The following is a 56623-nucleotide window of genomic DNA, read 5'->3' as shown; positions in this document are numbered from 1 at the left end:
GTTTTAGAAACAGTTTGAAATTTTGCCATATATATTTCTCCAACTTATTGTTTTATTTTTTGTAAGTTGAACACATCAAAAGCTGTCAAATTATTCACAGCTGATCAAGTATGAAATCATTGGAGTACAAGGTTAAATTGCTAAGAATGTATGTAAACAAATGCAAAGAAACATAGCAGAGGTTTAAGCACTTACTGAAAGATTAAAATTAGTACAAAGGAAATTTAATCGGTGAAAATTGACCAATTAAAAGAAGAGAAAAAACGAAGAATTTTGATTTTTTGTGCGTTCACATATAACAATACAGAGCTTGTGCCTCTGTGTCCGTAGCCAATCTAAGAGTAAAACATTTTTAATTCTTTAGCTTATATCAAATACCAACATAGCCGATAAGTTTAAAAAAGTGTTTATATTTTTATCACCTTTATTTTTAAGAAAGACTTGTATGACAGGGAAAACAGGTATTTTATTGCAACTTGGTTTTAATTTATATGGCTTTTCTATACAAACTATTAGACGTCACATTTCAGTAAATTACCAAATAATTGGTACATTTTTTTTATTGGGATTTTCTCCGAGAGGAATTTATGGCTAATGCCTTAGTTTAAAATCTCTGTTTTGGTAGAAATAAGTTTGATAGAAATAATGAAAAAATGTCTTCGGTGAATAGAAATAGATTTTTTTACAGTTTGGCAGTTTTATGAAAGTGAAGAAGTAGAAATAAAGAAATAATATTTCTTGGAAAAAGTTGAAATGGTTTTTATAAACTTCTGAATATCTTGGACCAAGTCTTTAGCAAGGTTACTATAGATTTGACAGAGAAAAACTCTGTTCAGAAAATGAACGGAAAACTTCAGGCCTTTCACTAGTTATATGCGGCCCATGCTTATTTGTCTAGTCATTTATACTCAGTTTCGTTATAACATGACCTTTTTTGCTGTGCCTTATGGATTATTGATTTTTCCTTCTATTATTTAAGTGTTCATAGTTAAATAAGGCTTTACATTAAATCACTGTTTAGAATGTTGACCAATAACTTTTGTGTATTTTGTTTTGTTTGTTTATCTTGTATTTTTTTTCCTTTTTCCATTAGTCCTGATTTTTTTATTATTATTTTTAATAGAATCAAAAAAACAATTTTTAAAATTTTTTCATAATTTTAAAAAGTTATCCCAGATTTTGCTTGTAAACCTCGGCGAGGACAATTTTAAATATAAAGGGTTGTAAAACTTTTAAATCCCTGTTTTTTTTTTTGAAATCTAATCAAAAGTTGTTTTTACATTTTTTTAAATTTTTTATTTCTTTTCACATGGGTTTTGCCATTTCTATTTTTATATAAAATTATTGCCATGGGTGGGTTTAGAGAAAAAGCGGGTCCAAAATATATATAAAATTTAAAACTGTTTTGTTTTTAAACTCAGTGACTTTAAAAAATTAATCCAAAGTTGCCCCCCCAAATAGTTTTTTAATTGTTTGTTTAAAGAAGGGGTTTTTTCCCCATTTTTTAACAAAGAAAAAGGGAAAACACCCTAAAAATAGTGCGTTGCTCCTTTTGAGTTGTCAGCATTCTCGTGTGTCGGAAAGGAAAGAAAACTTTCGAGCACAATTTTTGAAAGCACATCCCGACAATCTAGTTTTAGCATATTAACAACGATTTTTTCATTTTCATTTACTATATTATTATGTAATTTAGTGTTCATGTTTTCTTGTCAAATTCCAGTTTGGTGTTTTAAAAGATTATATCTATATAGTAAAAAAAAAATACAAAAAAAAAAAATGTTTTGTAAAAATGTTTTTTAATATTTGAATGCCTTTATAGTTTTTTGAAATGTTGCATTTAACATTTTTGATTTCAAAACGTTAAAAGTTGATATGTTGAAAATTACCACAATTCTTTCAATGTTTTGAAAAATTATTTTGTCCAATTATTGATATTTTGAAAATTTATTTTACAGAAATGTGATCCGAATACTATTATTGAAAAGTTGGTGCAAATTTGTACTCTTAAAAAAATGCAGAAGTCATGAAAATAGCTTGGAAGTTTGAATTATGTTTGATTCTTTCTTTGTTTTTCAGCATTTTAAGACAAAATGCATCTTCCAAAATATTTTCTTGACTTCACAAGAAATACTCTTTATATACCTGTATTTTTGAGACAAAAAGAAAAGAAAGGTGTTTACAAATAAATTGCTAGAATTTAAATGTGGGCATATTTTTCAATTTTGATGAAAACATTTAGATCATTTGAAAGGGCAGGGTTTTGAATTTTTTAGTTGGTTGCAGTGAAAAATACTTGGAAAAAATTCTAACAGTCAATTTGTAATAGCCTTTGAAATACCTTTATGTTCACACTGTTTAATTAGTTTAGATAGAATTATTGTTTGGATATGTGTGAAACAGAAATGAGCCGCGTCACGACAAAACCAACATAATGGGTTTGCAACCAGCGTGGATCCAGACCAGCCTGCCCATCCGCGCAGTCTGATCAGGATCCATGCTGTTCGCCTTCAAACCCTATTACAAGTAGAGAAACTTATAGGGAACAGCATGGATCCTGATCAGACTGCGTGGATGCGCAGGCTGGTCTGGATCCATGCTGGTCGCAAACCCACTATGTTGGTTTTGTCATGACGCGGCTCAAATGAGAATAGTTTTTCTATAATGTACATATGTTATAACTTACTGCAAGTATTTTCAGGTGTATTTTTGTTATAAATAAGTTTTTTTTTCTTGATAATTAATGTTTATATATTATACATTTTACTTTATTTTCCAGTTGAAAATGTTTTACAGTGCCAAACCGAAAGCTGAGCAATACATTGACTGCCCAGTTTGAAAATTGAAAAATATTTGCTGGCAGTTTTAACTCTAAAAACTGCTAGCCTTTTTATACAAGGCAGTCACACAAGACTTTTGTCTTGGTAGGTTAGCTTATTATACCCCCGCACAACAAAGTTGTAAGGGGGGTATACTGGAATCAGCTTGTCCGTCCGTCCGGCCGTCCGTCCGTCCGTCCGTCGGTTTTTTTCTTGTCCGCCCAATAACTTAAGATTCCTTTGACCTACAGTTGTCATATTTGGCATGGAGGTTAGTCATGATTAGTAGATGACCCCTATTGATTTTGAGGTCACCAGGTCAAAGGTCAAGGTCACAGGGGCCTTGACTTCAAAAAGCTTGTCCGCCCAATAACTTAAGATTCCTTTGACCCACAGTCTTCATATTTGGCATGGGGGTTAATCATGATTAGTAGATGACCCCTATTGATTTTGAGGTCACCAGGTCAAAGGTCAAGGTCACAGGGGCCTTGACTTCAAAAAATTTGTCCGCCCAATAACTTAAGATTCCTTTGACCCACAGTCTTCATATTTGGCATGGAGGTTAATCATGATTAGTAGATGACCCTTATTGATTTTGAGGTCACAAGGTCAAAGGTCAAGGTCACAGGGGCCTTGACTTCAAAAAGCTTGTCCGCCCAATAACTTAAGATTCCTTTGACCCACAGTCTTCATATTTGGCATGGAGGTTAATCATGATTAGTAGATGACCCCTATTGATTTTGAGGTCACATGGTCAAAGGTCAAGGTCACAGGGGCCTTGACTTCAAAAAGCTTGTCCGCCCAATAACTTAAGATTCTTTTGACCCACAGTCTTCATATTTGGCATGGAGATTAATCATGATTAGTAGATGACCCCTATTGATTTTGAGGTCACCAGGTCAAAGGTCAAGGTCACAGGGGCCTTGACTTCAAAAAAGTTGTCTGCCCAATAACTTAAGATTCCTTTGACCCACAGTCTTTATATTTGGCATGGAGGCTAGTCATGATAAGTAGATGACCCCTATTGATTTTGAGGTCACCAGGTCAAAGGTCAAGGTCACAGGGGCCTTGACTTCAAAAAGCTTGTCCGCCCAATAACTTAAGATTCCTTTGACCCACAGTCTTCATATTTGGCATGGTTGTTGATCATGATTAGTAGATGACCTCTTTTGATTTTGAGGTCACTGGATCAAAGGTCAAGGTCATGGGGACTTTGACTTCAAAAAAGTTGTCCACCCATTAACTTAAGATTCCTTTGACCCACAGTCTTCATATTTGGCATGGATGTTGATCATGACTATAAGGTGACCCCTATTGATTTTGAGGTCACTGGGTCAAAGGTCAAGGTCACAGGGACCTTGACAAAAAAAAAAGCTTTTCTTCTCAATTGCTAAAGAATGTCCTGTCCGCAATGTATTGATTTTGACATTTTCACATTTGAAGCATGTAGAATACATAACTTAGCAATGCACTGGCTTAATAACCTCAGATTTGGCAGGGAGGTTGTCCTTGAGCTCTAAATGGCCACTGTTGATTCTGACAAAGTGGTATGCGGGGGTATTCACGCCATGATAGTGGCAGTTCTAGTTTTTTTCAAGACATTACAAATGAAAAAAAGAAAACCTAGTCAGGTTTTTTCTTTGTTTAATTTGAAGGCCTTAAAATTTACATATCAGAGAAAAATTATCCTCTTTAAATTTTAAAACATTTAAACAGATATATTGTAAAAAAAAACATAACCCTAATATTTTAGCTAATACTTTTATATTTACAAGGTGGGATAGTTCAAGTTGGATGCTTAACAACGTTTGAATTATTATTTTTTGAGAGTTTTTGTTTAGAAATGATAACTTTATTTAAGTTAATTTTTTATCCGGAGACTTTGAATGTATATATTAATACGTCCAACAACAACAAAATAAATCTGTTTACATCCTTTTTGTAATCCAGGGACACTTTATAAACTTGTATATTGTCATGTTTAATAGTCTAACATTTTATTGTGGTGCTTAAAACAGTGTACATTTTCTTAAAAAAATTTACGCCATTTCTCTCCCCTGCTGTTACCCTCTCTTATTTATAGCTCTTGTGAGATTTTGTAAATGTTTTCCCACTTTAGTGTATGTCGCCTTCAAAATGTTACTATGCTGGCTGGAGGCAGATGTGTACAGATGTGTTGGGAGAGCATTAAAGTTCTAGTTTAGTTATTATTATTAATACTTGTTTTATATTTTTTTTTTCGTTTGTTCAGTATTTACAAGGATACACTTTATCAGCAAATGATGGGTTTTTTTGATTTTTTGGGGGGGAGGAACAAGAGTTTTTATTTGTTCTTTTTATTACTATTATTTTGAAAATTTACCTAGATTTACTTTCTATTGATTCTTATATCATGTATAGTTTACAAGTTATACACTTTTGCAATTTTCATGCCAATGTATATCTTTTCAGAGTATTCTTGCTTTGCTTAACAACTAATTTTACAGTGATTTTTATCACCATGGTTTTAGATATATAGATTAACACTACATACATATTTGATAGCATGTTATTTGGTATTATAAATCCTTACTCAGAAGTAGTAAACAGTGGCACGTTTTTATTTAAATAATGTATCTCATATAATGAAATGCCATTTAATAACATTGTTACTGTAACACCCGTGTGTAGAACTATTATCCCAATACATTCGCAAGATGCTTAAACACTGGTGCTCATTTGAAAGTTTCTGTTTTAAATTTTCTCGTCATATAAAGAAAATCCAAGTCAATTTAAAGTTATTGTAAATGTCGGGGCTGCCATTTTTTTGTAAACAGTGCTTTTAAACAGCATGCAAGCGTTACATTAAAAATTTCACTTTTGCTCCTTTGGTTGTTTGGTGTTATCTTGCTGAAGACATTGTTTTATTTGTCATTAACAGATTGACAGTGGCAAGGAAACATTGGTTAACCTGTAATAAAGAACTTTGTGGAAAGATTTTCACTTGTTCAGTTAAAATTTAAGGAAGAGAAAAGTGACTGAATCTGGAATACTTCACCAAACTAGAATTAAACTCGACAAAACTACTTCCAAGCTTAATTATTGATCTAATTAAGGGGAGATCAGTGTGTAAGCATTTTGTGAATTTCATCCGGTCTTACCTGGGTTGTGACTGCTCATAATATTCTCTGTAGAAGCGACTTGTATCCTTAAAATAAATCTTCTTGGGAAAGAAATATTGAAAGAACTAAAAACCTTGAATTTCATTTGGCCATTTTGGGTTCTATAATACATGTGCTTTGAAATAACTGATTAAAAAAAAATGTTTAAAAAGGGACTTTGGGTGTATTATATTTGATTTTTAAATTATTGATTTTTTGAGTGAGATCAAGATACAGTCCAAAAGATTAACTTGTGAAGTCCTATTACTATTTCAACACCAGCCTTTTCATCAACTAGGCTTTATATATAATATTGTGAGCAATTATCTAGCATACTTTTTATGTGTTGATGTTACTAAGTGACACAGGTATAAGTAGAGATATTATCCTAGATTGGGATTGGATTTTTAGTTTATATATAATTATATATGATTACGAAAAAAATTTACATTTATTTTTTCAGATTTTAAAGTTAAGACAAACTTATTTTTCCTTTTTTTGTTATGTTCAGAATTCAATTTAAAATGTACATTCCACATTCAGTATAGAATTTTGTATAGAGTAACAGGACTTTTTGTTATATACATAAGGTGAAACCTTTGTCTAGTTTTCTTTTGTGGTTAGTTGACAGTATTTTGTTTTTTAAGGACTCCTGGTGAACTAGTACTTTTCAGGTATACTGTACATTTCATTTTTGTCAGTCCTTTGTCCAGGGATTGAAGTCCTAATGTTTTTGCTCACCTTTGTAAATAGAAAGAGTGACCAGTTGTGATCAATATTGTTCCGTTTTACAATCGTCGAAACATTTTAGAAATAGTACTGATTTGTCTCGTCAGATTATCTCTTGGCTAGTAAGCTTATATTGCACAAAATTCCCTGATCTTATTTGGCTCTTACTGAACTTTTTCTATCATTTTGATCAGGAAAGTTAAAAAAAAAAGGTGGGGAGTCAAATTAGAAGAAAATAATAATGTTCCAAAGTTATTTTCCTGTATTTTTTTTGCACAACTGTGAATTTGATCCAGTTGTGTGTTTCAAATAAATTATTTGTGAAGGTTGAGGTGAAAAAATTTTACTTGAAAAAATATAGACATTGTTTCATGGAAACTATAGTCTACATGCATCCCTTTTTTGTCAGGTGAGCGATATTAACTCATATTTGAGCATCTTAACGAAACTTTTTTGGAGACTGCTTAACTTACAGTTTAAATGCAGATTTGTTTATAATTCTGTTTATTATGATAGTCCTGTACAACAACACATCATTCCTTGCTGGTTGAACACATTTTTAATTTTTTTGTCATCAAATATGCAATGAATAGGTTGATAGACAGGTGTATCCTGGTCATTGTTAGATCAGAGTTGAAGATTTTTATGTATGTATGTAGTTATGAGATGTGCTAGTTACCCTTTTTGTCTGTCTGTAAGATTGTAGTGCTATATTTTAATGGTTGCAAAAATGTTGAAGTTGTTAACAAGTTAGACATTATAGGTTTAAGAAATACTTGATAAGTCTTCCAGTGTACTTATATTTTTAATAACGAGCAAGATTTCTTTTTGATTAAAGATTTTGCCACATATTCCTGTATGCAAGAAATGGACTAACACGTTTTTCAAATTATGAAAATAATTCTATAGGCAATATTACTGTTGTATTATAAATATAAAGATCAGAAAAGAAACGGGAGAAAAAAATATATAAAACAGAACACAAGTTTGGTTTTGTTGTTAATTACTGAAACATTTTCCTTCGAGTTATTTCTGAACTTTTTTCGAAACAGCATTGTTCATTGTTTGATTGCATTAAGTAATCCATGCCAAGAAATAGATTTAATTTGAGTTAGAAATGTATATATAAGTATGCATACATACAAGTTATATTTACATTTGTTGAGAAACATTCATTTCCAAATACTTAATAAAGGTTAGATTTTATTATTATTAGTGAAAGCATTCAAGAATCCATTTTATTGTTGAAAATATACATTTTTTGAGATTATATTATTTGAGCATCAATCAATCTATATTGTAACACAGGATCCAATGTTGCAATTTTATTAACACCAGTCTCAAAATACTATGTTCGATTTGGCTTATCAAGTTTGAAATTCAATTATTGACAGTGTTGTGTTTTGCAACTGTGTCACGTTTTAAAGTTGTCTTTGAGATTTATTTTTGGTCCCAGCTTTATGACATTGGATCCTGTTTCATTGAAATTATTATTCCAAGTTGGAAGAGTGTTTTTATTTTTGTATATTTTGTTGAGAACTTGCCAGTTTATTTTTCTGTTATACTTTATATATATATATATAAATATATATATTATTATATATATCAACCTGTTGTTAGCAATTGTATCTTTACTGTCTCAATATACATTCAATGTTGATATTTTTTCCACCCTTATTTTACAAGTTTACTTTACTTTACAACACTTAAGTTTTAATTTTTGCATTTATTGAGAGGTTTTGTCAAGTTTCTGGGGCAAACAGTTAAGAACAAACTAAAACAGCAACAAAACAGCCCTGATTATCGTCAGTTATATAAAATATAAGGCATTTGGAGGGTCTTTTATTGGACTTTCCATAAAATGGTTGTTATAAAGAGGGTTAGAAGAAACTGTTTACAAAAAAGGTATTGATTAATAATGATACTGTGTTTTACATTAATTTTATGATTTCCAAATTTATAGCAAACACAAAATAATTCATGGCCAAACAAAAAAATATTTATTTACCTCTGCCGTGCTAGAACTAGAAAATGATTAGGCTCTACACCATTGGCTGACTGACTTGTCCTGAAAAATTCTAAATGATGATGGGCAGTTCCAAAAATGGAAGCTATATAAGATAAGAAAGTGTAAAGCTTATTAAACAGCTTAACATGCTAGTTAAGAATGAAATGAAAATCGTCACATCTGCAGGTTTAAACTAGATGTATATTTTTTTCAGGCGTTTGAATGATCCATTATTGATATTAAACCTTTTTTTACGAAAGAGATTTAATTTATTTCATACTAAAAATTAAAACTAGTTTAGTTACTTGAGAGTGCCATATTGATTGATTTATTTTTCCTGTAATATTGTAGTGTTGAAGAAATGGCTCTTTTTGTAATCTGTATTTTCTTTAGTCTTTGGGGATTGTTATCCTTTATACACATGTTTTATTTTAATTTTTTTCGTGAAAAAGAGGACTGTTTTGCTAGTTAAGAAAAAAATAAAAAAAAGTGTTTTGTGTTTGCATAGTTTTACATTTTACAATTAATGATTATTGCACTGTGTTCTAGTTGGTTTTGTTTAAAGAACTTCTTATTTTGCATAATACATGTGTTTGTAAGAGGTAAGAAAATGTGTGTGAGAGCAAGCTATGAGTGTATTTGTGTGGACAACACTACCATGACCCCTTTTTTCCCATTGTTTTATGAGATTTTATTCTCCTGTTTTGAAAATCAGTATTTATCTAAGGGCTATTTCTGTCTAAACACAATAGATATAAAATTGTAATTCTACATTTAAATTTTTCTATATTTTTTTTTCATTTACAAGGAGTTTGAACAAAGGTTAACACCTACCTGCAAAAAATCTAAGTATTGGTGTCTAATTTAATATATAAATAAGATTATGAATCATTCTCCTCAATATTATATTCAGATGTAAACCTAGAAAAAAAAGCAATTCATTTGATACTTTTTATGTTTTTATTTTTATGCAGATTTTCTTTTTATCTTATTATTTTGCTAGCAAAATATCCCCCTTCCAGAAAACATATCTGCATTATTAAGATGCTTTATGTATAGTCTACATTTTATAATTTATATATAAGGGGGAGAAAATCCAATCTACAAGTATTTAAATTGTCATGTTTTATCATGTTCAACTTTGGAACTTTTGATATACTTACAATTATTGATCTCATTTCTAATGTTATTTGTTTAAAGATGATTATTTTGTAAAATGGCAGTAATTAGTAGTGAAACAACCTCTGTTAACAACTTTTACTTCAAACCTGTGCTCAAACTTGTTACCTATTAAATGATTTATTGATATTGTCAAACAAAGGGTTTTTGTTACGAATATTCAAGCTTTGGTATACACAAACATGTAAAATGATATAAGTTTAGGTTGAACTTGGTTCAGTTTTTGACCAGCCTTTATTTAATTCAGCTATTTCTATTTTGTAATAACGTTGGTGGTATTTTTGTTGTTATTTTTTGGCAATAGTATACAATTCTTAAAGCAATCTGCATAGAATTTCAGAGGCAAGGCAAAAAAAAATCTTATTTTTGAAATAAATATGGCATTATCCTTAGATGAATGTTGTATGGTTTTGAAAATGTACAGGTAATGGTAAATTAGGCAAAGTTTTTACTGAATAAAATAATGTTCACATATTAAAATATACAAGATATATTATCAGTCCCATTAAATCCACCTTTGTGAAAGAAAGATTTTAGATGCAAGTAATGTAACAAGGCTGATAAAATAAGTTTGATAAATTACATTAGCACTGTTCTGGTTTGTTGTCGGGTAACAGTTGTTCTTGGCTCTTTCTGCAGCTCATTTATTTGCCTGTGAAATATTTTTATGTTAAGTTTGCTTTTTGAAACAAATATTTGTATTACTGACCGACTCTTTATTTTTACCATATTTAAAATCTATTAACTGATCAGCCTCTGTTCATAAAGCTTTCTAATTTTTGTTCATTGATTAAACTGTGTAACTTGTGATTTTATATGTTTGTAAGGGAGCGTTTGGTGTTTGTAGTGGATGTAAATTTCTTGCCAGGGTACACTTCTCTGTCTATATCTCAGCATTATATAATCATATAGTTTATTTTATATTTCAACCAGAAAGGGATTTTGTCATTCTATATACAAGTATTCATATATTCTATTTTTGAGAAATCGCTTGTGATTTCCTGTTAAAATTCAAGAACTTGTATGCAAGTGGAATAAAGGTGTTTTTTCTTTCAATAAAAGAAGAGTTTTTTGTTCTTACTCCCCTAACTTAACTTTCCCGTGATATGGTTGTTAGAATAACCATGAAGATAATGTTGTAACATACAAACACGCTATACCAGGGCCAGCAAAATCTGACTGACTTGTTCATTTTATCTGAATGTCCGTATGATATAAAGTAAATTCTCATGGGTGCAAGTTTTCAGGCATATTCAGGTTTTTTGAGACAAGTCTTTACAAGCTGTGGGACAACCTGGGTAATACAGACAATTGACTTTTCTGCGCCTGCATACAGTCCGACTGTTGTAATCTTGGATATGACATGATATCAATCAAAATAAGACGAATCAAATTCATACCTTCACTATCATGGGATGGATGTGAAGTGGCTGCACTCTTGGTTCAAGCAGTCCTGAAAATTTATTGTGCTGGCACATATTTTCTCCAGGTAAAGAAAGATTACTAGTAAAGGATCCCAAACTATACTAATGTGAATGGATCACACAAGGTATCTATCCTACCAAATATGACGGACATTTAGTCAATAAATAAAATGCTGTATGAGCAAGCATCAGTAACCTTGATTCCAAGGATTGTGAAACGTGGCCTACCAAGCTGGCTTGTTACACTAACCAGTTAATATTGGTATTACAGTTTGTATCTAGAAAGGGGGGCATTACTTTTGTCAAAATGAACTTGGCCTGCTGAGCATTCTTGTAAATTTCAAAACAATGGCTTCGACCAAGATACAACTTGGTTAAAATTCAGTGAACAGTAACTGTTGTGAAGCTTTCCCTACTAACCATTCTTGTGACTCCTCGTATATATATTTCTTATTAACTCCTTTAGACATTGAAGAAAAATAACTGGGGACAAGAGACCAATTTAAACCCGCTACCAAACAAGGGCAATAAAACACAAATTTAAATGATCAACATTTCACATTTATTTCCAATACTTTTTCAATAATAAAATTTATCATATCTTTTGGTGTTAAAAACATAGTAATTTTATAGGGTGTTACAAAAAATAATCACAACACTGATATTAACCCTTACAGATATAGTTCTTATGAACTTGCCCATCTTTCAATCTGGAAAAAAACAAATATTTTGGGCAAAAATTTTAAAATATGTTTTAAATGAATAGTTTACAGCACAAACCATGATTAGATGGTACGTGCCAGGCTGCCAGCTCATATTGGTCTCTGTGCTGTCTCATCTGGGTCAGTGCACTGGACGCATGGGTGATTCAGTTACCACAAGTAGGTACAGGAACAAACAAACCCTGTCTGTGGACAGCACACTCCACTTTTCTCAGTGCAGGATAGTACAATAAAAGCAACATAGAAATGGGGGCATAACTCTGCAAACATGCCTATCATCAATTTTGCAGTGAAAAGCCTTTCTAGTTTTGTGAGAAAATAGACCTTATACTCAAAAAGATTAATGAGGGTAAAAAATCTAATTTGAATGAGGCTTGACATTGCAAAAAATAATTTTAGGATTATCTTGAAATGGTGTCTTTTCATGACAATAAACATGTATACCAAGTTTGAAGGGAATAGCTCTTACATTTTCTTAGAAAATGGACCTTAACAAAAATGTATAGACACAAACACCAAAGAAACAGTCATGACAATAGGTAAACTTATTTTTCTTCAAAAAGTTGACAAACAATTCCTCCTTACCACAGATTTTAACATGTTTACCAAATTAAAATCTTCCATTTGAATTTTGCTAGGTTGTCATTGAGAAAAACTTTTGTTTTCATATATCACCATAAGCCAAATATTGCAGATACAAATGTATAATGATGCATCAAATTAACAAACATTTGATTATGAGATATACCGTCATCATGGTGTGATACATACTTGTGAGTTTTAGTCCTCACAAATACAGCATTATCATACATAACTACAAGAAAGTGTATTTTCTTGTTATTAGGTCTCACTGACCTTTGAAAACTAAATTTAAGTTTCAATCTTGCCAAAAATACTATGAGAGAAGAGACTTCTCTTTTAACATTATACAAAGATTTTTTCCAACAAGACACGAAGAAATAGGTTTTAAATTGTATTGAAATTTTAAACGGTGATTCGAATTCGATAATGAATCATCTGTTAATTATTGACTATATATTGTTACAGTCTTTTTTGTTGAGTGACACTGGCAACTTTCTAGCATTACTTAATAGTAGTCCTTCCAGCATTATTTCAGATATGTGTGAGCATATGTAAAACCATTGATTGTCCATAAACAAGCTGGATAGCATCCTTATATAAAAGAAAACAGTCCCTGTAGGGATTTCAGCCGTCCGGTTAGCTCAATAGGTAGACCATTGGACTGTGAATCGGGGCAACCCGGGTTCAATTCCTGGACGTTGCAGGTCACTTTCATTGTGATTGATCATGAAATCCTTTCTACGGTCATTCGCACTGTATCTCTGCTCTGGCATTTACAGAAGTTTCAGTTCCTTGCGAAAGTGAAGGCAACTAGTACTGGTTAACTGCTTAACAGCCTGCCCAGGAATGATGCGGTTGTTGAGCGGTGCTGTGGCTTACTGTCATGATCCTAATTGAAAACTACCAACACCACACCTGTAGGGATTTTAAGTGATTCTATGCCAGCGATGTTTACAACTTGACCACAGTAGATCCTTCACTAGGATTTCACAAGTTTTTGTCAAAAAATTAATGTTTGCACTGGTTATCTATATTACATGTACATTAAATCTGATAGGGGGGCACTTTTTACAGGAATGTTGTTGATGAATAATTCACAGAATGCATATTTGGGGCTCTAAAATTGTATTTTCATCAAGAGTTCTTGGACTGTAAACGTTCAGCACATTTCTCCCTAGTTTGTTGTTGTTGTTGAGCTTGAAGGAAGCGGATCACATCTGGTGACTTCATTAATGCCTGTAATACAACACAATGTCACATTCTTAAATCATGATTATTACAGATAAGGTTAAAAACAAGTCTTGGGATATTATCTCAAAACAAGGTTTTCTGTCCATATTACATAGCACATATATATACAAAACAAAACCTCAAAGTACCATCATTTCCAGCCAAATTGATCAACAAAAACAATCCTGAGAATATGTGCCAGGGTTTTTGATGACATTCATTCTCTAAAAGTTTCGTTAAAATCCCTGGAGACATGTACAAGCTGCACACAGAAGAAATCATGCCTATCAGTTCACATGCTCACACTGACCAATTTTACAACCAGTTGAGTTCTCTTTTAAACTAGAAATGTGTCCATAGGACACGGATGCCCCCACACGCCACTGTTCTGTCAATCTTATGACTCTAGGTCAAATATTTTTTTGACTACATTTGCCACAAGTTGAAAACTAAAAATCAACAAAGGGCCATAATTCTGTTAAATTTGGTTGCAGCAAAAATTCCTTCCTTTACTGCCATCTACACATTAAGGTTGCTCATCCCTGGAAATTTAAGCAAAATCTGCCATCCGGTTTAAGAGGAGTTGCGTTTACAAAATTTCTACATAGTAAATAGTGAAAAAATCAACAAAGGGCCATAATTCTCTAAAATTTGGTCCCAGCGAAAATTCCTTCCCTTACTGCCATCTACACCTTAAGGTTGCTCATCCCTGTAAGTTTAAGCAAAATCTGCCATCCAGTTTAAGAGGAGTTGCGTTCACAAAATTTCTACATAGTAAATAGTGAAAAAATCAACAAAGGGCCATAATTCTCTAAAATTTGGTCGCAGCAAAAATTCCTTCCATTACCACCATCTACACATTAAGGTTGTTCATCCCTGTAAGTTTAAGCAAAATCTGCCATCCGGTTTAAGAGGAGTTGCGTTCACAAAATTTCTACATAGTATCTAGTGAAAAAATCAACAAAGGGCCATAATTCTGTTAAATTTGGTTGCAGCAAAAATTCCTTCCTTTACTACCATCTACACATTAAGGTTGTTCATCCCTGTAAGTTTTAGCAAAATCTGTCATCCGGTTTAAGAGGAGTTGCGTTCACAAGATTTCGGGACGTACGGACGGACTGACAGACTGACGGACTGACAGACGGACAAGTGCAACGCTATATGCTCCCACATTGTGGGGGCATAAAAACTTAGCTGGTGCAAGAATGACATACCAAACAAAATCAGAGCTTCTTTCATACCAAGAAGAAACATTGCAGGGGCTCTTTTGTAAGAAAAAAGCTATCATTATTTGGTAGAAATTAAGGAACAAAGCAAATCCTTTATTTTATATTTATATATTTTATATAATCCTCATTATTATTATACTTTATGTTCATAATGACTGCAATATTGAAATATCTATGAATAGCTTTATTACCTGTTTCTTTTCAGTAAGTATTTCATCAAGGAGTGACGGTTTGAATCCCACATCTCCACCACCAGGTTGTAGTGAATCACTGGAATCCATACGGCAAGGTGAAGGTCCAGGTGCTGCCTCTAACTTGATTGTCTGTAATAATATATTATATATTTAGCTTCACTCACATGGAAATACAAAGTCTGCTTACAAAGCTAAAATTGAGAGAGCATTGGATTATCAGTCAAGGGGTCGGTTTTATTCTCAGTAAAGGTGAAATTTTTTCAGTGACAATTTATTTCAGACATCGAGACAGAGTCTAATGGTCATTTTTCATTCATTGCTGGTTCATAAATCATAAGAAATTAGGAGTCTGTCACTTGCTAAAAAACTGGCTATTACTGATTCATTATCAAGGAGAATCAAACATACATGTACAATGTTAAAACCAAGAAAACTTAATTATCAGATCACTTTTTAATGCTGAGTGCAAATCAAAAATGTGAATGTAATAATATAATATCTACAGATTTAAGCCTTACATGCCCAAAGGACTGGTTGACTTGGATCAAACATTAAAGCCCTTATAGCTCAAAGTAAAGACTTGCTTGTAAATACATGTAGTACTTCGATTTTTCAAGAAATAATGACATACAAATCAATTACCATTTCATTCCCTGTAGAAGATGTAGACCTACTTTTCCGCCCACGATGTTTTGGAGAAGTTTTACACCTGCCTGGTTTTTCATCGGGGTTAACGGCTTCAAATACTTCACCAGTATTACTTAATTCATTAACATCACATTTAGCAACATTTCCTGCCAACTGCTGGCTTATATTTATGTCTTTTGTAACACTTGGTATTACTATTTGGTATTGGTTTGCATTTTGCATCATGTTTAAAGCACTTAATTGGCTACTTTGAAATATCAATGTATTGCCTTGCAAATTTACACCAGTGGTCACATGACCTAAAGTTGGAGTCACATGACTTACATCAGAAGTCACATGACTCTGGATTAATGCAAATCCAGATTCTGAACCACTGGAATGATTTATTCCTATTTGCACTGGTCTCTGGGAGCTAGATTCATTACTTCTCTGTGAAAGAGTCAAGTTCCTATCTCCAACAATTTGAAATCCTTGACTTCCAGTTAATTCACCGGACTGGCCCATTGTAAATGTTGGTAAAGTAAGACTGCCCTGTAAACTGTCAATGGAATTGTCCAAACTATCGTCTAGACTGGTTACTGACTTTAGAAAGTCTTTTTCCGCATCCTCACTGTCAGTAATGTCCATTTTCTCACTTTTTGCTGCCATGTTGGATGGTTTCTGGTTTTATAATACTTATATACATGTATTCAGAGTCAATACAGTTCACACAAGGATAAATGGTGGATAGATAATTTCTTTCTGAAAAGATATATAAAATGTACTTTTGAGAAATGTTTTTTTATAAATAAAGTTGTGTAACACTTATACTTATTCTATATTATTGTAATCATTAACATCCAAAAGCTCTTTTTTCATTGTACCACGTGACCATAAAATATGGTATCATATTGGATGCTGTAGTGCTGTATTGGACAGTTCAGTGTATGTGACCTTTTCTATCAATGATTACATTTGTAACAACCACTGACAACGTAAGTATCAGAATAAAACATTGCCTTAATTAACCAAATAAATACAACCATTGTTAACTTACAAATTGGTGAAAGATTTGATGAAGCACTATGCAGTTTCAAGCGCTGGTTTGATCTGAGCAATTACTTCTTCCCCTTCTAAAAAATCATCCTGAAAAGTGGGAAAAAATACAAGAACTATCAAGATTATCCTAGAAAATGAAATATGTAGGAATTTAAAGTACAAAGATTGAACGAGAGCACAGCAGTGTTAATGCTTGTCTGTAAAATAATTTTTCAGTTAAAAAGGGGCATAACTCAAAATAAAATTTGCTTTCAGAATTATGCCCCTTGTCTAACAACCCAATCTTTTCATGATAAGCAAGTTTTCTAAGTTTCATGTTGATATCTTTTATAATGATTGAATAATGGGCTACAGTTTTTGCATGAAGACAATGACCCCCAACAGTCATAATTTAACCACTGTTTCTTGAAACGTTTATTTAACCTATAAATGAAGCCAACCAGCTAGTGTATGGAAAATTAGTGTTTCTATTCTACAACCTTTTCATGTCTGAACTTATTTTCATGGGAGCATATTGGGTACATCTTAACTTATAGAGCTTGACTGTTGACCCTTGACCTACAATGCAAAAGTATGTACATTGTAGGTGCCACTTTAACCTTAAACCCTTTGAAAGCTAGCAGCAACAGATTTTACCCATGCAACCAGTGCAAACCAAGGTCAGACAGCACAGATCTTAGTCTGCATTCATTGCTATTCAGTCAGTGCATAAATATTTTGACACTTTCCCTTCAGTGATGAACAGTTTTGTCCAAGTTGAAAGATGGAAAAGTTCATTTCACTTTTTCAGATACTAAGTATATACATTTGTAAAATTTTTAAAGTTGTAACTTAAAAGGCTGTACCTCAGACAAATTTTATTTCTTTCAGTATCTTTCAATGTGCTTTATGTGAATATCCAGTCCAAAATATTCATTTATTATAGTTAACAAACAAGTTCATTTCACTGCCAATTGGTTAAGGTTCTTTACTACAAACACTTGCCCCTCATCGCTGCAGGTGTTATTCCTGTCAGGGACTTTGGTTCTTCCAAGTGAGGAAACTATCGAGCTAGCCTATTGAATGTCGGTAGTTCTACTACTTAAACTTCTACTCATGTGCTGCTCATTACTGAAATAATGCACAGAGGGGCACCTGACGATGTCCTCCACCAGTTAGGCTGGAAACCCACCTCACCCAATGAATAAACTAACCACAGTTCCACTTTTTAATATTTGTAAGCATAGTAGATCTATATGTGTTAAAAAATCCTTCAACTTTTAAAATAAAATATAAAAATTAAACTCACAATATCATATATAACTTTAATTAGAAGAGAACAACTGGGACATTTGGCAACATCTTCACCAGTCATTAAATCATCCTGAAACAGGCAATGAACATATTTCAGTAATTTGGAAATGAGATTTACAAGTATAATATATTCAGACACTAGGAAAAAGTGAGAGAAAACATGTATATTTCAGTAATCAGAAAAATGAGTCAGAGACTACCTTGAAAAATTTGGAACATATTTATAGACCCTGGGGTTTATTCCAGGATATAGCCACATATTTCAGCAGTCAGGAAAAATGTGGTAACAGGTTTCAGTAAACAAGAAAAAACAGTTAAAAAAAATGACAAATATAATCTGACAGGTAAATTCAGAAATCAGGAAAGAGACCTTAGACTTAGTCTTACTTTCCTGGTTACAACAAAGTCACAGATCTGTTATTATATTATCGTAGTAAATGTCATAACTTAAAAAGACTTACAATGAGACTATTAACAGAGAAAACAAACAATATCTGTACTGTAGTTTACCCCTCCCACAAAATAAACAAAGACAAATTGTAAAAATACTTTTGTTATTTCAAATCTGTCACCACACGGACATGGATAATAGTAAGTTTCAGTTTCCTCATCATATTCCATATCTTCTATTTCAACTTCATCATGATAAACTGACATGTCGGAGCCGTAACAATCAAAATATTGCAAAATTCACGTGTTTGTTTCATAGCGGAAATGTTTGTAAATACATTGTGCGCATGCGCTGTAAAACTACATTTACCTCCCTTTACCCGCGGAAATGTCACGTTAATATATCCATGATCCTACTTGACAAGTTTTCATAAAATAAAACCATATTATTCTTTGATTTCTACTAAAATAAAAAAAAACACTTAAAGTTCGAAAATCAATAAAGAATGAACAAGTATTTCTTATTATACACACGCGTGGCTCTCATTTTTCTCAAAAAGAGACTCTCTGAGGTAATGTATTTTGTCATGTTATTAGCTTAGATTTAAATGATTTGTTTCCTAGTAAAAAGTTCATCCCATTTATCAGTCTAGTTCCCGTTTATAATTCGATTTCTGACAAAATACAGTATTCACCATTCTAAGGAATAAACATTTATTTTGCAATGGATACATTATGAACGCTAAATTATGTTATTTGTTATTTTGTTATATGTGCACCTTTAAACAAACATTCTGCAAAATCAAAATCTGTGAAAGTGTTGAATTTTAAGTAAGTGACTAAACAAACTTTAAAGTCATAAAGGATCATCAACCTATCATCTAGCGATACCTGACTTAACATAACCTTATTTACAAGAGATAGATGCAAGCGTTTAAAGACCCTCTAAGAGATGATTCCAGGAGGACCAGAGATTTATTTAACATGTAATGTAGCTCAGCGCGAGGACCGACCACATACGAAGTCTTACTGGGTCATTGTCATATCGGCCAAGCTTGTCTCAGATATAGATAATACCTCAACAATATTCATACTTGCAGTTAATGTTTTTTTTTTAGTGAACAAAAAACATCTTTAAGTGCATAGCTTTTTATAAAAATGATAAAACAATGCTTTTAAATTCAGAAAACAAAATGCTTAATGTACATTTATATTTATTTCAACGTTTATTGAAAGCATCGTTTTTCATTATCCGTATGATTCTGATCTGAGCAGATATTGATAGAGAGTTCATATAAACCATCAGTAATCTTTTGATCGTCCGTTGCGTTGGCAACACGGCCTTCTTCACCATTTACATAACTTTCAGTTTTAGAGCCGGAAGTTTCAAGTTCCTGTGTTCTATTTAAGACAGATTGTCCATTCGTTTTGGACGGTGTAAAATACCGTCCAATAAATTCTTGTGCTGGTATAAGTACAGGTTTTTGTGTGCTTGTGAAAGGAAGTTCGTTCAGTTCAGAACTGATGCTTTCATTTTCACTAGTCTTAAGATCACGTGATTCTTTGGTATTATTGTTAGAACAGCAGGCTTTTTGGGAGGCCAATAGATCGTCGCATTTTGCAACGGAGCATTTTTTAGATTTAGGATGTTCTTTGAATGTACCATAGCTGTTCTGTTTATTCGACTTCTGGAGCAAGCTTGCACCACGTGTTACTGTGTCTACGTGTTTTAGAATATCTGAGCCTTCATTTTTAGTGGCATCTGAATCGTTTTTAATTGTAACTTCCAGAGCTTTTTTTAACTGCATTATGAAGGTTTTAGTTTTGATATTGGTTTTAATAACAACATTCTTTAAAAGCTCTTCAGGCTCATGGCACAAAGTGTCATTTTCCGGTATCGTGATCAGATCCGGTTTTGCAAGACTTCCGGTTCGACCATAGTTTCCGGTAGGTATTCGAGACTTCTTTACTTTTATCTTCCTTGGTTCTCCCTGGTCATTGCTATTGCAGCAGAATGGACACGCTTTCCCATTTACAATTTTACCTGTACAGACAATAAAGAAATAATATAATTTGTAATTTGTCCAGCATAAAAACAATTGTAATATTTGAGCAATACAAGAAGGCAGAGACACCAAGAAGGCCAAGGCCAATAAGGTTAAAACACCAAAGAAGGCCACAGCAGCTAAGCACAAGGAAGGTGCCAAATAATCGAAGAAGGTCAAATCTGCTAAGCCTAAGGCAGCCAAAAGGACACCAAAAAGGGCAGCAGCTAAAATACATATAAATTTTGCAAAGAATCATTCCAAAATGTATATATGTAATTATCATTAATTACCTATCTTTCTTTCGATACTTGCGCTTAAAATGTTAATAATTATAGCACAATGATGATTTATTGAGAGGGGCTGTATGCCAGTGACACTTAAAGTTTAACCATTGCCAATTTTGGACAATGGTCTCCTCATCTTTAGTTACTTTAGTCTATTTTTACTTTGTGATAACAAGCAGGTTTTTTTACAGGTGACACCCCTTGGGTTTTTTTTATAATCTATACGATGAAAATAATGATTGGACATTTAAGTGAAGACACTATGACGGCAGCATGGCCTCGTATACAAATATTGTGGGTCCGAAATTTGAAAGGTCACTTTCAAAAGACTACACTAAATGGAGCCTTTACCTATTGACTTAAGAAGAAAGTTATCATTATGTTGAGACTGTATGGGGTATTATACATGTACTAAAGCTTTTAGCGCGTTATTTCAATAAAGTAGCATTGTATAATGTAAGTCAGTTGGTTACTATGCCCACTGCCGCAACTAGGCACCGACACATACATTTACTGACATATAACAATAGGAGACTCTTACTTTGAACACTTAGAAAACCCGCTATTGCGTTGCGTACAGATGCCAGGAATTTATTTAGTGATACAACCTATGTTTTATACATACCGTATTTCTTACACAAGCAGACGTCATTTTTGACCTTTCTTCGCAAAATTAAGCGGACTTCTTCGTCTTCGTCAAAGTCTCTTTCAGGTACCTGTAATTATACATAAATATTAGTTTCAATATTGTATCATGCTCCTTTACTGATACTATGATACGGTCAGTGACAAAGTAGCAAATAAACTTACACTTTGCATAACAACAAGCCTTCTAGTAAACTTCTAGTTCATTTATCATCCAATTATTATTATTATATTCGCGTAGAACGTTTAATATGGATGTTAGTTACGTTGTTTCCTTGGTTGTCACGTGATTTATTTCTGACGTACGTTATGACGTCAGTTGTTCATAAAATAGTGACGTTCATACTTTTTTCAATGTAGACTAAACAATATTCAAAGCAAAAACTGTTAAGTTATACGTGTGATTATATTAGTTAAAATTTTATTATTTCAGGCACATTATGCTTCAGAAACAAATATTTTTTCCTTCCTCAGCAAAGGCAAACATGAGTTTTATAACATCTGAACGGTGGCTTTTCTAGAATGTTAGATGCTTATCACCAGAAGAAATGAATATGTCATAAAAGTAGCAAAATGTAAACAAAGTAGTAACAATATACTAAATGACTTTAACTGACTTAACTGTAATTGCTAAAAAGCGACAGGAGCAAATGATTGTCCATGAGTTCATATTGTCTATGAGTAATAATTATTGTTTGGAAATTATAACAAAACATTAAAAATAAAATGATTCTGTGAAATGAAAAAAAAAGCATTCCATGGACACAACGGGCCTGTAAATTATTTTCAAACACCCAAAATAAGTTAGGATATCTCAGGGTCTTTGAAAGACCCTGGATATCTGTAAAAATCACATTCTTGGAGTAAATATTTCAATGCAATAAAATTAACTTAATGTCACAGTTAGTTGACACGACATTAGGAAAAATTGATTTTGTTTTAAGTTTGTTTAAACCACATCTTTCTAATCCTACATATAACTTAACAGTGATAAAAACCTCGACTTGTTGAATATTTTTATTTAAATCCCTTGTCAAAATTCCATTAATTATCAATTTGTACATGGTATTAAGCCACATTTTATGGTTAAATACGCAACATTTTAATAAAATAAACAAATATTCAACAAACGGCCATGATTTTAAAATTTAAAACCGATAAGTGTCAGTGTCTCGTCAAGGAATTGACCAGAAACTTTAAAAAAAAAGGTCAAAGCTCTACCGTATTTTTATGATATTTTTTATTTGAATTAAAATACTTATATTTCGACCTTCAAGCGATTGTGGATAAACTGTGTCTTGATTTAAAAGCTTTCTGCTGGGTCAGAACGTCTTGTGGGGAAACGCTCAAATGTTCATATTTAGACTGTGTAAGAAAATATGTGATTTCATTTTAATAAAGGGCACGTGTGATTTTATTTCACATAAGCACGTGCGATTTTATTTCACAAAATTCACGTGTGATTAAATTTTAATACGAAGTACGAGACGGCTACTTCACATAGACAAGTAAGTGAATATTAGTTTCAATTTGGTTTGTAAGTTCATGTACATATGAAATTAAGTGTACATTTTCACCTTTATAGCGAAATATTGTCAATGTTTAACTATGTAATATTTTCTGTTTCATCTTTAAATTTAATACGTAGAAATGCAAGAGCTGTACATTTTGTATATCAATTTATGTAATCTATATAATAGCGTTTTCATCTTTACTCTCGAAATATTGCAGTAAACTGTGGTTTTATATATCAAATTAAAGTTTCACACCCACTTAACAATCTTAAATTTTCTTTGATTTAGAATGACTATGTTATGACTAATGATGTTGCAGATGGGAAATCAGGCATCGCCAAATAATAGTTTGGTTTACAGTACAATATTTCCAATTCAGCTATGTTCGTTCAAGCTAAATAATGGTCCATCCATCCTTTCGGTGGGGCAGTCGGTTCTGGTCATTGGTCTGTCACGGTGGGGGAGTCGGTACGGGTCATTGGTCTGTCACGGTGGGGCAGTCGGTACGGGTCATTGGTCTGTCACGGTGGGGCAGTCGGTACGGGTCATTGGTCTGTCAACAGTCTTGTCGTTCAAAAGATTTTTTTTAACTTCTTTACTATTTCCATAGAGTACATGCATCGGCCTAGTCAGTTAGCACACAGTTTTTCAAGAAAAAAGATACACTTAGATTGCAGTTTGTTTGTCTGTCTGTTTGTCTTTCTGTACCCCATTTTGTAATTAACGTTCTTGTTTTCAAATTCAACATATGCTTTTCGAACCCTTGCTATGTTTATATGTTCTTACCATTTCTTGAATAAATATAATAACCAGTAAAATACCAAATGAATGAAATTGTAAACAAGGGAAGTAAATGTTATCAGATATCTTACTATAGAAACAGTTTCATATGGTTTGTTTGTTTATTTGGGTTTTACGTCACACCACCACAGTATAGGTCATAATGCGACGTTCCGAGAAAGACCTCAGTGTTCCTTCCGAGCATTATTTAAGGCACAAACGGGCACCTGAGTAGAACCACCGGCGTTCCGTAAGCTAGCTGGATAGCTTCCTCACATGAAACAGTCCAAAATAAAAACAAATCCAAATCCCTGTCGGGATTCGAATTCACAGCTATGAGGGGCAGGTGCTTTGAAGTGAACGACCTTAACCACTCGGTCACGGATGCCCCAATTTCAAGTGGAAATATGCAAGCAAGAACATGTTTGGACGGTTACAATTCTAGAATATCACAAGCAACAAACACGTTCAACACTTTGCCCGGAAAACTGAAAATGTTATCTGAGGAGTGTGAAATTTTGCATGAAGCATTTTATTTTCATATTTCCCACAAAGAAAATCAATCTTAAATTACCTTATAAGGCTCCCCGCGTGGAAGTTGTTTACAGAAACCCTGCAGGTACTGCACGGAAAATATGAATTATGTAACGCATGACTGCACGAGAAATCCATGATTTATGTTGTTTTTATCAAAATTTCCCTTTAAAGCAGACGACGTTATTGAAATATTTCTCTATATATGTAATTTAAATCTCTTCTCATTTTTTGTTGTTGGCTGAATCACATTTATTTTAATTGACTTCCCACTTACAATGTAATTTCTACTTTTTCATATTTGAAGTTATTTTTTAATCACGGTTTCTAAATAGGCTGTTTCATTTCAGTTACTTCAGTGTTATACAGCAGGACTTTCTCTGAAATAAGGACATATTTAGAAAATTATTGTAACATGGAATTTGACGAAGACAAGTATAAATGATCGAGCAAAGTGTGTGCTAGGTAAGTAAAGATTGTATACATATAAAATATTAATTTTAATAAAGCATGAATACATTCAGAGTATGCGTAACATGCATACATGTCTCGCTATGAAAATGTGTTGGCTTGTTATAAAGCCGTTGTGGATGAAATGACATGCATTATAAAATACTTCTTCAAAGAAAGTCGCAGTGGCACCGCCATGGACGCCGTAGAGTGAGAACGCCACGAGGACCCCATTAACTTTTCAATGAACAAAAGAAATGCCGAGGCTTGGCGTTCTTGTACGGAATACCGTTAGGGCCATCGTGGTTATACGTTAAAATACAGAGGGCGACAATGCGACAGTGCGATGACGACAATGCGACAGTGCGATGACGACAATGCGACAGTGCGATGGCGACAATGCGATAACGCGATAGTACGATGACGACAGAGCGATAGTGTTATCGCACTGTCGCCATCGCACTGTCGCATTGTCGTCATCGCATTGTCGTACTGTCGTCATCGCATTGTCGCACTGTCGTCATCGCACTGTCGTCATCGTGTTATCGCATTGTCGACTCTCGCCTTCTGGTGGACGGTTCTAAACAGCTGGCGAATAAGCTCACGATAACACTTTCGCTTTGTCGTCATCGTACTATCGCGTTATCGCATTGTCGCCATCGCACTGTCGCATTGTCGTCATCGCACTGTCGCATTGTCGTCATCGCACTGTCGATTTGTCGTCATCGCACCGTCGCACTATCGCATTGTCGCCCTCTGTATTTTAACGTATAACCACGATGGCCCTAACGGTATGCCGTATTCTTGAGCATGGTGTCCTGGGCTAGTCACGATAGGAACTATGGTGGCTGATTCGGTACGCTTTTGTGCGTCTCGTTGCACTAGCGACAACACGACTAAGCGCCAAACGGCGCGTTGTCGTGCGGCGTGTTGTCGCGATGTCACATTGTCGCTAGGTTCAAGTTGAAGGATTGGCTTATAAGCCAAGCGACAGGACGACATCGCGACAACGCGCCGCATGACAACGTGCCGTTTGGCGTGTCGCGCTAAAGACAGGACGACAGTGCGACAACGAGCCGTTTGGCGCTTTGACGTGTTGTCGCTAGCGACAGGACGACAAGACGACAGTGCGACAATGCGTAGTTTGGCGCTTTGTCGTGTTGTCGCTAGCGCCAACAAAAGCATACCAAATCAGCCACAATAAGGAAGACCTTGAACACGCCATACACGTACTATGTATAGGATGACTTTACAGCGTGTTTATTACATGTATGGTGATTTTACCGACAATGAAGATAAACTATGGTTTTTTACTTCGCATGCAACTAGTCATTGTTTTTTAAAGTCGACCTCCCATGAAAGATAATGTAAAACATTTCTGTTGTTTTTTTCCCCAACACTATGGGTACTTTCTGATGGCACAACATACTAGTATTCATGTTGGTGATGACTATCTTATGTTGCTATACTCCGTCACTTCAAAATATACCACGGTAAGTTAATTACCGCGCGGTATATATTGTGGTTAGGTAACCGCGCGGTTTCTTTGTGAACCCCACAAGAATACCTTAAAGTCAAGAACGCACTAAACTTCCAATAAAGTCTCGTCTAAACACCCAGAAAACAATAACAACGACGGTTTGGGTCGGAATTATATAGGTTTATTTGTAAGTTTGTAAAAAACACTACAACAAAAACACATTTTAATGGTAATAAATCTATTTCAAGGATTGGCGCGACACCACGCGTTACCACATTTCACGTTACATACAATGTACTGTAACTCGTAACAAGGTTAGCTTTTAAAAAAGCTAGTAGCGACTCGCTTCGTAATTTTTTTCCAGGGGTGCGTTTAAATGTAAAAATGACAGTTCTGTTAGCTGAAGAGACTTGAGCGAACATCAAAATAAAAGTGATGGAAGCCAGTTCTCTCAGTTTAACAAAGAGGAATATGAGTATATATGAAGATGCATGTAAACAGATAAAATGAAGTCCCTATGTCTATGCACATTTACTGTATGACCTGTTGACCTTGACCAAATAAGTGTTAGATAGGTAGAATTCATACTTTTAGATGTCTTTTTATACGAAGTTCAGTTGTAATATATTATTTAGTATTGGAATGAGTGACAGACACAAGTCCTAAAGTAAACACATGTTGTCAATCAATTCAGCCAGAAAAGCCGGGATCCTATTAAAAATATAGGGATCCCGGAAATTGACCAGTCTAAGATGTTTTTCAGATAAGCCGGGATCCTATTAAAACATATAGGGATCCCGGGAATTGACCAGTTAGAGAATATAGTTTTCAGAAAAGCCGGGATCGTATTAAAATATAAAGAGATCCCAGGAATTGGCCAGTTCAAGAATATAGTTTTCAGAAAAGCTGGGATCGCATTAAAACATAAAGGGATCCCGAGATTTGACCAATTCAAGAACGTAGTCTTTGATTTTTCCAATTAATTCGGCATATAATTATAAGTATTGTGATTTCCGCATTTTAAGTTTGTTAATAAATAGCTCTAAATATATTTATATCCTAAGTTTAATTAATTTAACGTTCATTACATACAATAAAAAAAAACTTAACGTTTAATGGCCTTTCATTACGACAATAATCAACACAAATATAGTGTATTTGTTTTTCCTTTATATCTTATACGATCCCGGATCCCGGCCAGTCCCAGTCCCAGCCAGTCCGGGCGTCCCGGATCCCGGCCAGTAAATATATACACTATAAATACCGGAAAAGATAAAATGACCGGAAAAAAGGAAAAAGAAAAAAAATGCACAGAACCAGATGTACACTTATGTTAATTAACCAAACGAAAACTTACTACAGAGGAACAGCTAGGTGAGATCGCTAAATCAAAAGTCAGTGTAAATATGATTTATTGAAAAGAATTCATGAAAACAAACATTTTAATCATCAGTATATCTTTGCGCTCAAAATAATACTTGCTGCTTTTTAAAAATGGCGTGAAAATTGAAGGTTTTTTGACGCTATGTAAGATAAAATTTGATTGGTTAAATAATTTTTGATCCTAGCCCTGATAGATAAATTCTGTAGAAAGCTGGAAGCCAAGCTTCGATTGAATTTTTGGATGGATTCGGAGTTTTAGGTTGTTTCTCAGTAAAATCCTACCGTAATACCGGCTCGCCGTGGCGAGCCGGCATAAAACGATCAAATTATATCAAAATTAAGTCTGCGAAAATTTGTATGAGAGAGGACATAAAGAAATGTGTCATAGTAGATCTATGTTACCATCTAGAAACATAGAAATATTGAAATTTAACAAGATCATATGGACGAACAAATATCTTTTATTATTTAATTTTATCCATGAAATATATACGGAATATTATGTTGTAGTAGCTTTCTGAGGCTTTGTATTTTTCTACGAGCAGCGGTGGAAAATTGATATCCCGCGAGACCGAAGGTCGAGCGAGATATCAATTTTCCAACGTTGCGAGTAGACAAATACATAGTCTCAGAAAGCTACTATAACATAATTTTCCTTTTATCATATACCTTTTCGTTTTATTCAGAAAATGAAATGTAGTTGTCAAGAAATAAATTCATGACTGACGGATGAATACGTAATTCTTGCAAACCGGCCACGCCTTTAATAATTTTGGTTCCCGTTTTCAAATGCAACGTTATACAAAGCTAAGATCGGAACCAACGTCAAAAATAGTCCGGCACTTCCATATATGGTACCGTATTTGTCACTAACATAATACGGAAATTTCTATCCGTTGAAGCGTATTTGCGCTTCAATATTTGCGTGTATTTTAGGAGAAAATTTATAGGTATATAATAAGGTGCTTTATCACACACCCGTGCCGATTTTGCGACTCCGTAAATATGGTATTGCACGGCTGTGCATATATTTTGACGTGACGTCATTAGCGTTATACAAACATAGTGTAAAGACGCGCTAAATGTTAGCGTTAAACTATAGGCGCGTCAATGAAAAAATTAATGACTCTTATTGCACTTTAAACGGTCTTTATTTTGGGTATGTGATAAATAGAATATTAAATTCGTGTAAGTTCATTACTGAATTTATTGCACTCGTTGAATTAAATTATATTATGCTCGCCAGAGGCTCGCATAATATAATTTTTATTCAACTCGTGCAATAATTTTAGTATTGAACTTACACTCATTCAATATCCTATATTTATTTAATTTTACCCATGAAATATGGTGAAAGTGGGCGGAGTCAAAACTCATATTTATTCAAAGGGACTTCTTTCGCCATTTTGTTTGAAAAATCTGATATATACAAAGCAACTTTTTGTTGAATTTCGTTTTGAAAACTATCTAGAATGATAGAAAATGGTCTAACTAAGAAAATAAATCCGAAACCAATATCTTTAATTCAGTCATTAACGCTGTTCAGGCGTTTAAAGGGTTGTTTACGTGACGTCACAATATAGCGCCACATATCGCGTGCAAAACAAGACGCATCTATATTACTGCTCGCTGTACAATTGCAGTTGCGTAGCAAGCAAGGGGGTTCGTAACCATTTTTCTTTGATAATTAAATTAAATAAAAAGGTTATTTTTTCGTTTTTCGTGAAATATGGTATATATTTTCACGAAACATCATAAAATGCCACATATTTTCATGATTCGTGAAAATATATTCCATATTTCACGAAAAACAAAAAAATATCCTCTTAGGGTTTGTTAAAATTTTCATGCAACGAATATATTTTAAGCCTGTTAAGAAGTGTAGTATTAAGTCGTGTCAGTGACTGTTAGGATTATAGTTAGATCAGTCATGAGCTAATCTTTTGTAGTTTAGACATAAGCCAGTCTTATGTAGGTTAATCATGAGCTAGTATTTCGTAGGTTAGTCATAAGCTAGTGTTTTACAGGTTAGACATAAGCTAGTCTTTTGTAGGTTAGACATAAGCTAGTCTTGTGTAGGTTAGTCATAAACTAGTTTTTGTAGGTTAGTCATGAGCTAATCTTTTGTAGGTTTGACATAAGCTAGTTTTTTGTAGGTTATTCATGTGCTAGTCTTTTGCACGTTAGTCATAAGCTAGTCTTTTGTAGGTTAGACATAAGCTAGTCTTTTGTAGGTTAGTCATAATTTAGCCAGTCTTTGTAGGTTAGACATAAGCTAGTCTTTTGTAGGTTAGACATAAGATTGTCTTTTGTAGGTTAGTCATAAGCTAGTGTTTTGTAGGTTAGTCATGGGCTAGTGTTTTGTAGGTTAGTCATGAGCTAGTCTTTTGTAGGTTTGACATAAGCTAGTCTTTTGTAGGTTAATCATGAGCTAGTCTTTTGTACGTTAGTCATAAGCTAGTCTTTTGTAGGTTAGACATAAGCTAGTCTTTTGTAGGTTAGTCATAAGCCAGTCTTTGTAGGTTAGACATAAGCTAGTCTTTGGTAGGTTAGACATAAGCTAGTCTTTTGTAGGTTAGTCATAAGCTAGTCTTTTGTAGGTTAGTCATGAGCTAGTGTTTTGTAGGTTAGTCATAAGCTAGTCTTTTGTAGGTTTGACATAAGCTAGTCTTTTGTAGGTTAATCATGAGCTAGTCTTTTGTACGTTAGTCATAAGCTAGTCTTTTGTAGGTTAGACATAAGCTAGTCTTTTGTAGGTTAGTCATAAGCCAGTCTTTGTAGGTTAGTCATGAGCTTATCTTTTGTAGGTTTGACATAAGCTAGTCTTTTGTAGGTTAATCATGAGCTAGTCTTTTGAACGTTAGTCATAAGCTAGTCTTTTGAAGGTTAGACCTAAGCTAGTCTTTTGATGGTTAGTCATGAGCTAGTTTTTGTAGGTTAGTCATGAGTTACTTCTTGTAGGTTAGTCATGAGTTAGTCCTTTGTTGGTTAGTCATGAGCTAGTCATGTCATAATAGACTGTCAATGAAGTTTAGACATTAGTAACCGATTGCTTATGAAGTATTGTTATGTGCTAGTCCATTTAGGTTATTCCTGTAGTTAGACATGTGCTTGTCATTTGTATAATAGTCATATGCTATTTTGTACCTGCATAAATATTCTTTTATTATTGTTCTAGTGGCTTGTCAATAAATGTTAGACATGTGTTAATTGATTGTCAGTTAAAGGAAACCATGTGCTAGTCATCTGTCAGTGATGGTTATAAAGTATATAAGTGTTATGATATTGTTTCCTTTTAAGAGAAAAGTGACTCTTAAATCCTCTAATCCAATGTTCAGTCACCCCAGGTAAGATTGTTTAAACTCCCACTTTTAGTACATTTATAAATGTAATTTAAATATTTTACGAGGCTGATAGATATCAGTGACGTTGGTGGGGTAAATTACCGCAAGTCATCCAAACAATTTAATGTTCAAACAAATTACATAAGATAGCTTGTTTTTTGCAGTACAATATTGTAGTACATTTTATAACAAGCACGTGTCAAAAATACATTAACAACATTTACAAAAACTTTTCGGGCCCTTAATTTTCTGTCAATTCTCGGATAAGGAATAATCGTCCAGATAATCCGATGGCATAAAATCTTCACCCCGGAATTTTGCATTTTTCCATTTTGACAAATTAATAAATACTGCTGTTTATGGTTTCAGGATTCAAACTATATTGCCGTTAGTTAAATTTTGCCTTCCTATGTTTGTATATATAGTATCTTATTAATGAGCGTGGTAAATTGTGTGCATGATTGCAGCTGGACAATTTTGCTAAATTTTGATAATGTTGGCCGCACCTGAAAGGGAAGTAACTTGCTACTGCATAATTGTGAAAAATAATTTTGGATTACCTCCCTTAGGTTTAGATTCTATTCACGCTGAATAAGAAAAACGCTTAAAACTGTATCAAACTCGTTTCTTGTGCATGATGTAACGTTGATTAATAAAGTCGCATTCATATTGTAGTTCATTGACATTGTGATATGAATTTGTGTTTTACGTGACACAAACAACCGTTTTGTGAAAATACAACACGTTTTGTTACTTGGATCAAATAAGCTTCGCTAGAAAATCTTGTCAGTTTGGAGCTATTACAGACAAAGATTGCTGGATTTATATGAACTCTAAAACTGATTAAAGACAATTCTTAAATATTTAAAACAAGACAGCTAGGTAAAATGCTTAATAATGCACTGACTATGCTATGGCACTATTACTAAGCTTCGAGCTTGAACAACGCGGCGATATACGAACAGTTTTATTTATCACTATATACAATAAGTTACAATAGATGAAACTGGAGGCTTGTAGTCTGATCGAAATATATTTGCCGATTTAGATCTGAAATTGTGGCATTTTGACAGTTTTGTATAAATTTGAATAATAAATTGTTGACCTTTTTGTTCTTTGATGATAGCGTTCGTGTGCCGCCGTTGCATGTTAGTATAAGAACGCCCTCTAGCGGTCAGCATTATATTACAAAAAATGTTACAAACTCCCCTATGTTTCTAATTGAACGAAATTTTTTCAAAACCAAATAGGTCTCTTTGAAAGTATCAATAAAAAATTTTTTTTAAAAAAAGATTTGTAGCAATTCTTTCAGAAAAACGGGGCTTTTAAATTTATTTATCTTGTAAAAAGAAATTTATTTATTAAATTTTCATATTTGTAGTGCCATACTAAAACAATCGTAAAACGCTCAAAAGTCTATACGTGCTTTGTTTCAAACTTTGTGTGCTTTAACTTTATCTTAAAGTCTTTTATTTTATATAATTTTGGTTTTAGTTACAACTGCAAAGGCTTCAGACAATGCAAATATGTTAACTGTTTCGGTAATTGTAACAATAAACACAGTTTGACATTGTCTTTCTTAAGTTTCAAATTTCAATTGAATAAATCAAATATAGGTCACCTAAACTACTAATATATGCCTAATTAAATACTTAATTTGGAATCAACTTGTCCGTTGCTAATTACCATTGTTCTTGAAAACAATGGACGGATTTTTGCTGTCCCGATAGTGTACGGAGTTATTGATATGATTTTTCCATGGTTCATGGTGTAAACCTTGTTCTGCCTATCTCTTCATATGTTCATTTATTTATCTTTCTGTCTATCTTTCACGGGTGCAAGGAGGATGGGTGGTGTGCCGATATCCACCATTGTTCTGAGTGACATTCTCTCCTTATCGTTAAAATCCGAGGAAATCCGATCACATTTTCATTTCCGGGTCATTACATTCTATAAATGAAATTTGCTTGAGTTTTGATTTTTAAAGATTGAACTATGTAGAGATTTTTTGACATGACGTTTTTTTTTTTCAATTATTCTTAAATATCAATATATGTTAATTAGATGGGAATAATGAAGATGCTGTTAGATTGATCTGAACTTGTTTAATGGAATTGACCTGCCTGAATTTTGTAATTTTGAATCGTGTGGTCCGGCTGCACGATTTATTCATATATCTGCGGGAAAGGTTAGACATTACCGCAGCTTGCACTGAATTTTTTTTTCAACATTTAACAGTTAACACTGCATGTGATAGGGGTTACTTTGTGAAGGAACACTTTTGGCATGAAATTGTACATCGCCTGAATTGGAAATTATTAAAATCAGCTTATTAAACAATTGCATTGTAATTTACTTTGAAATGTAAAATGTGCATTTTTCTGTACAATACCATTTTGATTTTTCTCAGCAGAATTATTTCATATTGCACTCATAATGTTTTTTTTTCTGTAAAAAGTAGTAAATTAGCAAGGTACGTATAATCAGCGAATTTCCATGTGAATTCATACGTATGATTATTTTCTTTTTGCTGATTTTCATGTGCAATATTTCTATGCGTATGATTTTCACATGTATTGTGCAGAATTCACACGTGTATAGTTACATGTACAGAATATTCACGTGTATATACATGTGAAGGGATTCCATGTGGAGGGTTTTCACGTGTAGTAATTTGCAGAATTCCCCTGTGTAGCCAAGTGCAGGGTTTCCATATGTAGCCATATGCAGAGTTTCCATTTGTAGGCATGTACAGGGTTTCCATGTGTAGTCAAGTGTAGGGTTTCCATGTGTAGCGAAGTATAGGGTTCCCATGTGTAGCCAAGTACAGGGTTTCCATGTGTAGCCAAGTGCAGGGTTTCTATGTGTAGCCAAGTGCAGAGTTTCCATTTGTAGCTCTGTACAGTGTTTCCATGTGTAGGCATGTTAAGGGTGTCCATGTGTAGCCATGTTTAGGGTTTCCGTGTGTAGCCAAGTGCAGGGTTTCCATGTGTAGCCAAGTGCAGGGTTTCCATGTGTAGTCAAGTGCAGGGTTTTCATGTGTAGCCAAGTGCAGGGTTTCCATGTGTAGTCATGTACAGGATTTCCATTTGTAGCTCTGTACAGTGTTTCCATGTGTAGGCATGTTAAGGGTGTCCATGTGTAGCCATGTTTAGGGTTTCCGTGTGTAGCCATTTGCATGGTCTTCATGTGTATACATATGCAGGGTTTCCATGTGTAGCGGTGTGCGTAGCCATGTGTAATATGTGTACATGAGTAAACATCAAAAACAATCTAATGTAAAGTATTCAGCACGTTTAAGCAGATATAAAATCTTCAAATGAAAAAAATGTGTCATGCGATCCTATATATACAAATAAACTGCATATGTGGGACGCATATGTCAAATTGTCTCTAACATATATTTTGTCAAACGATATATTAAAAACGTTGGACAGTTTCGCAGGAGACGCATGCTTGTATGACTTTGTATAATGATGGTTATGGTAATGAAATTTTACATAATAACAACTAAAATATCTCCGTCAATACAGAATTAAGAACAAACTAATCAATAAAAATAATTGCCATAAAAAATGAAAAACAGCTGTTTCTCCAGAGCTATCTGATATATTTGCCATATGATTTACATTACGTTAAATAACGGTATGTTTATATTGTATATCAAATAAATGAATATTTTTCATCCACGAACATACATTACAGTAATGTATTATTTCTGATTCAATGTCGATTTGTCAGAACAAGTTAAGGTGTTCCTTCCATCGACAAGTCGTACTAGTTCGGCAAACTTCGTAGCTTTCCGTATCGTACACAAGTACTTATACAAACTCATATTTCTTGCTACGTTTAGGTAGCACTCCACACTAAATTTCAAGTTTCTGCCGTCAATGTCCTACAAGCAATATGTCTAATAAATCTGATCCCAAACTACACAACCTGGAAAAAGAAAACACATTTTGTTAAGAACATATATGTCATAACATTGCAAATCTGTAATGAAATCATCCCATGTGCAACAGTCAGGCAGTTAAAAAAATTCCAATTCATTCCGTAAAAGCCAAAAATCTATAGTGGTCCGAGACCCAAAACAACATTTTTCGTCCCTCCGGCAAAAAATACCTGCAAATATACGGACTACAGAAACTCTGTCACTGCTTTAGCCACTCCCTAAGCATGCAAACTATCACAAAGAAATAGGTGCTTGGCCTTGTAGATTTTTTGCTATTGCTGAAAGTTTGTACCCCCCTGTAAAATCACTTGTTTTCACCGAGCATGCTGTTTAAAAGCAATGTTTACAAACAATGGCGGCCTTGACATCTATAATAAACAGCATGTTATTTCTAACCATGTTTTCGAATTTGCCAATGATCATATTACATGTAACAAAAACAAATTTCATGCTGAAAATGCATTTTAAAGACAACCAGTCATTTAAATCCACAATAGTCACTATATCCATGAAATCCTCCCTGGCCATTCGAAGCTGTGACTTCATTTAGTGTGGTGTGCTGCCTTACAAGGAGTTAGGCATTTATATTTGAAAGCGTTGCGATGACATGTAATTTTGTTACTCATGGTCATGTTGATTATATACATACCTGATTATCACGGGGGAGGAAGTGTTACACGAAGGATGGAGTTCTTATGATAACTTGTTTGGAGTTCTTATGATAACTGTCACGGAGTTCCTGGAAAATGTTACGGATTTCTGTGGAAAATTTCTATATACTTGGAGAACTCGCCTAAAAATGGTTATTTTTAACTTTAAATGGGGAGTTTGAGGTGCTAAATTAAACTTTGATAATTAAGCTTGCCCTACATATTGTATTTTGTTTCAGAAAAAATCTTTTAGTCCATATTTTGTCGCCTTTTTTAAAAAAATCTGCAAGTTTTGAGAAAAATTACCAAATTACTTGCTAATTCGTACATATTGACCTTTTCATTTGTGATCTTCTTCGTTGCTATACTTAATTACCTAATTATTATGGAGAGCTGCAAACATAAAGCCCGGGCTAATAGATTTATACCCGATTTTTCAAATGTTACGGAGTTCTTGCGATAACTCAAAATATGTCCTGGAGTTCTTATGATAACTTTTGTTACTGCCAGTGTGTTTTTGTGCTTAATCACGGCGCGTTTAAGCGTATTTTATTAGACAATAAGTGTGTAAATCATTATGAAGCATAGTACGCTTATCATTTGCACAAAAATTTGGTTATATAACGTTGGTTTTGATCGTGTTTTTCAGTTCAAGAGATATTTTTCTTACCTCCGTTTCTTGTGTTTTTTGTGTTTGTTTTGGTCTTTTTTGTGTGTGTTTTTTTATATTTTATTGGAATGACTGTAAACATACTTGATTTAGAGCATTTACTTACAGGATAAAAATACGCTTTGAATCATGATTTCGTCATATATACATTATTCCTGGCAGTTTTAGAGAACATTAAGTAACTATGCTATCGGTATGCATGTAAATGGTTTTCAGCAAAATAGGAGGTAGTATGCACTACCTTTATCTAAATTTAATGAGGTGTGTTGGGTGTCGTCTTTATGTTTCAACGGGTCTTTCAATTTCTAAAAGGTATCAGTTTTTGTCATAGAAACTTATAAAGTTCTATGACAATGATCACGGTGCATATCCATATCTGTACCCTCTTTGCGAAATCTGCTCAAACGGTACCCTCTTCGAACATGCACAGGTCATTCTCTGCTAAAAACAAACCAGCGATGGATAACAATCCAGTAAAATTTCATTGTAATAAGGAAAGGAGGTATGACACGTAGAAAAGATGTATACCACGGAACACTAGAATGTTTTAATTATGTGCTGCTTTGTCATGTGCACGTTTTTCATGTACTGCAAATTCACAATAAGCTACAAAAAATCGACATGTCTTGCCTCGCCCATCACATCGACATATTTTTTCGGGCTGAAATGAACCTATGGCTTGATTATATATGCATCACACATATTTAATATGTTCACATACATATCATCTTCGGACAAATGGCAGTATATTGTCAAAAATAAATGGAAAATTCATAAAAACACCCTACTTTCGGTTTTGCAGCGGCACAGGCTACCTCTCTTCATTTGAATTTTTATATCACAGGTACCCTCTCATTTTTGAACACATAGGTACCCTCAAAGCACGACATATGCTTTTATTTGCGTTAATCTTTAAGTATGTATGTAATATTTCTTACTTATATATAAATATTACATACTTAGCGATTAACACATAAAAGTATTTGTCGTGCTTTGAGGGTACCTATGTGTTAAAAAATGAGAGGGTACCTGTGACATGAAAATTCAAATGAAGAGAGGTAGCCCGTGCCGCTGCAAAACCGAAAGTAGGGCGTTTTTATGAATTTTCCATTTATTTTTGACAATATACTGCCATTTGTCCGAAGATGATATGTATATAAACATATTAAATATGTGTGATGCATATATAATCAAGCCATAGGTTCATTTCAGCCCGAAAAAATATGTCGATGTGATGGGCGAGGCAAGATATGTCGATTTTTTGTAGTTTATTGTGAATTTGCAGTACATGAAAAACGTGCACATGACAAATCAGCACATAAATGAAACATTCTAGTGTTCCGTGGTATACATCTTTTCTACGTGTCATACCTCCTTTCCTTATTACAATGAAATTTTACTGGATTGTTATCCATCACTGGTTTGTTTTTAGCTGAGCATGACCTGTGCATGTTCGAAGAGGGTACCGTTTGAGCAGATTTCGCAAAGAGGGTACAGATATGGATATGCACCGTGATCATTGTCATAGAACTTTATAAGTTTCAATGACAAAAACTGATACCTTTTAGAAATTAAAATACCTGTTGAAACATAAAGACGACACCCACCTCATTAAATTTAGATAAAGGTAGTGCATACTACCTCCTATTTTGCTGAAAACCATTTACATGCATACCGATAGCATAGTTACTTAATGTTCTCTAAAACTGCCAGGAATGATGTATATATGACGAAATCATTATTCAAAGCGTATTTTTATCCTGTAAGTAAATGCTCTACATCAAGTATGTTTACAGTCATTCCAATAAACTATAAAAAACAAACACACAAAAAGACCAAAACAAACACAAAAAACACAAGAAACGGAGGTAAGAAAAATATCTCTTGAACTGAAAAACACGATCAAAACCAACGTTATATAACCAATTTTTGTGCAAATGATAAGCGTACTATGCTTCATAATAATTTACACACTTATTGTCTAATAAAATACGCTTAAACGCGCCGTGATTAAGCAAAAAAAACACACTGACAGTAACAAAAGTTATCATAAGAACTCCAGGACATGTTTTGAGTTATCGCAAGAACTCCGTTACATTTGAAAAATCGGGTAAAAATTTATTAGCCCGGGCTTCATGTTTGCAACTCTCCATAATAATTAGGTAATTAAGTATAGCAACGAAGAAGATCACAAGTGAAAAGGTCAATATGTACGAATTAGCAAGTAATTTGGTATTTCTTCTCAAAACTTGCAGATTTTTAAAAAAGGCGACAAAATATGGACTAAAAGATTTTTTTCTGAAACAAAATACAATATGTAGGGCAAGCTTAATTATCAAAGTTTAATTTAGCACCTCAAACTCCCCATTTAAAGTTAAAAATAACCATTTTTTAGGCGAGTTCTCCAAGTATATAGAAAAGTTTTCCACAGAAATCCGTAACATTTTCCAGGAACTCCGTGACAGTTATCATAAGAACTCCAAACAAGTTATCATAAGAACTCCATCCTTCGTGTAACACTTCCTCCCCCGTGATTATATTAAGATCCGGAAACTGGCGAAATATTCCGGAATTACACGAAATCATGATGAACGCTGTAAACTAGTTAAACAAACATCTGTTTTAATCCTTTGAGATATATTTGAACATTAATTAGACATTTGAAACACATTTAACCAATTATTCCTGGAAAAGAAGTTATATATGTCTAGGTGAAAGTGATATCACTACCACCGCTGTAGGTCAATCCCCTCCTAACACAGGTGCTTAGAAATGCGAAAGTCATGTCTGATTATAAAATTAAATGAAGAAATAGAAAGAATAATGAGTACGTATTCAAGAACATCTGTAATCGTCTGCACATGGGATCATCTCTTGAACAAGTTAGAATAAGCTAACCTAGCTAAAATGAGTTTAAAAACAAACACATTTTTCTTCAAAAGATATATTTTGTTTTTTGTTGTTTATGATTACTGAATATTTATACAAATGACACGAAATTAAGGTATATATGAAATTTATAAAAAAAATGTTGTTTTTTTCGTCTTTTGATGTTTCTTGTGTCAGAATGTAACAATTTATCTTTTTTAGAAAAATATACAAAAATGAATGAAAATAGATAAATTGATCTATTAAAGTACAGTACATGTATTTAGTTTTAGAGGCTTTAACAAAAGAATTTGTCTATTTGTAAAAGTGCAGATATACAGATGTAATTGTCAGTTCATTCGTGGTGGGTCGTTATGCTATTTTAACTCATATCGTTAAAAGATAAACAAGTAACTGACAATAGGCTGACAAAAGTGTCTTTTGTAATTTAAGGATCTTCGACGTAGATTCTTCTCACTAATTATTTACTATATTATGAGACCTGTCAACTATCCGACAAGTTTACAACCTGTGATCCTTGATAACAATCAAGCAGATTCAATTTGTGTAAGATAATTTTCGATTTTTGGCAGTTTTTGACAACAGACGTTTTTTTTCAGTAGCGGAAGATAAATATTGGCGAATCCAAAAAATAAAAGAAGCGCTGTCGTCTCGTTGTACGGGGCTGAGATTTTGATCAAAATTATGTAATCGGGCGTACACTATGTGAATTGCGTAACAAAAATATATTTAAAAATGAGCAATATTTGTCGCAATGGTTAGGAGGAATTATTCATACGTGAATTTATTACTGCATAAGTTATGAGATTGAAAAATGCGTATAGATATGTCGGTTATTAAATGTGTACGATTTATTTTGCAAAGAAAATGAAAGTGAAAAAAAAGAGAAGAAAATTTATTTGAAGATTAATGGTGCGATGTTTCTAAATGTTTAAAACCAAGTAACCGTGAACATATCTTCAGTTGTTGTACATAGAATGTTTTCAATGATATCTATTTTCAAATATTCGATTTTCATAACTCGTAAAATGTGCAGTAAAATTGCTGTAAATATAATTGCAATTCATCCTCCTATAATGTGCAAATGACAGGTGACTTTTATTTATCATTTTACAAAAAGAAATATTTAACAATTCACATGTTTTGACATTAGATGAGAAAATGAAATTTGTGTTTATGTGAACCTTTTTTACGCCTTGATTTAATTTCATATTTGATTCCGTGAACGCTTCGTGATAAATTTGTTTTAGATTACCAAAAAGTAAAAACAAAAATGCAGAAGATAGCATCTTAACTGTGATTTTCTTTTAAAATATGTAAACAACAACGTGTGTAAACCGTGCACGGTGGTTAAGGACAAAAAGGGGACCGGTGGCCTAGTAATACTTTGATTTAAACATATTTATTTAAGCTTTTGTAAAACAAGTTTCTGCAACTAAAATTAATGACTTTCGAGTCTGCTTACTGGAACTAACCAGTACTTGTGTCATATGAAGAAACATGGCATTGACCCGAGTAGGGCTCGAACCCATGATCTTTGCGTTGAGAGGCAGATACCTTATCTACTAGGTCTAGTGGTAGGGGTGTCGGCTGCTTTACAGTCCAGCAGTCGTATACATGTACTAGTATTCAAGTCATATTAGGTTTTCGGCAATGTTTTTTCATTAGACACCGGTGCTGGTTAGTCCATCTTTATAATTCATATAGGCTAAGAGGTTAGGGTTAACTTAAGTTTCATTTTAATCGAGTTAAAATACATAATTATTTTTAAACTAAGCTTCTATCTTATATTTACTACTGAAAGAAAAGAACATTTTTTTCTGCAACTCGTAAAGACACAAGTGAATTGATTTATTAGTTTTTCCTCAAGAAACAGTAAACCTTTGACTGGCAGGTCAATAACATCTTTTAAATAATTCAGAAAAAATCATTCAATCAGAGTAGGACGATTTGACCCCATTTGTTATTTCAACATGTTTACATATTATCATAACGCTGAAAAAGTCAACATTTTAACATAATTGTGGTAAAACTTCATGTCATTTGCTACCTTTTGAGTAGACTCATTTGCATAAAATTTTACGCTTATTTGAAAACATTTTAGATTAAAGACGATATTTAAACAAATTTCACCCATCCCTATGAACGTTACTCAAGGAATGGCATGCTTCATGTACTTGAATGTATAGTTTTCGCATCTGTTACGTCGTTGTCATAAGTATAGATAACGGTGGTTAGTCTGACTTCTTGACCAATAGAAAAACACTCTTAAATATTTGTCATATATCTTACTTTAAGGCACATAATGTCTCAGAAACAAAATCAATTTTTACGTCTTTATAAATGCAAATATGAATTTTTAAATGTTTAAATAATGGTTTAAGAGAAACATTAGATGCTTATTACCTGAAGAAAGTAGCGATAAATGTGAAAAAAATGTCATTAAAGTAGCAAAATGTATACAAAGTAGTATTTTGACTTCCATACAAAATACTAATTTACTATGATGGCACTTATTACCGATAAGTAGCATATGAAAAGAATGCTTCAGGTAATTGACCAGTGATTAAGTTTTTGGATACTATAAAAGTACACCACAATTAAAAAAGCTTTTGAGAGATAAATTAATTAAAGCATTTCTTATGCATAATGGGCCTTTAACTTGAATCAAATGGAAAATCTTCACATATTGTTGATATAATAGACAGACCCACTTCACGTGATATTTAAACTTTATAAATGACACAAAAACAACACTAGTAGCAAGGGAGGTAAATGTTATATATGTTTTAAGAATTATCTTTCTTGATATGAATTCTTACATGTAATTATATATTGTAAACACGCGAATTACGTGTTTACAAGTATTGGTCTTGTTTCCTCAAATACACGTGAATTATACCTGTTTTCGGTTTATGATTATTTTTGTTGCCCGCATTTTTAAAATGTTATTAGTTTGACAACAATCAAATTCGTTCTTACGCATAACACCGTGAAACAATGCATTTTTGTCATGTCCTTGAAGCGTTTTGATTTTCAACAAATCACTTTCTACAGATATTGTACCTAGCACCGTGTGACTTAACAATGTTAAGTTTATTTATTTCTTTTTTAATTACCATTCAGAAAACGATAAAAACAATGCGACTTTTTTCATTCATTTCAGTTTCAGTGTGAGAATGGCTTATATAAGGTTTATGTGTTTACATTTTATTTGATTGGCGGTAAAGATCAAAAGAGATCAAAGTAAGAATAAAAAAGCCGCTAGTACTTTTCTTTATGATAGTTAAATGTACCATGCTCCGCTCTCCCCCAGCCTAAGGAATAAAAAACTGATTTTTTATTATTTTAATTTTTAAGGAAGATTTATTTACCACCAACATATGAGTACTATTTGTGATCGGAGGCCTTTTTACTTTTATTTTGAGCTATGAATTATTTTTTTGTGACTTTTATCACCCACATTACATACATAGAATTAGATATAATTCCTTTCCTCTGAACTATTTTTTTGTTTATAAGGAACATGGGTTTTCTTTCTCTTCTGTGGTCGAAATTACTGATTTGTTATTTAAGATTAATAAGAAACTACTTACAAATTTTCAACACTGTGTTTATGTAACAGCTATATTGGTTAATCTGGAGGATGCATTTTCCCGCCATTGTTCACTAAAATTTATCAACTTCTCCTCATGGACCACTTGAGTCCACGGCTGAGTATACATGGTGCTTGTCATATTTGTCTCAATGGTAACAACTTCTAACTGACAGATCATGTCTTGCTTATGGTTTGAATTGGAAAATCAAAGGTCAACATACCGGTCTATCTTAAGAAACCGGGCTTTCTGATATTGAGATTATTAGTACAAGCATGTGAATAAATGTGATATAATCTGTAACAAGTACAATGTTAATTAAGACACAAGTTTTCCTATGATGCGAGGGGTAATGGAAGTATGGTTACACTCGCTATCATACCTTTCTATTATTGACAACTAGGAAACCATTCACAATATTCATTTCATCATAGTCGGCTCATTAATGAATTTAAATAGTCCAAACAGAAAGAATGTAGCCAAGCATCTCAAAGTAAGTTACGCCTGTAATTTTAACAAAATACACAACAGCGATTCCCCGGGCCACCTAGGAAGGCCCATAAATCAGGCCTCTGAACCCTATAATTACGACATGCATTTGGTGTCATGGCACCTATCCGGTTGGACAATCGTTTTGTAAATTTGATTCGCTCAGTCAGTGTCGGTCTGAAGATTGGCTCTTAAATAATCACCCATTAGATATTGTGGTCTGCGTGTTTGAATTTGCGTGATTTTGATGGATGGGGAAATAAAATGATGCACCCTCTTTGAAAAAAAGGAAACAACAACAACTGTTTCTTTACGATGCTTTATTGTTATTTTTTATGCATGTAAATGCCATTATGTTGCCGTATTTGTACCATACGTATTTTTATGAAGCTATATGTACAACGTATTTTAATGAATAATAATGACGTATTGTCATAAATTGATTGAAGACACGCCGTGCCAGTGGATTTGTTACATATGAAGCGTTAAAGCAAGGACTGTGTTAGGTTTAAACTGTTACATTATGGCCAGGGTCTTTCAAATAGAATGGTCTGGAGACGACCTATGTTAACAACTCGCTCCGATAACAGATGTCTATTTGAAATTTTGAAATAAAAAATGTAATCAGACTTACAATTTTAAACATTTCTATATCAAGTGATATATAAAGTGGAATTAGTATTAGCATTATTAAGCATTGCATTGTAAAAACTTGCTCCACCCTCGGGGCACTGCGGGGATAGTCGTGAAAATGAGCTTCGGCACCCGTAGCTCCCGGGTCTGTGTGGTCGTTTTGTCTTTGCGCCGAAATAGAGTAAAGTATTTCCATCTCGCAGTGGGGGTAGAAGGGCGGGGCACCTTTAGAGATTTTTCATCTGATTGCCCTGGCAGGGGGGATATTTACAGTACAGATGGTTCTATATTCAATGAAGTCGCAGTCCCCGCAGTTTCCCCAAAGTCTGATTGAAAAGTGCAATATTCTCAAGCTGTCGCTGGTTTCTATTATTTCGTATATCAACAGTAGTTATGAGATCAAAATAGTGTATTTTTCCATGACATAGATCTGTATTGTCCTTTACAAACATTAAATATCTAGTTAAGTATATTGGTAAGACCTGGCTTCTATGGGCGTCGTATTTCTAACTTTCCCGAGTGTTCTATGGGCGTCCACTTTTTTCATTTTAAATTGTCTGTAACCAATGTATCATATAGAGTTTCATCTTTTTTATTTCATATACCACTTAATACCATTAAAGTCTCGTAAAATGACAAATTATACTCAACAAGGTGTAATTAAAACATTAAAGATAATATTATAGATTACACTAAACTCTATTTTGATATTAAATGTATATTTGTTCAAATTCAATCTTAAACACTATCACATTACATTTGTTATTGAGAATAAACTGCAAATTTTAATATCACTGTCTATATGAATTAAAGGGAAATAATAGCAAACGCCCGCGCAATGAGTCAGCATCTTTGTGGGGCCTCGTTTTGAACTTTTGATATGGGCAGATCAATCGCTGATCTATCGATTTGACACTATTTCTCTGTCATGTTTCATTACCTGCTGTTCAATTTTTAGAAGCGATTATCACTCAAGCATTTCCCTGTTGTCATATAAAAGCGGCATAATTATTTTCCCACGACGTTTCCGTGAGTGGTTTTAATATACCCTAAATAAAAATGAGCCGCGCCATGACAAAGCCAACATAGTGCGTTTGCGACCAGCATGGATCCAGACCAGTCTGCGCATCCGCGCAGTCTGATCAGGATCCATGCTGTTCGCTTATCAACTCTATTACAAGTAGAGAAACTGATGCTGGTCTGGATCCATGCTGGTCGCAAACCCATTATGTTGGTTTTGTCGTGACGCGGCTCAATTTTAACACAGCTGGCCATTTCTGTTTTGGGCTTCTCATATATCTGACAGGAAGCAAACTTATGATACATATAAAGCCACAAGACATTATTCTTGGATTTTAGATCTTGTCAATGGCAAGTAAAACTTGAGACAAATTCGAGATTATCTTACATTTGAGACTCGGGGTCCAATTAAACCTGTACAAATAACAATCCCCGACTTAAGGCAAATAACATTATTTGTAGCATTTTATTTTTCCATTACATATTATAATTGCTTGAATTGAGAGGCCACCTGCCTACAAATACCTTTCCAACCTCAATTTCTCACACTGGTCGTTATGAAAAGGTTTTGTTGATTATAAAAGCTGGTTTGATTTGTCTAAATTTCAAAAAGATCTGAAAACGGTATCCCATTTTGTGTGACTGTTGTACATGTTGAACCTTGAGTATTATTTATGTAAAGCTGGAAGTTATTTTATTTGAAAACTACTTCGTCATTTCATATTGATAAATTACCAAGGTATTTGAATATGTATATTGTATCTGTAAACATTGTAAATTGACTTCCTTGTGACAAAAATCTCAAATAAATTCACATGCAAACATCTTTAATATTTGGGCGTCTCCCTCGTTGTAAGTTTCATGGCGTGGGAGAATTACAGACGACACCGGTATCTGTCATAATGCAGTGAGTGATGTAAAATAAAGATTAGGTTGATGATCAATCAGATTCTAACTTGTTGTTATTATAATTTAATTCTATATTTAACTGTGTTTTAATATTTAACCAAAAACGTTAAATGTCACGGCGACTTTCCACCTTTACTGGGGGGAAGTAAAACGTGCACCCCCTCCCCCGAGCCACACGCACGTTTTATAGTATACTTGCGTGAAAAAAACCCTGGGGATTCGAACCCAAAGTAGTTAAAGGCAGATTTCAAACGTTGTGTCTGGCTAGTGATTGCCATGGATCTACTGATGCATACATACCACCAATTTTTGGTGCCTTTCATATACTATGAATGTTGCAAATTATGGTAGTCTCTTGTCAACTAAAGATGTTTGAGTCGAACACCTGTACATACCACCAAACAGTCAACATAGTGTTTCCAGTTGTCTGTTACTTGAGTTTATCTCACAAAACAAACGATGTATGAATCCCCCTTTTTGACTCCCAAGATTAAAGTTAAGACCTTTTGTAATTGCTTTTAAAATCTGTGTATGACAATAGATTAGAAGTTCAGTCATACGAAGTTCAAGTTTTATCTTTATTATTAAGCTCATTACTGTTTTAATTGAAGATCTAATGGGTGCAAAGGTCGAAGCCCCGCCTGGCAAGCCCTGTCTGTAGTTTCGTTACGAGTTTTGGTCACTAAAGTTTCATTAAAATCTCGTTAATTTGTCTAAAATTTAATATATGGATTTTGATAGCCTAATTTTGGTGATAACAAAACAGTTAAAATTCCTCGTGATGATGTATGATTTGTTTGATATTGCCGCAGATAAGTTACATTAACATGCTAAATATTCCGGTCCGCAATCAATGCTTGACTTGTGTTTCCAACATTTGACCGATTCCCATCAAACTTTTTTGCGATAACATCAACGTAAAGCCGTTAATACGGACAGTATTCCAATACTTGTATCATATGTCATGTAGAAAACTATGAAACAGGCATTAAAACCACGTGAAAAACGTGCTGTTAATGTGGATAATGAGCAATTTGTATTCAATGCTATATAATTGTTTTCTTGGCATTTTTGTTGTGTCCACACTGGCGTAATATTTCAGGTCAGATTTTATTATTTGTTAATTAGTGTATCAAAATCTCTCTTTTGGTTGTTTATTTTAAGCAGTTTTCTTTCCGCACAATCATCGGAACGTGAACGTGTTTTAGTTGTATATTAATCATTCTGTTTATTTTTATTCCGACTCTGTTACAAGCGTTTTGTTTACAATTTCATCCGCGGTGTTTTAGTTTATTTATTTGAGGTCGAATTAGCGGCATACTTTGAGCTTATCCGATATTGAATGTAAGTCTTGCAGGGCACCTATTCGCACGTAAGTTTATGTACACAGTTTACTTGGGGGTCAGAGCAAACACCGATGGTGAAAAGTTGGTCATTCGTCCACAACTTATCTCGTCTTATGACGTCACTGATCCAAAATGGTGGCTTTAGAAAATCTAATATTAGAGCAATTTTATGAGTAAATGGTTAATTTATGGAGAAACAACCTTCATGATAACTGATAACATTCAAATCTAAATTCTATTTCGTCCTGAGGTCATAATCCTACCAATTTATTTCTAGGTTTATCAATCGTTTTACTTTCTTTGGGCAAACATTAGCAGCCTAATTCGGGCGATAAAAACTTCAAATGATCAATTTTCTTGTCACATGGATTAGGAGATTTAAGTGGGCATTTTATACAGTGGTGCAAGCCAGGGTCAGTTATACACTACAATATCAACCATTTAGTGGCACTCAAAACGTTAATTCGGAAATTTCAAAATTGACCTTATTGTCAATTTGTTGGAGATTTATACTGAATACAATATGATCTCCATGGTAATTTCCACTTCAGTTTGTATCTAAAAACTGTTTTATAAAAAATGTTTAAGACCGGTTTGTAAGTACATGGCAGTCGTAGCTAACTGGACCATTCTTATAAATTATTTTTGTAAGAGATATAAAATATATCCGGTCGCCCCGGCCTTGACCGGACCAATATTTTAGCCCAAAATGTCTGGTCCTTATTAGAAAAAAAAACAAAACAACAACAAAAACACTTGTTGCTGATTAGCAATTTGACATATGCTATATTTAAATGTTGAATATGTATTCGGCAAAAGATCATTGTCATTGCTTTCAAATAAGCTTTCATGCAATTTAATCAAGACAAACAAATACCAAAACTAACAATGAATTGCAATTACCTGATAACAGTAAATGTTTGCACGCATGCTTATGTGCAGGCGCGTGCGTTTTACGTGCGGGCGCGTGCGTTGATAATAAACAAACATTTCAATACAAATAAAAAGCATATGTTCATATGCTATTATTAAATATTAAATAATTATTTGAAAAATTATGTTAAACAAATCGTATATCTGCTACGTGCTAAAGATATAAAATATTGTTGCATTTTTCCGTATTTTTTAAATGCATGATAACGGTTGTACTAGGGTGCACTCTTAAAACTTTTTTATGCACGGGATTAGACTAATGGCTGGAATGACTTGGAGGTAAACATGTATATTCAAATCTTATAATTCGTGCATTTCCACACAGAGAGTGTAAGTGATTTAATGACAAAATCGACCTTTTAATAGCTTCTAAAGCCATTTTAATGTAGATAAATTTCATTTAAATACTATAAATTCCTTGTTTGGTGAGGACAAACCGTGCATTGAAAACGATTGTGACGCTCTCCATAATCCCAGATCCAGAGATCCCTGATATTGTACGATAACACGGCTATAATGTTCATAAGGGAACAATCATTTCTCACAGTAACTGTTTATTACCAATCAAAGAAAGGGACTGAACATTTATGGATATGGTAGGATGGATGGCTGAACTGCTTACAAAGTTTTTGGATAAAGTAATGTTTAGTTAATAAAAGATTTTATCTATTGAAAACCACGTACAAATGTTGGCCAACATTTCGGCCTTATGCCAAATCTAATTAATTTTGCTACTAATATTTGTAGTGAACTCAATTACTTCTTAAATAATCTCGGATAATAAATAAACATGTAAACTTAGATATTGATACGAAACCATGTTGTCACTATATCGGCGCCATGTTGTAAAGTCTTTGACGCAATTCGAGAAGTGCCCGGATAAAAACTTGGCGCTCATGCCGTTTGCCGCGACAGGTTTTAGACCCCAACTAACAGATTTTGTGTCAATGGATATAAAATAAAGGTGAGTTGAGTAGATTTATTACGTGATCCTTATCAAATTTAAATCACAGACTTTTTTCAAATCTTGACTGCTTGCCAGTTGCATTGTTGGTATAGTAGACAGTTATACATGGCACAGTTGTATGTCAACAGTTTGTGTTTTCGTGTAGTTTAACAGACATTATTTTGAACTAGAAGCTTTCCTAAAATCAAATCATATCTGAATCGGACACCTACGTGTTATTTAAAGTCACTTTATAATAATCGTTGTAAACACGTTTTAATCCAATCAAATCTTTTATTAATCTAATTATCTAAATACACAATATAAAAATGCATTTAAGCGAATGTGATCTTTTACACTTGTTATGCGTAGTAAGAAGTCAGTGGTTTTATCCTTGAAAAAACAGACAGCTTAAACATACGACACAGTACCTTACGTCGTGTATGCTAAACTGTTTTGAGTACCGGAAATAAACAGATAAAGCAATCCTAGAATTGTGAAAAGGAAACCTTTGTAAGTCGCAAATAGCAAACAATACGGTAGAAATTCAAATCTTGTAGACTCTATTTTTATACCAATCTACCAGCCATGCCCTCTAGCACCGGTTTAAGCAGAATATAATGTTGAATGTTTGAAAAAGATAGTTCATTATGTCACTGGCGCACAAGTTATTCTTTTAGATACGCGGAACCAATCAACATTGCAACTTTGTTGTAACTCGCAAAAAATAGTGCATAATACTATTTTCTCTTGATATAATTTAGAGAAACTGACTGGAGGAGATATAGTTCAGACAAGCTTCTGTATTATATTTAGTTTTGTCAGATCCAAATACATGTAATATTGCTATTATAATATAAACATATATTATATATATCCGCTCGTCTAATATGACACGACAGTTTGTCGAATATGACAGTTTGTCGAATATGACAATTTGACGAATATGACACTTGATCGAATTCGTTAGTTTGTCGATACTGAGTCTACGACAACTAATCGAAAATAAGTTTTAAAGTTTTCAAGTTATGACTCATGAAATCGCCCCGCCTCTGAACGAGAATTTCTTAGATCATGCAATTTCAATTCTCTAACTGAAATTCCACCACAAATAAGGGTAAAGGATAGGAATCATTATGCATTCATTTATATTATTATGTTAATGTTAGATCATTCTATTCCGTCGTCACAAAGACAAAATTGGCCATATAACATTTTATTTTTCAATTATGATATATATAATGAATATATCAATATCAATATCGATATCAAATTAATATACATACTTCGTAACAAAACATTCAATTTTTTAAATCACTTCTTATTGGATTTATTAAATATAATATCTATAACAATGCACCTTAAATTAAATTACGTAGATTTAATATGATTAAGTCCTCTTAAAGACGGGACAAAATAAAGAGACCCCAAATGTAATGTCAATTCAAAAACATACCTTTAAAGCCTCAAGTTGCCACTTCACACTAATAAAGGTCGAACTGACATTATTGGCGACAGGAAAAAATAAATGATTACTGGATATAGTGTAATCTTAACATATATGAGAAAGCAGTTTTCACCTATCTTTAAAACAGTGTTGAGTGGATATTGTAGAATGTGCACTTGCGTTTGGTAAGTTTAATTTTAAATTTTTGATCTATAACTATCGTTCTATGTCACTTTCACCATTTTGAGGATTTTTTTAGTATCATTAGAATTTGAAAATACAACCTTTACAGAGCAACATCCTTTAAGAGGTTTTGGTTGTTGAATAGATGTGTTTCTCGAGAGAGGGTAAATGTATTGTGAATTGTTACTTTAGGAAATAATTATGCTACCATTTTTGTAAAGAGGTAGGTGCTCTACAGAGGTGTTCATTGCACAGGTAATACTGTATGTACAATTCCTCAAATGATTTAATTATTCGTTCTTATAGTGGTTTTTAAGTAAAGGAATTATCTTGGATAATATCCTATTTATGGTGCTCGCAAGAATCATACAAGTTTGATTTAAAAAAGCTTGCTGTATATGATACAGTCATCAAAACTAAAAGATTTTTGTCATACACACTAAATTGTATATAGACTGGCAATAAATAATACATTAATTCCATTTACCCATAGTAGTTACGTTTGTAGGCTTTCTTGGTATTCTAGTCAAATGGTTGTTCAAATTTAAATGCTGAAATTTCTTTCCTGTTGCATCAGGTCTTAAATTGATATGACACTGTAATACCATTTTTCATAAATTGTAGTGAAGAAAGACCATGCGCCCGCCCTTTATTGATATTTTAGACTAAAGGTCTTGATTGGATCCCCGACCTTCCGTAACATAATTGGACAGCTTTCGCTGATATACTTTCTTGCGTTACGGACTCTAAATCGCATCTTTGCGGAATGAGTTGTTATTGTGCAACCAACGGCCATTGTCATACTTTAAACTGGATTGGTCTACAATGGTCACATTTCCAAACATTGATGAGAACCATAGAAATGTATCATTTGGATAATCTTGAAAAAACAAATGCTTTTATAGTTCTAAAGTGATTTATTATGAACATATATATGTTCAATAATAAAATTTTGTTCTATATACATATATTTATATATCATATCTAACACTTTTCAACAACATCCATAGATAATTATGTCTTGATTTGTTTCCAAGGATAATACTTAATATTTTCAACATAATTATTTATGGTATTAGAGATCTTCTATAAAAGACCTATTCACTTTATGTTGTCAAGATAGCAGTCATACACGTTTGTTAATCCTTAATTTCAACAAACCATATGCTCTCATCACTGTATATTAACGCATCTGTAGATATTTGTAAATTCTAAATTCCACACCACTTCCATGTAATGAATGATTGATTCTTGCTAAGTAGGTGCTAGGGGGCTTGGACATTACCTTGCACTTGCAACAGCATAACATAAACAGTCTCGATCTAACCGGGTCTACAACAAGTTCAATTTTGCCATTTGGTTGTTCTTTGATGTTTCCATTTTAATCCCTTATTTTTACCATAAGATTACATCTGAAAAAAAGGTTACTACTTGCTTTGACATTAATGGCAAAACAATTGAAATGACAACGCTTTGTCATGATAACCTTTGGAATCTTATATGAAATTGTCCTCAGTTTGCCAAAGCGAGGTATCCTATAAACACACATTAAAATTACAAAAGAAATCCAATGGGAAAATCCTTTTTTGACATGTCGTCATTCTTTAAATTGTAAAATTTGTCATATCACTATTTTCAAATAAACATCACGTAGTGGAACATACAACCAGTTTTACCCAAGATTACAAGATCTTTTTTTATAATGTAGTAAAACTGTACAGAAAAAAAACAACTATATAATTATTATATTATTCTTTTTGCTTTATTTTTCACTTGTTACAAAATATTTTCTGTAATAACATTTAAAATATTTACAAGTCGTTGGACATAAATCTATATATTTTATGAGTTATCTCTTCTATACAAAAAATGAACTGATAAATGATGTCTTCCCATGAATATTGTGAAAAAAAAGAATAAAAAATCCATTATGAAGTTAATTTGCATTTACCTTTATGTATATCAACGCGTTTATAATGAACAAACTATTTTATCTCGTATGAAATCGTAATGTATATCATGTCCATAAATATTATTGATTTATCAATTGCGTAAATTATTTCATATAATTTGACATTTTTGGTATATATCAAGTGTAATTTTATGATCAACTGTAAACTGATATTGTTTTTGTACGGTGGTTTTATAGTTATATAATTTCCTGTAATTGGCGAACGAGCGCTTTTTCACAAGGATCAGATTCAGAGCGTTTCGGATAATATGGTGCGGTATAATATCAAATGATCGTTATCTCACGGGCGATTAGTTGAACCAAATCAATATTTTATTTAAGAAAAATCAAGGTCCACTTTACGTAGCACATTAAGCTTGTAAATTTTTGACATAAGGTATCCGTCTTAAGACCATGATTAACTAATTGATGTCTGTGATCAAAAGACCTTTAATATTGTAGGCATTGACGTCTTTTTCTTCTTTAAAGTCAAAGCGGTCATTTTTGATCATTTATTAATGTTTATAAAAAAAACGCTGTCTCATAACATGAAAAATTGTACGGACTATTTTCATTTTTTTTTGTGGGGGGGGGGGGGGGATTTTTAAATTAGATTGCAACAGACTGTGACTATAAGTGACACAAGAATTATCTATTATATAATCAGAATAGTGTCATTTAAGTGTTTGTTTTAAAATGTGGGTCCCAATAAAAGTGTGCATGACGTCATATATATTAACGTCAACAAGTTATTTACTATTGACTATATTTTCACAAAAACAACATAAAAAATGAGTCACTGCCGTAGTAATTGCATTTGATCGATGTATATGTATTTTAACAAATTTTTAATGAAGAACTAGTTGTTGTTTTTTAAAACATTTTTTTTCTTCGCCTGCACGTGTTCTGCAATTCATTTCAACCAAACCGAGTGTTCAACTCAAACTTTCATTGCTCTCGAATTATCTCCCTTTTCTAGAAGTGTTGTACATTGTAATACATTTTATACATATTTTAGTTTGATGAACCTGCATTGTATTGGTAGTAAATGTCATTGATTTGTAAACAATCACTTATTATTTTTGTTACTTTGTGTGCGTTTAATGAGTAACGTTGTACATATACAGTTGATGATATGTACGTCTTTCCTACATTACTGCGCGTGAGCGTCTCGAGCGCGTTACGAATTTGAATCGTCCAATGTGTATTTCTGATGGATTACAAATATTTGAACCATCGAAGGTTTGATATGAATCAATTTTTTGTTTGTTTAAATCGTAAACAATTCCGTCATTTCCATCATTTTCATATTAACGTAAGTACTATTTTGTATACGAACTAGTAACTAACACGATGTGCTGTTAATTGTAGATAGTCGCTTGTAAAGTGTAGTTAAAGATAGTCGCCGGTGTCACACAAGGCGCCGTTTTCTTACCTTTATGATTCTTTTATTTTGTATTTAATGAGAGAAGTCGTTTGATATCACATATAATAGCGTTAGTAGTGTACTGATTTGGTAATTACGCGTGCAAGTAATAAAAACATAGGACAGGCGATATTTTTTCTTCGAAATCTGATTGTTTATAAGAATGTACAAATGTATACAATAATACATGCATATTTGGACCTTTCGCAAATAAGGATTGATTAATTTGCATCTTATGTAGATTATTTTGTGTGAGAAAAGTCAGTCATGACCGTGGAGCCATTTATTTTTGCCGTATAGATAATTTTTATGTCCGTATATCATGCAAATCAAAGGTCATAGGTCATATAAGCAATTCGTATTCTTGTTTCTTCGAGGTTCTCTGAAAATTAAATATGCCTAGTACTTAACGTCATTCATTGAAATTGTTTGGAACAGTCTTCACAAGAAAAAAAAGGAACGAAGAAAGACAGATTTAGTTTATGTCATTATATGCACATGTATATGGAAGAATTGCAAAAAAATGGGTCGACATGTTACATTAATAATGCACATTCGTGTGTAAACATTAACAATTTTATAATACTTGTAGGCCTATGCTGTTGTTGCGTCTGCATAAGGCTGAAGTCAAATTACTAATATTTATATATAAGAGAAATTTTATAAAGGAATAACACTTTTTTATGAAGAATCAGTTATTATGACAATTTGTTATGTTATGTCTTGTTTCGTTATTTTTTCTTTTCATGTAAATTTATACAAAACATTTGTATAGTTCAACATCAAAACTACTGAAAGATAGAGTAGAGTCGCATTCATCTCCATTAGAAGACATATGAGCCGCGTCCCGACAAAACCAACATAATGCGTTTGCGACCAGCATGGATCCAGACCAGCCTGCGCATCCGCGCAGTCTGATCAGGATCCATGCTGTTCGCTATCAGTTTCTCTACTTGATATAGGGTTTGTAAGCGAACAGCATGGATCCTGATCAGACTGCGCGGATGCGCAGGCTGGTCTGGATCCATGCTGGTCGCAAACCCATTATGTTGGTTTTATATATACATATTTACATATTTCGTTATTATTGTTCTGTTATAAATACATAGATGACATGTCTGTCGTCTGATTAGATGAGAATTTATGGACATGGATTTTATAACATACAACCGTTTTATATGTGAATTTATTATCTAAACGGTCAGTTATTGATAATAATTGTGACGTATTGTGTAATGTTTTTGTACGTGCATAATTATAAATTGTGTTGTTTTTTTCTTTTTCTCGTATTTATTGGTATTGGTTTAAAGGGGCTCCACTGAGGTCAAAAAAAGCCTATAAACATAATTTAAATGAACTTAAATGGAAAAGTTTGCAAAGGATAATAAAGAAATTCACCCAGGATTAAATTGATTACCGATTTTTTTTGTGCTATTGTAGCCCGATTTAAGTGAAAAGCGTTGCACCGCTTTACGCTTTTGGGTCATTTTACACAAAAAAGATAATTCTGGAAATACGGGGATGAGAGAATGATCTGAAGTTATTGGTTCAGGCCTACGTAAAATGGAACACAAATTTTGGAAAAATATTTCCAATCAAGTTATGCCAAAAGACCTCAGTGGAGTCGCTTTAAAGTTTTACCTGTTTTTACCGTGGGCGCTTTAAATATGTTTCGTTGTTTATTTTTGTGTCTTTGTCTCATTTTAATCTGTAAGAAAATGCGTCGGAATTTAGTTGTGTTTTCTTTATGGTTAAAATATTTGTAGAGATAGATGGCTATCTTTCATCAATATTTGGATTTTCATTTTCAGTAAAATATTTCATGTTATTAAATAACAGGACGATATTCAAAATGGTATGATTTGAGAACTCTATATACTGTAAATGTAAAATCTGTGACCCACTAAATAATATGTCAGTCTTTTTCTGATTGCTGTACCAAGGTTTCATTGGGCTTAAATGCTTGCAATTCCATTTTAGAAAGAAAGAGAATGTGTTTCCTTGGTGCTGATTATTTATATTTTAAACAATTAGGTAATTGGATATATATAGTATGTTGCGGTCTACGAGCCTGGGGTTCGTGAGTTCGAATCCCAGTGATTCCCAAACAGGGGACCCGTCAACAGGGGTTTAATGTATAGTAAAACGCTATTCAACATAAATTTGACCACTTAATATATGTACTTTTTCTGATTGTCTGTACCAAGTTGTTCATTGGGTTGTTACCAGTCCATTTTGGATTAAGAATGTATCCACCTCTGGGTTTTTAATTTTTGTTAATTGCCTTCCTGTTGTAACTTTTTAGTAAGTCTTTACTGATTGTTAAGTCGCTAGCTGTCCTCTTGGTTTAGTTGTGGCACCCTTGTGAAGCTGTTGAGTGTCGTTAGGAATATACACATTTGTGAAAAAATCCATCGTGCTCTGCTCTGTTCTGTTGTTAGGTTAGCTTAATCCTTGAACAAAAATAGAAAGTATTTATATTGATATGATCTGTCAGAA

The 56623-nt window shown here is 33.3% G+C and overlaps 3 protein-coding genes across 3 annotated transcripts; all 3 read right to left on the bottom strand.

The window, feature by feature from the left end:
• Window positions 1–13535: 13535 nt before the first annotated feature.
• Window positions 13536–16549, bottom strand: LOC132752124 (uncharacterized). Its single transcript, XM_060742404.1, has 3 exons — window positions 15896–16549; window positions 15251–15382; window positions 13536–13836 (listed from the first exon to the last, which is right to left on the bottom strand). The coding sequence occupies exons 1-3, from the start codon at window positions 16547–16549 to the stop codon at window positions 13735–13737; spliced, it is 888 nt and encodes a 295-aa protein (XP_060598387.1). The 3' UTR covers window positions 13536–13734.
• A 388-nt stretch (window positions 16550–16937) lies between these two features.
• On the bottom strand, window positions 16938–18984 carry LOC132752125 (diphthamide biosynthesis protein 3-like). Its single transcript, XM_060742405.1, has 3 exons — window positions 18782–18984; window positions 18228–18302; window positions 16938–17026 (listed from the first exon to the last, which is right to left on the bottom strand). The coding sequence occupies exons 1-3, from the start codon at window positions 18887–18889 to the stop codon at window positions 16964–16966; spliced, it is 246 nt and encodes an 81-aa protein (XP_060598388.1). The 5' UTR covers window positions 18890–18984; the 3' UTR covers window positions 16938–16963.
• An 839-nt stretch (window positions 18985–19823) lies between these two features.
• LOC132752130 (uncharacterized) lies at window positions 19824–24517 on the bottom strand. The gene is made up of 3 exons (XM_060742414.1): window positions 24468–24517; window positions 21580–21670; window positions 19824–20666 (listed from the first exon to the last, which is right to left on the bottom strand). Exon 3 carries the CDS (start codon window positions 20428–20430, stop codon window positions 19849–19851), a length of 582 nt encoding a protein of 193 aa, XP_060598397.1. The 5' UTR covers window positions 20431–20666; window positions 21580–21670; window positions 24468–24517; the 3' UTR covers window positions 19824–19848.
• Window positions 24518–56623: the final 32106 nt, after the last annotated feature.

Source organism: Ruditapes philippinarum, unplaced genomic scaffold (genome assembly GCF_026571515.1).
Source record: "Ruditapes philippinarum isolate M1 unplaced genomic scaffold, ASM2657151v2 ctg585_1_1_1_1, whole genome shotgun sequence".
NCBI classification, from domain to species: Eukaryota; Metazoa; Mollusca; class Bivalvia; order Venerida; family Veneridae; genus Ruditapes; species Ruditapes philippinarum.
This window is presented reverse-complemented; position numbering and strand designations above follow the sequence as displayed.

What these genes read in the sequence shown, in the direction of transcription:
- LOC132752124 (XM_060742404.1), bottom strand. Translation starts at nt 16,549, where the DNA reads ATGGCAGCAAAAAGTGAGAAAATGGACATTACTGACAGTGAGGATGCG. An exon ending in CTTCTACAGGGAATGAAATG is followed by an intron (nt 15,383 to 15,895) that starts GTAATTGATTTG and finishes ATATTATTACAG; the next exon opens with ACAATCAAGTTAGAGGCAGC. An exon ending in TACTTACTGAAAAGAAACAG is followed by an intron (nt 13,837 to 15,250) that starts GTAATAAAGCTA and finishes GTTGTATTACAG; the next exon opens with GCATTAATGAAGTCACCAGA.
- LOC132752125 (XM_060742405.1), bottom strand. Translation starts at nt 18,889, where the DNA reads ATGTCAGTTTATCATGATGAAGTTGAAATAGAAGATATGGAATATGAT. An exon ending in ACAGATTTGAAATAACAAAA is followed by an intron (nt 18,303 to 18,781) that starts GTATTTTTACAA and finishes TGCCTGTTTCAG; the next exon opens with GATGATTTAATGACTGGTGA. An exon ending in TTAAAGTTATATATGATATT is followed by an intron (nt 17,027 to 18,227) that starts GTGAGTTTAATT and finishes CCCACTTTTCAG; the next exon opens with GATGATTTTTTAGAAGGGGA.
- LOC132752130 (XM_060742414.1), bottom strand. Translation starts at nt 20,430, where the DNA reads ATGCAGTTAAAAAAAGCTCTGGAAGTTACAATTAAAAACGATTCAGAT.